The sequence below is a fragment of the Brachyhypopomus gauderio genome, chromosome 2, assembly GCF_052324685.1.
Source record: "Brachyhypopomus gauderio isolate BG-103 chromosome 2, BGAUD_0.2, whole genome shotgun sequence".
Classification (NCBI taxonomy): Eukaryota; Metazoa; Chordata; class Actinopteri; order Gymnotiformes; family Hypopomidae; genus Brachyhypopomus; species Brachyhypopomus gauderio.
This window is the reverse complement of record NC_135212.1, coordinates 19,643,839-19,708,047: the sequence shown is the minus strand read 5'-3', so window position 1 is coordinate 19,708,047 and position 64,209 is coordinate 19,643,839. Positions and strand designations below refer to the sequence as shown.

At 43.7% G+C, this 64,209-nt stretch overlaps 4 protein-coding genes and 1 long non-coding RNA gene across 12 annotated transcripts; 3 read left to right on the top strand and 2 right to left on the bottom strand.

Annotated features, from left to right (window-relative positions):
- Window positions 1-3,832: 3,832 nt before the first annotated feature.
- On the bottom strand, window positions 3,833-18,069 carry ppp1r13l (protein phosphatase 1, regulatory subunit 13 like). Of its 2 annotated transcripts, none has more exons than XM_076989939.1 (13): window positions 17,921-18,069; window positions 10,440-10,567; window positions 10,115-10,227; window positions 9,169-9,682; window positions 8,732-8,824; window positions 8,504-8,583; window positions 7,824-8,181; window positions 7,080-7,564; window positions 6,815-6,964; window positions 6,579-6,712; window positions 5,828-5,994; window positions 5,191-5,384; window positions 3,833-4,865 (listed from the first exon to the last, which is right to left on the bottom strand). In XM_076989939.1, exons 2-13 carry the CDS (start codon window positions 10,468-10,470, stop codon window positions 4,830-4,832), a joined length of 2,355 nt encoding a protein of 784 aa, XP_076846054.1. In that variant the 5' UTR covers window positions 10,471-10,567; window positions 17,921-18,069; the 3' UTR covers window positions 3,833-4,829. The 2 variants fall into 2 exon arrangements, with proteins under 2 accessions (XP_076846054.1, XP_076846045.1); XM_076989930.1 differs by having other exon boundaries at window positions 17,826-18,019.
- Window positions 18,070-18,773: 704 nt separating this feature from the next.
- Window positions 18,774-20,711, top strand: opa3 (outer mitochondrial membrane lipid metabolism regulator OPA3). Its single transcript, XM_076989950.1, has 2 exons — window positions 18,774-18,970; window positions 19,718-20,711. The coding sequence occupies exons 1-2, from the start codon at window positions 18,829-18,831 to the stop codon at window positions 20,059-20,061; spliced, it is 486 nt and encodes a 161-aa protein (XP_076846065.1). The 5' UTR covers window positions 18,774-18,828; the 3' UTR covers window positions 20,062-20,711.
- Window positions 20,712-21,049: 338 nt separating this feature from the next.
- hnrnpul1 (heterogeneous nuclear ribonucleoprotein U-like 1) lies at window positions 21,050-31,994 on the top strand. Its single transcript, XM_076989859.1, has 16 exons — window positions 21,050-21,207; window positions 21,529-21,774; window positions 21,909-22,106; window positions 22,323-22,530; window positions 22,730-22,803; window positions 22,941-23,080; window positions 23,203-23,302; window positions 23,580-23,692; window positions 23,790-24,056; window positions 24,444-24,566; window positions 27,355-27,483; window positions 28,725-28,893; window positions 29,833-30,105; window positions 30,610-30,758; window positions 30,840-31,022; window positions 31,121-31,994. Exons 2-16 carry the CDS (start codon window positions 21,576-21,578, stop codon window positions 31,238-31,240), a joined length of 2,445 nt encoding a protein of 814 aa, XP_076845974.1. The 5' UTR covers window positions 21,050-21,207; window positions 21,529-21,575; the 3' UTR covers window positions 31,241-31,994.
- Window positions 31,995-32,154: 160 nt separating this feature from the next.
- On the bottom strand, window positions 32,155-46,970 carry rasgrp4 (RAS guanyl releasing protein 4). Of its 6 annotated transcripts, XM_076989870.1 has the most exons (18): window positions 45,991-46,254; window positions 45,667-45,880; window positions 41,581-41,753; window positions 40,334-40,439; window positions 39,758-39,820; window positions 39,525-39,653; window positions 38,945-39,086; window positions 38,435-38,608; window positions 37,508-37,624; window positions 36,905-37,180; window positions 35,984-36,064; window positions 35,212-35,316; window positions 34,949-35,058; window positions 34,671-34,821; window positions 34,400-34,436; window positions 34,170-34,307; window positions 33,592-33,788; window positions 32,155-33,252 (listed from the first exon to the last, which is right to left on the bottom strand). In XM_076989870.1, the coding sequence occupies exons 2-18, from the start codon at window positions 45,774-45,776 to the stop codon at window positions 33,142-33,144; spliced, it is 2,220 nt and encodes a 739-aa protein (XP_076845985.1). In that variant the 5' UTR covers window positions 45,777-45,880; window positions 45,991-46,254; the 3' UTR covers window positions 32,155-33,141. The 6 variants fall into 6 exon arrangements, with proteins under 6 accessions (XP_076845985.1, XP_076846004.1, XP_076846013.1 ...); XM_076989889.1 differs by lacking the exons at window positions 45,667-45,880; window positions 45,991-46,254 and adding an exon at window positions 46,334-46,970; XM_076989898.1 differs by lacking the exons at window positions 45,667-45,880; window positions 45,991-46,254 and adding an exon at window positions 46,334-46,970 and having other exon boundaries at window positions 41,581-41,750.
- A 3,097-nt stretch (window positions 46,971-50,067) lies between these two features.
- LOC143508802 (uncharacterized) lies at window positions 50,068-53,394 on the top strand. 2 transcript variants are annotated; one of them, XR_013129482.1, is made up of 3 exons: window positions 50,068-50,151; window positions 52,680-52,814; window positions 53,027-53,394. It is a non-coding gene; the product is annotated as an uncharacterized LOC143508802 (long non-coding RNA). The 2 variants fall into 2 exon arrangements; XR_013129481.1 differs by lacking the exon at window positions 50,068-50,151 and adding an exon at window positions 52,196-52,332.
- Window positions 53,395-64,209: the final 10,815 nt, after the last annotated feature.

Here is a 64,209-nt window from a genome sequence, read left to right as displayed (position 1 = left end):
TACAGTGTCAGTGGCTGTATAACCTATAGGTCTGGGTCTGTGAAACAGGTGACGTAGGTGACATATGAGAGAGAGGGTGGAGGGTGGGTGGAGGGTGCAAATAATTACACGGGATGAACAATACACATCAGATATGCTTTGGGAAACTGAAAGGAGAATGGATGACTAATTTATTTCTCCCCTCCCCTAATACTTGTAAACACAATTTCACCTCTCCTCTTTCATTCTATTAAAACACGTTTATGAGCGGAGACAAAAAAAAAACCTACAGTAGTCATTTGTGACCCTGTGATAGTCGCACGGATGAGAGTGCATTAGTGTGGTTCAACTTGTGCCACTCTTGCTAGGTCCTGCCAGCAGGGGGCGCCACCAGGTTTGCTCCCTTCCTCATGCTGCTTCACTGCCCTTAAATAATTAAAGGCTGCACTTGTTGAACTCGTTTGGCGGGACTACCCCGGCGTTGATCCGACAGAATCACAATCACCTCCGCAGCGATTACTCCTGACTCTCCTTGAAAGCCTTTTAAATCTTTAAGGCAAACATTCAACTTTTATGATCTTGGCTTTGAGCCAAAAAGCTCTTGGCAGGTGCATGTGAAAGCACACATGTTCAGCGTGGTATGATGTTATCACTTGTTTTTGTTTGTGTTTTGGTTTGTGCATACACCCTTGTGCTTCCTTCCTTCTGTATGTTATTAGCATGAAATACTGAATGTTAACACCACTGGCCCATCTGTGGCTGTAGGAGTATTGATCTTGAATATTTCAAACATGACTGCAGTGTATGCGTTATCCTCGCATGTATATGACAGGTAGTCCAACATGCAGTATTTGTATTGCAATCAACCTTTTTTCATATCCATCCATCCTCACTAAAGGGGCATTAAAATAACCACCTGTTGGGGACAGTTTTATAATTGTGATTAAACACAGCTAGCAACATGGCTCTTGTCAAGCAGACCCTAATTGTACTGCCGAAAATGGCCATGTCATCCTGACCTGATTTACAGCAGAAAGGAGAGACTAATATGAAATTAGTTCTGTTGATGTTTGGGGTATGTAGTTAGTTACATGGCCTAGAAAATATCCCAGGATCCTTTCAGATTATCATAATATCAGCATATATAATAATGTGTATTTATACCAGGATAGACTGTATAATAACAAAAACATCACTATATAATATGGCTTGAAAAGTTGGGGGGGGGGGGGGGGGGTCCTAAGTGTGTGGGGTAGAAAAAAAAAACAAAACTTGTGAACACATCCACAGACAGGTTTTTTGAGGGGTTTGAGCTGTGTATGATAAAATGCTGTAACAGGATAAAACGGGGATTCACATGAGCTCAGATGTCAGCAGCTCACCGGTCTGTATAAGATGTCCAGTTGCTCAGTGTCCCTGATCGTGGCCCTTGTCAAAACTGTGTCAAGAGGCAACCATGCCAGTTATTTGGAAACATAGTGCTAATCCAGCTAGCGTTTTGATGTCTACATGTTTATTTCTCTGTTCAACCAACATCTCTCGTCTTAAATGGACGTTCACCCTTACTGTCTTTGAATGATATTCACCAAGATTCTTCTTTATAAATCATAATAGATTCTATTTTACTGAAATGCCCACGTAAATTAGTACATTCTTACATATTTTTGTATGTATAGTTGCTTTGATGCCTGTTGTGAAAAGTACAATACAAAATTAAAATAAACTGAAGTAAACTGAATCCAGAAATGTGCTATATAAACACTTAACATTATAGAATCTCAGTTCTGTCATAAGCCATCCATGATCAGAAACCAACTGACTCGGTGTAGGAGGACAGCTAGATACCACCATGATGCTGGATATATATTCAGGTGCCAGTTGTCACTGCAGTGAAATATCTTATGACCATTCATTCAGAAAGATGCACTAGTCGGAGCTAAATGTTCATAAAGTAGAGCAGCATCGTTCAAAAAATCGATCAAATGTTAAAATAAACTGCGATTAAATAGTTAACCGATGTTACTGATAACATATGACCCACCAAACATCATTGCTTAACCGAGGTATATCCATGGTAACGAAGTTGTGAATCCATCCCCATCCCTCCGCGTGCAGTATCCAACCGCCCGCCCGCCCGCCCGCACGCACGCACCAACGCATGCTCACACCATGCCCAACACAATAGAAGAAATACAGCTACAGAGCCCACATCATCACATTACGTATCAGAGCACTAAAAGTTAAGCTTTGGTCCCAAAGCCCTATTTCATTAGGATTTTAAAGGATATCTTTATTATACGTAGTGAAATAATTATCCTGCTTCAATATGAGCGTGTGTGTGTGTGTGTGTGTGTAAGAGAGAGAGAGAGAGAGAGAGAGAGAGAGAGAGAGAGAGAGAGAGAGAGAGCCGATAATGTAAAATGGTGCATGTGGATATATATAGTAACTCAATGCTCGTGTTGTGGAGGGAAGGCTTCAATGAGGCAAACACGCACGAGCGTCTTCTCTCGTGCAGCTGGCGGCCAGCAGATCAAACGACTCCATAGCAACTTCATTAAAAAAGATTAATCACGAGCTTGCGAATTCCTTTATTGCACATGCGCACGCACCCACAAAAATGTAATGAAGTAGAATAAATGATTAATTTAGTATAGATAAAATATGTTCCCCTACACAACAGTAAATAGCTTAAAGGAAAACCATTAATCAAAACCAGAAAATTTAATATTAGATTTATATTATCTAATAGGCATCCATTGACTCTGGGGGTCAAGCGAATTAAGTTAATTTATCTTTGTTATGTGAAGACGTTTTACGGTTAGTAAACATAAGTTTATGGAGCACAATAGTCCTACGTTTATAGCTTGTGTACATGTTGAACTTACACTCAGTCATTTGGCGAACATCCAGTTCGTATGACTTTACTCAGCCCACCAAACTGTCTAGTTGCTCCACGTAAATAGCAGTTATCAATACACAAGAACTACACAACACTTGGATGGAACTTGGTATCACCACATCATTGGTGGATGTAAGAGGTTTAAAGCCTAGAATGAAAAATTAGCCATGTTGGTACGTATCGTCACAAAAAGAAATGGGTTGATATGAAAAAATATTAACTAACAAACTAAATGGAACGGAAATTGATTAAGGAAAATGGACGAGATAAAACAACAATAATAAATTGTCACGATAGGTAATGTTACTGCGGTAATTGTCTTTGTCAGACTCTGGTGGCCATAAATGAAGCCAATCAGTCTTTGCTATCGAAAACAAAACTACTAAATAAACAGCTCTAACATAACAGACCCATGGTGTGAAGTGTGGGAGATCAGGCCTGACTCAATGCTGCCCTCTGCAGGTGGCTGTGAAAACACAGCCTCGCCTTTCGAGTTGTACGACCTTGTCTAAGCGCTGCAACTGATAGGTTTGGGTTTATTAGTAGAACAAATATATATATCTCATAAAAATGGAAGGAACGAGAGGTAACAACTACATTTAAATCTGGGATCAATAAGTAAACCTTGGTATTGCAACACAGCAGCCTTTCAAACAAACAAACCAACCCACCGAGTAGTAAGTTAAGTTTTCCATGATCATTGATGGCACGGAGATGAGTGAATAAAGCAGGTGATGCAGTCTTGGTCTTACTAAACCACATGGCATCCCAAAGGTGGCCTCACTGCCTTTACGGTTGTCCAACAGCCTGACTAGAAGTTCAGAGGACATGTTACCCAAACTTTACAATCTACACATTCACTACTGGATTAAATGCACCAGACTTCTTTGTTTTGTAGTTTACGATTATAAAGTAAAAAAAAGAAGCACATGCTATTTAGATGAATTTGGTGACTTTTAGCGGTACATCACAAAGAGTTTATTTTTGTTGAGTAACAGTCCAGACCAGATGCGCTATGAATCTCCCCACATGGAGGAACAAGTACTCACCACCCTAAATACTACAGCCATATTACATACTGATTCACACCCATTTTTAGCTATAAAATCACGGTAAGTAATTTTCCATCCAAAATTGGTTACCAGTCAGCAGAGTACCAAGAAGAAATATACACTCAGCGTACCACGTGGAGCAGTGATTCATGAAATCATGCTTCATGAAAATATACATTATTGTTTGAATATAAATGTTCAAACGTTTCACAGTGACTATAAAAGACCAAAATAAAGCCTAGGTGGAATACGTGATACTCATACCCAAGGTTCATAACATACAAAGCCAAGTTATTAACACACACTCAAAACCAAAACAATATTCACACAAAAACAATACTGAATGGATGAATTCCCAAGACTGTCCACCAAGGAAATAACAAGGCATTTCATCTTCTGGGGTTTCATGTCCATTGTTTATGAAAAGATCAATGAAGAATCCACCTTCGTGTATTGCTTTCGTCTTGTGGTGGAGTTTGGTCTTAAAATGCAGGTGAACTCATGTCAAAATCATGTTAATACTTCTAAACTTATGATTAATGATTTTCCAAATACATGTTCTAACCCTAACGTGCTAGGCACATAGACCTGGTAAAATGGAGTTTATCTGCGACAATGTGTGATAGACACAAATTTAAAGAAAGTTATTGAAATGGCTTCTAACAAGTTATTGAAGTTCAACTACAAAGCATATCTATAGCCAGAACTTGGTTTGTAATGATTAAAGAAAACCACCTCTAGTGGCACATACATTGTGTAACAGTTTCTCAAACAATCAAGGATTGTTTACTTAGGTTAGCCACATATTACATAGTCACAGATTATTTCTCTACGGTTTGTCAGTTCAGCAGCTGTTGTGATGCAGTAGGACTCGCTCAGCATGTAGAGGGCGATGTTCTCTAGCAGAGTGACTTAGGCCGCACCTTGGGGAAAAGCTACCATGGAAAAAAGTGAAAAAAAAGTCAGACACATTTTAAATCAAATTGAAGAGAGCATTCAGAATCGTTACGATCTAGCTCTGTGCCACTGTGTGCTGCAAAATGCTTCTTTAAAATGTAATGCTAGTGAAAGTGTGCTTGAACAAAATGCTATTGAACATGATTCGTCAAGCCATATTTTATTTAAACTAGTATTTACCCAACTTGGCATCTAAAACTAGTTTCACAGACAATTTACTTTTTTTTTAGCATCCAAGCACAGTGTTATAGACTACCTAAGTCTGAGAACTGTCTTGCTACCTCTTTAAGTGTGTTCCCTTACCCCAAAGTAGTTGTTTGGGACGAAGCCCTCCCTGCCACAGAGGGAGGCCCACCACCAGTTCACCGCCTCCGGTTTCTGCAGGATGGTCACCATGTCGCCCTCTTTGAAGCTCAGCTCATCAGGAGCCTGGGCCGGATAACTCCAAAGAGCATACAGCACCCCACTGTTCTCCACTCCCATCGCCTCCTCCACTCCTGACAGCACACACGCACACACACACACACACACACACACCCTTATATTACTAACTTAACTGTTATTTTCCTCTGAAGTATACATTACCCAAAATGGATACAGCTATGTCTACACTCTAATCATATCCTTAACATCAAAGACCATAAATACAGCTGTTAACTCTTTTGGTTTGAGTCAATCTTGCATTTTGCATATCTAATAAAAACTAAACAAGCAAAAATGCCTAATTTTTTTCCCACAGGGACAAGCAAATTATCAACACAAAGAAATCTCCACAAATTAAATGTATACATATATTTTTGTATAAATTTGTATATGCGACTTTGGGACCAAAGCCAAACTTATGTTAGGTAAGTCATATTGCATTACTTAACATAAACATCTATACACAGATATAAGGTTACGTGTCCTGTGTCCGGGGCTACACGTGCTGTGTCCTCACCTCTGAGGAAGCTCTCACACTCCTCATAGCCGGGTGCGAATGGGTCACACTTCTGTGCTGCCGTTGCCCCGTCACTCTCAGTCACAGCCAAAACAGCAGCGCCATTACGCACAAGAAACTCACACAGCGCCTGGTCATTACAGGAGGCAGCACAGTGCAGGGGGGTCCTACACACACACACACACACACACACACACACACACACACACACACACACAGTCACCATTACATACACACACACACACACACACACACACACACACACACACACACACACACACACACAGTCACCATTACACACACACACACACACACACACACACAGTCACCATTACATACATACATACATACATACATACATACATACACACACACACACACACACACACAGTCACCATTACATACACACACACACACACACACACACACACACACACACACACACACAGTCACCATTACATACACACACACACACACACACACACACACACACACACACACCATTACATACATACACACACACACACACACAGTCACCATTACATACATATACACACAAACACACACACACACACAGACAGTCACCATTACATACATACACACACACATACACACACACACACACACACACACACAGTCACCATTACACACATACACACACACACACACACACACACACACAGACAGTCACCATTACACACACACACACACACACACACACACACACACACACACACACACACAGCCTCACCAGCCATGGCTGTCCGGGGCGCTGACGTTAGCACCAATCCGCACGAGGAAGTCCACCACGGTGTGGTGGCCCCCACATATCGCATTGTGGAGGGCAGTGATGCCTTCATCATTCGGCTGGCTTGGGTCACTCATCTGTGGAGGGAAAGGCACATATAATCACTCACGACACTGTACACCTCGACACCCATCTGCTCCGCGTCGGAGCGACTGCGCGAGTCGGCCCTAACGTCAGACCTCCTGCACTGCTCTCTGCACCGTGTCCAGCTCTCCAACCAGGGCCCCGTCCAGCAGCAGGACCAGGGGACTGAGCCGTGCACGGGGGCCCGTCGCCTTCACGCTCGACACCTTGGGCTTCCGCAGGATGGACTGAAGCCCTTGGCCGACCTACGCACACACCCAGAGCAAACACAACAAACGAAATCAACAAATATTTGCCAATCCGGGTCGGATGCGCAGAGTCTGTAGAACCACGGACACGGATCTCTCCGCTGGTCCTCACCCTCTGCTGGGCGAAGCCCGACATCTTGTCTGGGCCGGGCTGCTGGCCCGCGGGGGGCAGCGCGGTGCCCTCGTCGCTGTCGGACGAACTGCCGTCGCTGCCGGCCTCGTCCTTCGCCTGGTGGCTCTTCCTGCTGAACAGCTTCTTGATCATCTGCTTGTACTGGTTGGGCTGCATGAGGTTCACCTTCCTCAGGCTCTGCGATTGATCGGCGGAGCTGCGTCTCTTCAGGGCGCGCGGGATCTCCGCTCGGAGCCGGAGCACAGCCTCCACGTCCGGGACCACCGGCGCCTCCGGGGCCACCACGGGCTGCAGGCGCGTGGGGCTGAGGGGCCGCGGCTCCGGGGGCTCCGCGCTAGCCTCCACGCCAGCCTCCACCCCGGGCTCTTTGCCCTGTAGCGAGGGCGCCAGGCTTTCAGGGATCGCAGACAGCTTCGCCGCGTTCAGCCTCTCCACTTCCGCATCCATGTCGCTGGAGCTGATTACTGAGACCCCACACAGACAGGGCAATTACACACACAACTCTCCAAATATTAAACATTTGTGTTGTGCTGTTAATGTTAAATAACTTTTTTCTTTTTTTGATTAATTTCATTTTTAAAAGGTTAGCTTCTGGGTTTCATTCAGTAAGTTTCTAGAACATGTGACCGTAACGGTCTTCAAAAGAGCTAAATCACTCCACTTCTGATCACTTCAGTACTTCTCTTCAGTGTCTCAGTTTTCTGGTGCTTTTACACTCAGTACCTTCCCCATAGTAGACAGGTTGTCTCTGCTCAGGTGGAGCGGGTTGGAAGTGGTGAAAGTAGTCTCGGGGCAGAGGAAAAGGCTGACGCTGCCTGCCGAGGTCGCCTTCCGGGCTGAGTGGATAGTAGGGAACAGCCATGGTGTAGTAAGGGTTCTGGAGCCTCATGATGACGGACAGTGGAATCGGCCTGTGCTGGTAGGTCCCGGGGGAGCTGGGTGGGATAGAGATGCGGGAAATGATTGGCTGAGAGCCATAGGGCACTTGGCCAGGGGGGGCGCGGTCAATAGGCATGGGGACACGCGTCGTCCTGGGCAACGAGCCCTGAGCTGATTGGGGATGATGGTGGGTCACGGGGTCCTAGAGACAGAGGGAGAACGAGAGAATGAGAAGAAGTGATAGAATGTGGTAAAACGAGAAGAGAGACAGACAGAGAGAGTAAGGAAGAGAGACAGATGAATGAAGAGAGACAGGCAGAGAGGGCAAGCGGTGCTTTGTGGAGCAAAGCTGCAATCGTTCTCATCCTGCCAGGTTAACTTGAGCTTCATTTTACAAACTAACTGAATAAAACATGCTAATGTTCAACTCTGATGAACCTTAAACAGATATCTGCACTTAAACTCATACCATATCCACACACACACACACACACACACACACACACACACACACACACACCTACCTTTCTGGACAGCGTGGGTGAGTCAAGGTTGGACTCTTTCCAGTTGCTGTTGGGTATAGATGGCCTGATCCACTCGGTCTCTGGGAGGGGGAGGGGAGATTGAGCAGTGATTGTAAAGTCACCAGCCCTCTCTGTGACCTTAGTGAGCCAGAGCTTATCATTTGTACCTAGTTTATCTTAAGCTGGGTCAAAGACAGACTACACAGAGATATGGCGCTGAGGACTCACTTTCATATGTGTGGTGTGGTTTTCTCTCATACGAAATGTCCAGGTCTGTCTCATTCCACTTTGTAGGGCTTCTTGGATTCGGTATACTCTCCTCTGAGGGATTTACAGCATGATTAGAGGAGTGAAGAACAGAGAGAGGGAGGGAGAGAGAGATTTTAGAGGCTACAGGTATTTTTAAATACTCTACACAGAGTATTTTTTAACTATCAAAGAGTACCATACATTTTTAGACTGGTTGTACGTTTTAATCCATCATGCCCACTATTGTATGATTTGAAGCAAAGTGACTGAACTGGAGTCCTGTACACCCTGTACACTGTATCAATCTTTATTGGTCTTTATAATCTTTTATAGCTCAGGTTAAAACAAAGCTCACTGCATATAGCTCATTAACACAACTTTTGATGTGTTCCAGATCTTGTTGCAGTTACACCAACCTGAAGGTTTGAAAGGCATTAAGTTCCGTGGTAGTGTTCCCCCTGGCTGGCCGAAAAAGGTCGGGGAGGGGGCGCGGTCCATCCTCGGAGACCTCCGACCCGTGGGGGTCAGCGGGGTCATGGGACTGCTTGGGACCTGCAGCATGCTCGGATGCGACTGGTGATCGTACTTGGGGACGGGCGAAGGGCAGAAGGGCACGGCCCTCCGCTGGACACGTGGGGACACGTTGGGCGAGTTCATGTGCCCGCGAGAGTAGCCAGACTCTGGGTCAGCTCTGCGGACCAGGGGAGGGGTGTACGGGGACTTGGGGGAGGTGGGGTTTGTCTTGGCCGTGATGATGGAATCCAGTGAGCGTGTGCTGTATTCCGTAGGCATGACGACAGACAAAGCGTTGCCGTTGCCAATGTCTTCACGTCCATCCCTGCCTGAGTTGCTGGAGACACTGTCCCCAGACACCGGGGCGCTACTGGTACCATGGCTGCTGCTGTGGGCGTGAAGCCTGGACCTGGAGCTCTGGAGGACATGGAGAGCAAACGTGTAAGATATAATGGCCAATACGATATCTCCAATAATTAATGATGTTACAACAGCTAACTCATTGTAGTTTTATGTAGTCTTTTCTTAGCCGCCATGGTAATAGGCTGCCATAGTACCACTGTTGCTTTGTAATGTCTTTGCTGTTTTTGGTATTTCACTATTATGTTGGATGGTTCCTGAATCAATACAATATGGCCACAGTGTAATGCCTGATAGTATAGAGTAGTACACGACAAAATATCGGAGCAATCTTACTTATTTGACCTTATGGGACCTTATGGGTGTGTACTGACAAGTTTATGCTATTTAAAAATTCCTGGGATTCCAGTCACCACAAAATGGGTGAAAATAAGTGACTGTGAGAGGGCAGAACCCGGAGGAGTGGTTGACTGGACGGGTTTGCGTTACCGGTGTTGGAGAACTCTTTGTGCTGGAGATCTCCTGCAGGAGGGAGTTGAACTCCTGGGACAGCTTATCCGCCGTGGCCAAGGAAGCGTTCAGGTCCTCCGTGATGGTTTGGACTACGTGGACACATACCACAGAGAGAGGAGCAGCAGGTGTTACAAACCGTGACGGGAGAAATAAAAGCAGCGCGATCACAAAACCACACGCATTACACCATGGAAATTAACGTCCTTAAATGTCTTGTTGTGGCACGTTGGTCACGTGGGCAAATGTCTTCAGCCGAGATGAAAGGGCACGTGGTGTTTTCAGCGTGGTGTTCAGCACTCACAAAACATGCTGCTGCCTCGCTGGGAGCTCATGACGTCGGGCTTCTCCAGGGACACACGTCACGCCGCGTGAGACTAAAGGCGCTTCTTGGCGGTCAGAGGAAAAGTCCTGCAGTTCAGACAACCTTGTCTAAAAAAATCACAGGGAAGAGAACTGTAGGGTCTCTATAAACACTGGTACGATGTCACGTCGTTGTGGTTACAGTGACAATGCAGCCAATGCATCTCTGAAACAAGAGATTAATTACGCCATACTGCCATACTGGATTATCCTAACTTACACATTACTGACTTCACAATTAGATTATTTTATTACATCATATATTAAAACAGCAATGAATCATTTTAATACTGCAATTTAGCTGGCAATCTTTAAAGTGCAGATCACTTGAGATGAAAATACTTGGTGGCCAAGTTTAAAATAGATTTAATTCAGAACCTCTAGACCACTATGCATTAGTGTAATGTGAAATAAAATAATAAATAATAATATAGTATTTTTTCACTGCTGAGAATCAACATTTTAGAGAAATCAACATGCTACTTCTGTTACATTATATGACGACAATGGCTGTAAAGTTTGATGGTTCGTACTATTAAGCACCAAATATTTCATCTTGTTCTGTCAGGCTGGATCTCAGGTGTACAAAGTGACATGAGAATCTCGACAACATTCAGCCCCCAGGCTAATACACCCCCTGCTTTCACTGATATTTATGATGGTGCTATAGATATCACAAATTTTACTATGTGCTCCAGGCATACTGACGGAATCTGAAAGAACTATTGATACAAACAATAAAAGTAAAGTCATAAATATAAAAGAAAGAAAACAGCAGCTACAGTACATGTATTCACAGTAGAAGTAGACAAATGTGCACTGACTCATTCATGTGAATGAACTCTTTTCTGTTAGGTTTTTCCTGCTCGGGACTGATGTTGGACCTTTTCCAGTCCTATAATGCAGCGTTTGCCGAGTTCTTCCCTCTCTCTCTCGGGCTCTCGCTCTCGGGCTCGCTTTTCCCTGGGCCCTGACTGAACTGTTAAAGCTTGTCTCAAGCAGCCACAATTTTTTTTCTTTTAAAAACAAGAAAATGCTAATTTAAACAGACCTCTGATTCAAGCTTTTAATATCACCTTCCCACACAACATTCACACACACACACACACACACACACACACACACACACGTAAGACTGGATTGAGCAGCGCCAAACCAACAACACCTGGATACACCAGCTGTGGCACCTGCAGTGTGAGGTCCCATCTGTCTGACTCCCCTAATTAAAACCAGACTACAGTTCAGGGGGTGAATCACCTCTACAGTATCTACATAAACAGCTGTCCTCGCTACACCATCAGCGGTGAGTAGTTGGATAGTTGTGGGCATGGGTGTGGGAGTGAGGTAACTGCTTCAATGACAACGAAGACACTCTCTATTGTATGTCAGAGGAACTTTCCCTTTGCGTAGACCTACCAGTCTTTCCCTATGAACATCTGCATGCTTTGTCTCAAGAAACTGACCGGCACACAGCAAACTTGGCGTATTGTTACGTTTTGGGAAAGCTTTGGCTATACGGTGACCGTAGAATGACCCAATATCAGTGAGCAGGTTTAATATTAAAACAAACCTTCAATTGTTAACGTGGCTGTTAGCGTGAGCACATGCCCTGCTGTTCAGCACATTCCGTGCCACACCAACCTGAGTCAGACCTCTCGCCCTTTCCTGTTTGTCAAATGCAACACCAATAGCATCTATGCACACACACACACACACACACACACTCCCACACTGAGTCACCTAGGTCACCCAGTCACCAGTATTCAATAACGGCAACTCCTTTCAACAATCCTCATCACTCTTTCATCCAGGCTCTCGTCTCCCTTTGTTTCCGTCCTGGATCTGATCGCTCACGTTTCACCGTGCTCTTTTGACCCTCTCTACTGTTCTACTCTACCTCAGCTTGGGTTATGAGACAGATGGTTTAAATAATGTCAGTTTGCTGCAGTTTCTGTCCACTGATGGTGCCCTTCGCGGGGTGATGGTTGCTGGCTGCACCGATATGGGGAGATGCCTCATTCCTTGTTTGCTGTGGAAAACAGGACTGGATTAAAGGAGGTAATACAGTCAGGGTGTGACGGCCTTTACTCAGTGTACTGTTATTCAATCAGTTGCTTCATTCTCCTCTCAGCTTCTCTCTCTCTCTGTCTCTCTCTCTCTCTCTCTCTCTCTTTCTCTTTCTTTCTCCCTCAGTTTTCCTCCCGCCCTCTCCTGTCTCCTCACCCTGATTTTTTTTTTTTTTCAAGAGAAATGTGGTTTGTGAGAAATCTATCTGTCATACGAACCCTTTCCAACAGGCTTGGAGGTGGCACGTTCCTTTCAAAGCCTCTCCCAAGCTGCCAGACTGACTGATTTTAATATGACCACATTACCGATTGCACCACTACAGTCATGTCAGCCTCCATTCAAACAATCCTCATCACTACACTTGCCACACACAATTCTCAGGAATTGCTCTTACATCAAGCCAAAACCATGTTTCCCTTTAAGAATCATGCAATAATGTGTCACATCAACCAATATGCAGCATATCAAACCTCGCTGAGGTTGTCAGTGCTTGTGGAATTCAAGGGCTTGTTCTATTAATGGCCCTAAGATTCCAATACGGAACTGTAATTTTGCAAGTGCTGATTCACTGACGGTTCCCGCCCATAAGAGAATGTGAGATTATGGTCTCGCAGTCTTGTAGCAATACACACCTACAGCTGTTTCACTCTCTCAGGTACCTCCCCATATCTGTATGGTTGTTCATTCTCAGCGAAGCTGTAAGTGCATCAAAGGTATCCTAGTTTATGTTTAAAGAGTACAGGCTCTGACATGACTTATGACTCACGTGTTATGTGATAGATTTCATTGATTATGTCTACTTAACTTAGCTGGAGCCAAGTAGCACATCTATTTGGCTGGAACAAAACATGCTTACTATACAAATAAACTAGAATTAGCTTGCTTTTCAGAATTTTAATTGTTACTTCTTGCACTTGGTTTATTGCATGCAAGTTATGGATGAAAGTCTGTGAACTTAGATCACTGTTATGAAACTCAAATCCCCAGAGAGTTTGGCCAGCTTGAATGGAATATGTTTGTGCTTCACATTACAAAAAGTCCTCCATTTTAGGCAAGTGTGAATATATTTTAAAAGCAATAGTCCAGTCATGATTTTGTATCACCAAGCTGACTTCACTAATTAATTACTTTGATTGAAAGTTGTTACACTCTTTAAACCTGAACTGTCCACCACTCATCTTTGGACAAAAAGGTGGGGAAGATTTATTAGGTTAAAGTATTCCCTAACTGAAACAGTCAAGTGAGGTTTGAGTCCATTTCCCTCATAATTGACAATACAGTTATTTCTGTAAATGCCAGTTACAGAACAATCATGATGTCTTCCTACTAAAGACCGACACTGACATTTCCTTCCTTTGAGTGACCATTTCATTGATTTGCATTTTTATAAAAACAAAATGAAATTGTGAATGCAATTCACCCATCATTATCAACTCGTACACAAACACATCTCCTAATGATGTAACTGGATACTATTTTTTTATCTACAAAATACTCAACCCAACATGAAAGATATGGAAAAACTGTCTTAAGTTCAGATGTACCAACAGGCCACCCCAGTGTGGGTCACTCCAGGACAAAGAATGTATTAATAAATGAGTGAAAGAGAGTAGGAACAGTATGTGAGGGGAAGATGAAAGACCGGGAAACGTCCATGGACCAGACCACAACATCTCTCCATTACCAACGTTTCACCAGGGCTTACAACTGTGATCACGAAGCAAATTAGACATAAATATAGTACTGGTATGTTGCAATTATATTATGATATACTGCAATGTCATATGACTTGTCATTTATCATAATACATTAATATGAAATTATTAAGACTATCCTTTGTTATTTGAACCCAAATTATTAATTTATATATAAATTCACCAAAACCCATCTGAAAAGTCTCAAGACTGGCGAGGACGCTCATAGCAGACAATAAAAATCTTGGGTCTCTTATAATGCTCATTTATATATTGTAAAGGCAAAACTCACGACTACAGAAGCAGTTGTGTCAAATCTGCCAAACATTCAGTGATCTCAAATGAGTGACACTATTCATCGGACTTTCCTCTGGACTGGATCACCACCTATGACCCACTGAGCCACTCAAGTCCGAACAACCAGGAGTAATTGGTTCAGTGTGTGTAGCTAAAATCAGCGAGCATGCTAAACTTAAACTTGGTTAAAAACACCTCCCTGGGCTATGGCTTCCTGCTGGTTATAAAACAAACAGTAACAACATGAGACACCTTTGAACACAGCACATGAGGACTGTCTTTTGCCTAATTATTTATACCCTATTGTATTGCATCAACCTAGCTAATGACAGCCAGACATACATACAAGCCATACGTGTGTACACAGACCCAGACATTCCATCAGATACTTACTGGTATTTTCATGGCAAATTGCTTTGCAGGTGCAAGCAATACCAATGGGAAGCGCTCATTATATTTCTCACACAGACATGATACCAAATACCACTCCCAAACACCCATCATCATAATGGGAGGATTAACAGGAGATGTAATTATTCTATACTTGCCCACAAGGGTAATAGAATAATAACAACAATAACAACAACAATGACATGTAGATAACTGAAAACAAAATGTTCTTAAAATGACAGTGTTCCGTTAGCTTAACTATCAGCCTTTGTGTAGTTGGTGGCATCAGCACAGATAAGTGGCTCTGGGAGACATTATAACACGGTCACCCTAAGTCCCCTCAGTGTTCTTTTGAGCAACATGTGATTCAGGAATCTCTCAAGTGCACAGTGCCAGACATTCCTCTACAGTCACTCAGGACGCTGAATTACCAGTGCAGTGAAAAGACCAAAAGAGCAGGAACACAAACTGACCTGACAACCATGTACGAGCACACACACACATACACACACACACACACACACACACACACAAACCACAGAGAATCGCCCCAACTGAACAAAGTCAGTAAGCATTCAAAGGCAGTACAAACACAAAGCACAGAGGACTGGCTGGTTAGTTCCGGTTATTATGGCTTAAATTACAATGTGTACTAACCATCCTGTAGCTCATATTCAATATTTGGTTTGTTACCACAGAACCGCTGTCGGCTAGAAGTGTTTGGATGACCACGCTCAATCCAGCAGTGATACTGACACATGTAAAAAATAAATAAAATAAAATCAACAATTATTTGTCTCACTAAAATTGTGTTCTCAACAAAGACAATTACCCTTCTACCATATTACCATGTTAATCCATACAATACCCCCCCCCTCAAAAAAAAATACGATGAAGTTATATATGTAAATTTAAGATTGCCAACATTTTTCCATCGAATCGCTGACATTTTTAGCCTATTACTTATTTCTGTTTTTTGTCTAACTCACATGTAAAAGTATTTCTTATAAACACAAACACTTCAAATGATCAAACATATGCAGGAACACTGTATAAATCATTATTGACTCAACTAAAATATACAAAGTAGTGTTTTTTCTCGGTCATCCTGTATTGTAAACAATGCATTACCTAACACGATCATTGTGCAAGACCTCTAAAAGGTTTCTGGGCCCTTTTAAGGTACTATGTGCTAGTGATCGTGTGACCTGAACTCTTGCAGGTTTAACTTCTCATATATCTGAGGTGTGTCCAACCGCTTGAATCACCGGCTCTCACACGACAAGCTTGTTAATCGTGATTTCTACTAACCCCCTAGCCAAATAACAAAGAAGAAACACTTTTTTTTTCTGGGAACGTTAACTGTGAATTGCTGATTTAAATCAGCATGGTATATTTTGGCAGACATGCTGACCTTCATTTCTGTATTGTACCGCTGCACAAGTGTAATGTGGGGATAGATGTGCAATTGTGTTGAGGTGTCCTGACAATGTTAATATCCCACATACTTGTGCGCCGACACAATGCTGTAATTAGTGCAACCACAGGGTTATACAAAGAGACAACCAACATTTCCACTTCACATTAACAATGCTCAAACCAACAGCCCAACTCCTAATGAATATTTTGAAACAAGCAAATGTTCAAAATATTCAAAAGTTTCCCTAAGATATGGGCATATAGATGTGACAACATGCTGTTCAAATCACTGCAAATGATTGGACAGAATCAGTTATAAATACATTTCTACCAAAAACGTATGTAAAAATAACACAATACAAAACATTTAGAACACCTAAAATATTTTGACATGAGATCTCGTACGGTTACACGGATAATGATTGTTGTGTGGAAGCAAGTCTGAGCAAGTGAGATACACACACACACACACACACACACACACACACACAGCTATGTTGCTCAGCTAGATCACCTGTGCTCGGTTAGTACATTCTTCAAGTGCACATGTTACGTTCACGATCAATGCCGTCACAGCGAGTTTTATTTATGTCATATAAAAATTCAGACTTTAAAATGCTTCTCTTTACAGCATAGGCTGGAGTCTATGAATTTTGGTAGTTAAGACTGTCCTTCGATAAATCCCACTATTCTTCTGACGTCCTGTTGGTGCAATCTTGAAGATGACGTGATTTATACTGCTTTAACATATCCATATTCATATCGACATTACAAGTGAGAAATCACTCTAATCACAATTATTCGGGGTTCCTAAACCATGTTATTCACGTGACCGTCGCCTTATAAACAGTTTCATATGATAAAGCTGCATATAATATGCAAATATCATTGGCAGAGGGTTAAAAAACTTCAGCAGAGCCCCCGAGAACTACGGGACAACCGATGAGACGCGGAACATGTGTTGCACCTTCCAAAGATGAAAAGTTAATTTCACTCAGACAACAAAGATGATTACAAACTTGAAGCTGTAAACTTAAGGACTGCGTGAATTCGTGCATTTCCAAGCAAGCTAAACCACGTTTGGTCCTAAAACGTTCCTTCACCACAAGGCAAATTCATCCTGGTAAACTGGGATCTAAAACAAGCGTTTTCAGCCGAGCTCGTCTGCGCCACCAGCATATCTACTCCGTCTCTATTTGTTCTGTTCCGACTGAAGGTTTAGGTCTGGGAACATCTGATTCCTATTAACTTTCATGAACTGCCTTCACTAACTCCTCCTTAGACTTCACGTCTTACACAAAAGATACTCAATGGGATGAGAACATTATAGTTGAACCTCAACCAAGTTTACTTATTTACAAAACACGTACAGCTTCGTCTGAGCCCCAACGTGCAATTGATTTGTTGTGAAGATGCGAAGAGCCTGACTAAAACAAAGTAGATGAAACATATTCCCTTACCCCCACGCAGATTTATCCTTTAGACGGAAAGTACAAGAGATATTTGCCGTTGTTAACAGCCACAGTGATTTCGTCGAGCTAAAATATTTTCTTACATGTCTACTCGGGAAGGAGGAAAGTAAAACGGCCTCGATCGGTGTTCACTGAAGAAGTTCTGATGTTCGTCAGATGTTCTCGGTCCAGCCCACTGCTGTGAAACCTGACCTAGGTGTGAGACTGCAGCACTACAGCTGGTGTAGGTTGGACGGGCCCATTTACTGCGCCTTTCTGCCTGTTTGGACTTTAGAAGATCATAAGACGGACATTTTTACAGTGCAAGTTTTATGTAGGCTAAATAGTCCAATATCATAAATATTTTAAATAGTGTAATATATTTAATGTTGAAAGATGCTTTGCACTCTAGAAAACAATATATTGTGGAGTTATTAACATTTTATAACTTAGCAGTTGCGATCCCAATAATTTAGGATCATTTGTGTCATAGTGGGTCTTGCCTAAGATGAATATTACAACAAATATTCCGATATCTCAGTATTATACACAGATAAAAAAAAAAGCTGTTTAGACCCTAGTATGTAGGTTATGCTCAGCACACATTTTTAGGGAATGAAGTCTAGAGAAATTATATACATATAATCAGGGGCGATTTTAGGATCTGGTCTTTAGGGGTGCCCAGCCCCCAGTGCTCACAGAGGCACAATACCAAAGTATTGCGCAGGTGCAGAGCAAGTTTTTTGCATAATATAATATTTTAAAAATGTGTTGAGCCAGAGGGTGCTGAGCAACTTCACGGTGGTGCTCTAGCACCACTAAAAATACCCTAGCCTCGCCCCTGCATATAATTATATAATTTCCCCAAATTTGTGGAGATCCATATTTGATCAGAGTTGGTCAAAATGTTCACATAAATCCTGCGCTTCTTGAACGCAGCGCGTATGTTCACAGGCGCCTCTAATTTGACCTCATTTTGTCCCGCCCACTTCACCGAGGCGCTTCCGTCAAGATGGTTGTAGGTGCTTTTCCCATTGCAAAGCTGCTCTATCTGGGCGTTCGTCAGTTAAGCAAACCAATAGCTAACAGGATCAAAGCAGGAGCACGGAGAAGTGAATTCTTCAAAAATTACGTATGCCTTCCCCCGGCACAAGGTAAGCTGTGTTTGCTACAGTATAAATACGTGTGTGCCAACAGCTAAAGGCTGCGAACAGGCGGAAGTAGAATTTGATGGAACTACAACATGTAGCCAATGCGTTTTACACATTGCATTGTTTAACCAATCATAAACGTGCCTTGAGTGGTAAGCCGTTACTGTTGAACCCCTATAATGATAGATTTACTCGTAGTCCAATAAAGAACCAAAAGGTGTGCCCTTTAAGACCAAAACCGACCAATAAGAGTTTTGTCATTCGGAGGGGGCGGTAGCAAGCTGTCATTGAGCATTGGAGCGTTTGAAAGTGCCTTCTATCAAATTCTGACATTGCCCAATTTTCTATTCTTTTATACTTGGTCGTTATACACCATACAGATTTCTGATCATTATACTATTTCGTGGAGTTACACGCATCATAAAAAAAATTTGCAATCATTATTTTATTTGCGTCAAAGTTTGAAGGCTACTGACAATCTGTACACTTTTCAATACCCTGAATATATGTCATAGGATTTTTAAACAAATAGTCTATCTAGTGATATACTACTTATTTTCTGAATATTTTTAATAGACCCTTTAGCATCATTGTGTCTTATTTCAGATATTATAAATGATGTTATGCTCACTGCTTGTTTTGCCCTGTTGTGTTGATTCGTGCAATACTAACCCTAGATCAATATGTAGTGTTCCACCGAAATTTAGTTCAGAGTAAGACACCTGCAATCTTCTCTTTCCTCATTCAAAGTGTACCACTGGGTTGAAATGAGGACCAAGATGAGGATCATGGGGTTCCGTGGTTCTACGATCAAGCCTCTGAACGAGGAGGCAGCCGCCGAGCTTGGGGCCGAGCTGCTCGGCGAGGCCATCATCTTCCTCGTTGGTGGGGGTTGCATGGTCCTTGAGTACAGTCGGCAGGCTGCAAACTCCAGGCGTAAGGAGGAGGAACTAGCAGAGACCATCAACAGTCTGCAGACCCAACTCGGGGAGGTCGCTCTGGCCACAGAGACTCTAGATGCTCAGATCCGGGAGTTGAATAGACTGCTGCTGTCTCTTCCACCTGCCCCAGCAACAAATGACACTAAACACTAATGTGTGGCTCTGAGTTTGACCGAGGGACTACATCTGTATGTGTGATGACGTGTGTCACAATACACACAAACAGTGCCATGAACAAACAAACTAGTGGAAGTCCAACTTCACATTTCTTTTTATTTTGGTCCTGTAATCTAGAGGCGAGAACACGTCAGTAGTTGTGTTGCACAGTGTTAGTGGCACATGCCATAACCTGTGTGTGAGTGAAAAACAAGCCATGTTTTGATTTTGTCTCTTGGTTATGCTGAACATTAGGACCCCAAATAAATAGGTTTCTCTAGCCTGTGTCTCTTTGACAGGGAAGCATTTCAGATTGAAAGCAGTATGTGTTGAATTCAAAGCTTTGACCTGGAAAAGATTATTTCAGTAGAAAAAAGCCTTCTGTAAAGCATGTCTGTAGATATGTTCATAATGTTATTCTGTCTGCTTGATCAAACCTGTTTGAGGTCATGAACAGCTTGTTAAACAGCTAACAATTCAGATTTGTCAGAGAGGGGAACACAAAACTGATCAGTGGGACCTTCAGGACAGGAGCTGGGTACATTAACCGTAATAGTGATAAATCACATACATTAAACAGCTCCAGCAGCTGATCTTGTTTGACTTCCAAGAAGACCCGTACATAGTGATGTATATTACTATTGTAAAATAAAATATTCTATTCAAAGATGTTTCTTAATTGCGATTGCGTAAAAGCATGAAAACATTGTGTGGTTATTGATTAACATAATGTGGTTCTACAAACGATCAAATCAATTCATGAGAGTATGGTAAGAATGTATGTATGTATATATATATATATATATATATATATATATATATATATATATATATATATATATACATACATTCATACAGAAAACATTGAAACGAATGAAACATGACTATTGTAAATCTGTGATCAGCGCAAACAAAACAAGCCCAGAATGTTCAGCGTTGTGGAAGCAGTCAGTCGGTGAAAAGCGTTAAGGCGATCGTCCACTGGGTGGCGGTATAGAGTCATCGAGGGCATTGCGCGTCGTGTTGATAGCGCTACGTTAGCTGGCTGGTTAGCTGGTTGTTGACAGGCGGTGGCCGCTCATTAGTAGGATTTTTCTCCTATTTTGGAGGCCAGACTCTTTTACTTGAAGGAGGTCTGCAAAGGTACGTGCTATTCATGCAAATTATTTTGCAGCCAGTATACCAGTGACTCAGCATGCACAGAATATATTGTATCATAACATATATTAGCCCCGCTAGCCGTCCTCACCAACTAGCATAACAGCTAGTCAGCTAGCGGACACAACTGGCCAGTCAGCCTGGTCAGCGGAGTGACGGATGGCGTGTTTTTCCTGCGAGTTATGTCTAATTTTTAGGATAACTGCCTAACGAATAGAGCCAAGCTGCGAGCTGGCGAGCTCGACGTTTGGCGGTTAGCAGCAGGCTGGTTGGTACCTGAGTGGTTTGGCTTTAACGCGCTTTCAGGTTGGGAAGACTAGCGGAACACACACTCCTCCAGCCCACCCCACACAATGGATATCGACGTGAAGAAACTGAAAGTCAACGAGCTGAAAGAGGAGTTGCAGAAGAGAGGGCTGGACACCCGTGGGCTGAAGGCGGACCTGGTGGACAGGCTGAGAGCTGCTCTGGACACGGAGGTACCAGATGGGAGGGCTGGACTACCAGGAAGAACTGGAGAGGAGCTTACACCTGAAGATACTGCAGAGGCGGGTACGTTAATAAACCCTTTTGGCTCTCTGCACGTGTTTTATGTTACTTTTGGTTAAATGACCCTGTTTTGTGTGTCCTTATGGGGCACAATTGCATAATGGACACTAGCACATCATTTTGTGGTGCGATGACAGGTGCTGAAGAGGCCAGCTATGAAGAGGGGGCTCACCATGCACAGCGGGAAGACAACAGTCCTCACACTGAAGAATATAAGGCGGAATCAATCCCTGACACAGATCGCAGTGTTGCAGAAGTTATCATGCCCAAGATGGAAATGGTAGAAGAACCTGAAGTCAAACCTGAAATCGAGGCACAGCCTATTTACAAAGAAGGTCAGGGTGTGTGGAGCACTGCGTTTCCGTAACGCGTGCAAAACGACGTTTTGAAAACGTTGATGCCAGTATGACGTCTGATGTTATCAGTTCTCTTGCATATAAATACAGCACACATGTTAAAACACATTTCTTCAGGTAGCTTTTTTGTTTTGGCAAGAATGTAAAGAACACACGTAGGGTGTTAACATGAGTTCAAACGTGCTGCCCCCACAGAAGAAGAAGCGCCAGGAGAAGTGGGGGTGAAGGAGGTTGTTGAGAAGCTCGAGGAGGAACAGGGCGAATCCTGCGAGTGGCAGGAGACCGAGGCTCTCCAGGCCTCCCACTGCAGATCCCAGCAGGACAGCCACGCGCACTACGGCCGCAAGAGGCACTACGAGGAGGCGCACGGCTACGGCTACTACGAGCATCGAGAGGACAAGAGGTAACGGTGGCGGCTGCGGGCGTAGCCGCTCGCATGTCTGTCGCAGCAGCAGGCTTTACGCACAGCAGACCCTGTCTGAGCTAACCGTGAGGATTGCGACTGTTGTTCGGTTGAGTTAACGATGGACCCGTGGTGCATCGTGTGTGTATACGTGTCGTTTGTCGTTTCTGCTAGCGATGACGTTGCGCTCGCTTTGCAGGTCACGCTCGCCTCAGCCCCCGGCTGAAGAAGAAGAGGAGGATTTTGATGACACGCTGGTAGCCATCGATACTTGTCAGTGCAGTTCTCTTTGTTACTTCGTAGAAGGCAGTCGGTTGAATTTTCGCATGGCCAGTTATAATGTCTGTAACACGCATGTATGAGGCTGTAATAAAGATTACATAAGGCTCTGTTTACATGTACTTTTATAGATAATTGTGACCTGCACTTCAAAGTCTCCCGTGACCGGTACAGTGGATACCCTCTCACCATTGAGGGCTTTGCTTACCTGTGGTCTGGTGCACGTGCCACTTATGGTGTGAGCAAGGGTCGTGTCTGCTACGAGATGAAGGTAATGACTTCTGACCAGTTAAGACAATACAGCAGGAGCGGTTGTTGAAATTGGGCTACATCAGATTTAGGTTGGGACAAGAAAAAATATACAGTGGAGAAATGTTTTTTGTCTGTGTGCAGATAACAGAAGAGATCTCAGTTAAGCACCTTCCTAGCGGTGAGCCTGACCCACATGTGGTGAGAGTGGGCTGGTCTCTGGATTCCTGCAGCACACAGCTCGGTAAAATAAACACCCATACAATCATGCACTCTTATTGCTAATGTAAACTGGGAAAAATGTGTAGGTTAAGATTCTGCCAATATGTAAATGAGGTATAAGAATGCAGTAGTAGAAAAAAGTTTGTAGTTCCAGCAGAACTGCAGTTTGTCAGTACCAAGAGTGAGTGAGATTGTTGTATGTCATTGTGAAAATGAAATGGTTGTTGCACAACCGACCGGAGCTGTATCAAATTTATTCACCCCCATCATTCCATGAGATGACTGTCTTATTCATACAGGAGAAGAGCCTTTCTCCTATGGGTATGGCGGAACTGGCAAAAAGTCCTCCAACTGCAGGTTTGAAGACTATGGAGAGAAGTTTGGTGAAAACGATGTCATTGGTTGCTATGTTGTGAGTAGCACTGGGATTCTAAAGTCAAATTCATCATTTGCAGTCCTAGATATTATTCGGTGATGGCAGCTACAAATGCAGATCATGTTTCTTTTAGGATTTTGATAGCAACGAGGACGTGGAAATTGCGTTCTCCAAGAATGGGAAGTGGCTTGGTGTGGCGTTCCGGGCCACTAAGGAGGAGCTGGCAGGTCGAGCACTCTTCCCTCATGTCCTGGTCAAGAACTGTGCTGTAGAATTTAACTTTGGCCAGAAGGGGGAGCCCTACTTCCCTTCACCAGAGGAATACACATTCATCCAGGCCGTGGCAATGGAGGATAGGACCAGAGGCACCCTCGGCCCTGCTAACAAGGCTGATTGTGAGGTCTGTATTACTACAAATGTTTGCTTACTTGGTAAATTGGTGATAAGTAATACATGTTTCCAGAGAAATAGGATGTTTCAGACAAATGTCTTTATCACATGTGAAAGCACCATGCTTCTGAAGATCTATGAGGTTAAACTGGGTTTACCTCCAGTAAACCCAGTTTCAGACGAACTTTCCTCTCTGAAACGTCCAGTTTCTCTGGAAACCTTCTGGAAGACGTTTTTACTGCCAGCACACGTTTACTACCTGCATGTGTGCATGAACATGCACACACTGGGAAACTGAGCTCACAAAAGTACAACTAGAGGTGCCAAAGTCCAGCCATTGATTCATTGTAAAAAGTCCTGGGGGTGCATTTCTAAAGCCACGGTGCCTTTGTTTCAGATCTTGATGATGGTCGGTCTGCCTGCGTGTGGAAAAACCACGTGGGCCACCAAACATGCAGAGATGAACCCTGAGAAGAAATACAACATCCTTGGTACCAACGCCATCATGGAGAAGATGAAGGTAAGCATCACACCATTATATTGACTGGAGAACCTTTCTCTTTGTAATTAAATATCCCTTAATATGCTATACAAATGGGCTCATTTAATACCTGGAAAAACATTGCCATATTGACTGCTTCATGAATATGGGAAATGAATAACCTCTTATTGATAGTTATAAAAAGTAGTACGATGTACAAAGGTCAACCTGTTGGTGCTCATAACTGGAGATCTATCCCCCCCATATCTTGTGGTTTGTATTCTGCTGTTTACTTTTACCTGTTTGTCACATTTGGGATGGAAATATATGTAAATAAATTAACAAACAACCCTGTAAATGTTGTATTGTTCTTACTGTAATGAGACACCGTGACTCAAACAAGATTTACATGGAGGTTTAAGGAGGTTCCTTGACCTTAACGAAGATCTTGCAGCTCATGTTACTCAGGATCAACGCAATGTCCTAATGATGATTTTTGCCTTTGTGAGGCATGTTGTGTGCACCTAGAACAGTGGTATTCAAATCTGGACCTTAAATCCAAATCTGGTCCTGGATTTTGTAGATCTCTAGCAGTTGATTAAATTATTCATGTAACTGGTTGGCCACTTTGTCATTACTCCTGCCTCTTAGATAAAGGGAGGGTGGAAAATCTGAGCTGAACCCTGAGGACCGTGATTTGAATACCTCTGAATAGAGCGATGGTAGGTGTGATTCCAGCGGTGTGTTCTCGTCTCCGACTTCATGATGAGAGGTTAGGTGAGGTGTGGTTGATGTCCCGGAACACCGAGAGTTGTCACAGGCTTGACCCTGACTGAACGTGGATCCCGGTCTCCGTTCGGTCAGTAAATCTTTTAACTCAACCGTCTGGATTCTTTTAAATAGAGCTCTTAGCTAAACAAGACTCTTCAGTCCCCTGAAACAACGGTTCTGACACAGAGCAGTATTTTACACTGTCCATCCAGATGTACTGTCCTTGTGCAGCCATCAGAGAGGACTTTTAGTAGGTGTTTTTTGAATTTCTTTTCCTTTTTATGTTCACCTTTTAAATTCAGTAACATGATGAAATAAATTAATATGTATTAAATTTAATTTTCAGTGTTTGCAACAACTGTTTGTGGGACCAAAACCCATCAAAGGAGGTAAACGCCTGCTGAATTTAGGAGATGCGGACTGCATTTACGATTCGACTTTTAACATCAAAGCCTCACCGCTCTGTCCACAATTGTAGTTATGCATGTTGTTTACGTTTCAGCGCCTTGATATGTCTGAAAATGACCCTGAAAATGACAGTGGGAGATGGGAAAAGCGTTGAAATACCAGCTGAAGGAACAAGAGACTCATAAGGACCGAGTGGAGGAAAAGGAGGCGGAGCGTCGGTGGATGAGGGAGGAGTTTGATGGGCTGTGGGACACAGTCCCGTCAGGGTGCTGCACAACATCTTACCTTAACCACTCCGTCTAATGGCCTTGTCACAGTCATCACGAGGGACAGGCCGTCCCCCTCCACCTCAGAACGGTCCCTAGATGTCTGGCGTTCCCTGCCTTGCTTCACACTGAGCACTGCTGGGAATGGCAAGGTCTCCGTTCTTCTAACTTCATGATGGATCACGTCCATCTTGACGCGGATGAGCAGGAGCTGGTCAGACCACAACGGAGCCCTGGTTTTCAGGAGTGTGGTTTCTCAGGAGCGAGGAGCGGGTGATGCACACCAGCTCGGATGGCTCTCGGGGCGAAAGGGGAGCGTCCCGCAATGTGCGGGACTTTCTGACCAGCAGAGTGAGAGACAGATTTCCTAACACGTCTGCTGCAGACAAAAAGGGCAGTTAAAGAGCGCGTCAGTGAGTGTGTAAGGGCGTGCAGCAGTTAAAGAGCGCGTCAGTGAGTGTGTAAGGGCGTGCAGCAGTTAAAGAGCGCGTCAGTGAGTGTGTAAGGGCGTGCAGCAAGGCCATCATTCCAATTCCATATCCGAGTAAATGATGTTGTGCTTTCTCACGTGTGGTTGTTTGTTTGTTTATGTGAGTGCTAACGAGCCAAGTAGGTTTTGGAGCACATCTAACATTCTGAAATGGTGAAATGATCTTGCATTATCCCTAAAACAGCTCGAAATATGGCCGTAAAACACATTAAATGAGTCCATCTGTTTTGCATGTTGAAGCACCTTAAAGGCTGACTGCACTTTTACACATTGCCTAAGTGACCACAGCTTCAAATATTTTATGATCCAAATACGTTTATTCGTAAAAAGTAATTATATATTTAAATGTTTATTATAATTATAATAAAATTCATTATAATTATAATGGAAGATTTTTTTTATTGCAGCAGCGTGAATACTGCGTCATCTGTATTCCACAACAAAACAGAAACTAAACCTGATCATTTTGGATTTAAAGTTTCTTAACATTCAGAAATAAGATTTTGATTTTGTAGTTACAGCTACATCTTAGAACGTGTGGCTAATTAAATTAGCTAATTAAATCAGGAAAGAAAGATGAACTCTAGTGTAATTTAAAGTATTGTACAAATGTTTTTGGAGGTTTTTACAGGGTGTTGACAAATGAAGGAAACATTGTATTCCTTTTTAGGCTTGACTCTACATGTACAGGAATACGATACATAAACCCCTTAACGCAATTAAGAGAAATTGGTGATTCAAGCCAGATCCTGAATAAATAATATTAATGTTAAAAATCAGAATCAGTTCCAAATTGTGACTATGCTATGAAGGACATCTAGACCCTTCTGAGGACACTCGGGTATTGAGTTTAAAGTGTGGACCTATGGAAGATCTCCTCTGTTGGCTGTAGGTGATGGGACTGCGTCGACAGAGGAACTACGCGGGTCGCTGGGACATTCTGATTCAGCAGGCCACACAGTGTCTGAACAGGCTGATCCAGATCGCCGCTCGCAAGAAACGCAACTACATTCTTGACCAGGTAATGCCTACAACTCCCATAATTCTCCACAAGAACAAATCTGCAGATGCCCTCTTGTGCCCTTTCGCTAATGTATTATTTATTTATCTTTCAGGAAACCAAAATATGATAGAGTAGAAGAAGCATCAGCCTCTCTTGAGCTTTGTTGCCATGTATTCTAAAGAAATGTTTTTTAAAGTTTGTAAAATGAGAGGAAAGTGCTTATCACTGTTGTTTTCGTCAGTATCTTGAGCGTTCGTTATTTATCATATATTGTATATTGTCTTGTGAGCCTCTCCGATATTGTACACATAGTCCATTACAGTGTTAAGATGTTGAGAGACAAGTAATCTCTGCCTGGTGAGTAAGAAAAACAACTTTTGTTGCTATGGTAATTATAACAAAAGTAACATTGATAGTATCTTTTAAAGAGACCTTAGTATTATGCTCATAGTTGGAAATGTTGAGTGTTAATGTTTTGATAATACATCAAGGTAAGTTAGAGCTAACGTTTTTAGTTTTGCAGGGCCTTCTCCTCTGATTTGCAAGGTAAGTAAGGTCGGATGGACGCGTCTTATTGTAACCTTGGAAACAGTGAGTATACCCAGGTAAGTAATGTATGTATGTCCACGTCTGTGGGATTGAAGCTCCGATTCTGAACAGGTTATTAAAGGTAAGTAACAGGACCCTTTTAGGATATGAGAGCCAAATTTTGCTTTGCTAACACTTTGGATGATTTATTTGAAGCATGAAACATGATTAAATAACTATGCAATTCTGATCTTGGTGTGATGGGGACATTTTGTAATACAAAAGCCAGACTGAGGCTTTTAAAGAGCCTTTGTAAATGATGTCTGGCCAACATTTCTGACAGTTTTATGAAGATAATAGACTCCATATATGAATAAAATTTGAATAATTTAAACATTTAACTTCGATAAGAATCTATTTCACATTTGATGGATGTACAGACATGAATCATTTTAAGATGATTAAAGCAACACAACTCCCATCTAGAGGTCATCCTTATTTCATAATTAACCCTTCAGTAGCATGCTGCTAGTGTGAAAGGGTCCCTGCTAACCCTTTTTTTTGCAGGTGAGGTCAGGCAGGTGGTGAAGGTAAGTGTGCTTGAGAGGCCGTCCGTAGGTCCGGAGAGGAGAACCTCTCTTACTTCCTCATTGCAGCCTTCCAGCCGGCCAAGCCCAACACGAAGTAACAATAACGAACAGCTTCTACTTCTTTCTTGTCACCATTGCTAGACAAATGTATATGGATCAGCCCAGAGACGAAAAATGCGTCCTTTTGAAGGGTTTCAACGCAAGGCTATTGTAATTTGTCCCACGGACGAGGATTTTAAAGAACGAACGTTAAAGCAAACTGATGAGGAAGGGAAGGATGTGCCCGATCATGCAGTGTTAGAAATGAAAGGTAGGAACGCTGTGGATGAAAGCAAACCACTTTAAAACAGATTCCAGATCTCTGCTCAACTATTCATGTTTTAATTATTACTATATATATTTTTTTTATGTAAAAAATGGACGATGTCCCCACGTTCCTCCCTGTCAGTCCCTCCACCACACCCCCCATTGTTTAGCACCTAAAATCGGAGTTCTGTCTAATCGGCCCTTGGACTGTTTCTTTTTGTTTCTTTTTGTATATATTTGTTTGGCTTTTTGATTATTTTTCCTTCCACCTTTCCATCTCGACCCCCCCCCCCCCCCCCCCCCCCCCCCCAGCACTGCAAACTGAGCAGTATAGGCACAAAAACCCAAACTTGCTTAGTTCAAACTTGCATCGCCAAGTCGGATCTGTTCATTGGAAATTTCCAGCATATGCTGGGGCAGATTTATCCAGCGAAGGTGGTGTAGTTGAGAGTATTTGTAGGTGGTGTTGAGGCATCGGGTAGCACTTGGTTTGCAGCGGCAGTGTTCGTCCCCCCTCACCCTTAAGATCTAATACTGTTGCCTGTCCGGATCATTCGGATGTTTCCACGTTTTCCTGACAGAATAAACTGAAGCAAATATGGAATCCCTGCCATCCAGGAGACCATGCTTGCTCCAGACATTATTGTTTCTGACTCACTGCTCAACATGGTTCTGTCTCATCCTTTGTTTCCTTGTTTTTGTTTCTGTTGTTTATTTTGTGGTGTGAAATATCACTTATGCATCAATAATTGAGCTCTTTCATTTGTCTCCTGGTGGTGTGACCACCTGGCCCACCACATTCCCTCCCCTCTCTTCCACTCCTCTCTCTCTCTCTCTCTCTCTCTCTCTCTCTCTCTCTCTCTCTCTCTCTCTCTCTCTCTCTCTCTCTTCCCCTCCCCACCCCCACGAATGGCCCTCTCTATCTCCCTCCGCGTCCTCGAAGCGAACTTTGTGCTGCCCGAGCCCGGCGACGTCCTGGACGAGGTCACCTTCGTGGGGCTGCAGCGCGACGACGCAGACAAGCTGGTGAGGCAGTACAACGAGGAGGGCCGCAGGGCGGGGCCACCGGCCGACAAACGCTACGACAGCCGCCAGACGGGTTACCGTGGGCACAGCGGGGGCAGCGGTGGGGGCGGCAGCTACCAGCGCTACGACAACCGCGGAGGCCAGCGCGGAGGCTATCAGAACCGCAGTGGCTCCGGTGGAGGATACAGAGGTCCTTTGACACTTTAGTGTTCTTGTGGATGGGTAGTCTGTGTAGCAAATGGCATTAGTTTAAAGTATTTGCCTATTGGTGAATATTAGGGATAATTCTGATCAAATTGGCCATGTCAGAATGTCTGTAAAGAGATCTTGGCTGTGTATGCAGTGAATATAACAGTGAATATAATATAATATTTTAAATCTATATCCATCTCTGTAATTCAAGCATCTAGTTTCTTATCACCCTTCTCATGCATTTAGTAATGACAATCACACAGTGTATCAGTAATTCCATCACCAAATAAGGTTTGCTTCACCTTATTTGTGTTCTGTTGTAAGCTTCACCTTATGTGCGAGTCATCCATGAGATGTGTGATGGTTGTTAATTCAGTAATGTGCCTGTGGTGTTTTTAAATGGGGCATTAAAGAAGAGATTCTTGACGAAGATGATAAAGTCGAAACTGGAATTGTATGCCAGTGTTGATTGGAGCTGAGGTCTCCTGTGTCTCTTGGGCAGGTTACAACCGTGGTGGCTACAATCAGAATCGCTGGGGTGGGAATTACAGAGACAACAGCTCGAGGGGGGGGTACAGCCGCAACCAGCAGTATGGAGGGGGCTACAACGGCAACCAGCAAGCTTCCTACAACAAGGATGGATACAGCCAGGCAAGTATTGTTTCTGTCTGTGATTTTTGATCAGTGTGGTTGCAATGTGTCTTGTAAACCTCTTCCGTGTGTTCCATCTAGGGATACAACCAGGGGTATAACCAAGGCTACAACCAAGGCAACTATAACCAAGGTAGTTACAACCAAGGCTACAATTATGGCAACTACAGCCAATACCCAGGATATGGGCAAGGCTACAGTGATGGCCAGACTTCTGGGCAGTCATACAACCAGCAACAGAGCTACAATCAGCAGTACCAGCAGGTACTCCTCAAAAACCTTTGTTTTTATTGTTTGTTCATTTTTTTTTTATGTTTGTAAGTGCCGCTGTAAACAAGCTGTCTCTCTACCCCTCTCACCAGTATGCCCAACAGTGGCAGCAGTACTACCAGAACCAGAGTCAGTGGAACCAGTACTACAGCCAGTATGGCAACTACTCTGGGCAACAGGGCAACAACCAGGGCTCCCAGGGCTCCCAGTGAAGACAGACGCATCTCGATCCATCACAGACGTCTTTAACCTCACACCCACATGGCTACATGCTTCATTACAAACTTCTTTTTCTGTGACTTAAAGCCCTTATATCAGGTCCTCTTATATAGTCATGCTTGCCTGCCAAGCCGTCTTCACACTGCCATTGAAATTCTTTTGTAGTCGGATCGAGTGCTCCGGTTCTGAAGTCCTGTTCCAGTTGGAAAGATCAGACAAGCTTTCCCGTCATCTTGGATATTGAATAAGGTCTTAGGAATGTGAAAAGTGTGATCACGTTTAGACAGAGTCCTCAATACTGGCATCTGCCACTCCAGTACTGATGCCTGTTTCAGTCAATGCACCACAGAAAAGTTTAATTTTATGGCAGGAAATGTTGATTTTGCAATTAAATCATTATGACTACTCTGACGAGGTCCTGCCGTCCTTCACAAGTGACGTAGCCAAAAGTTTGTACCCCCACCTTAACATGAGTCCTTGATTTGTTTCTAGCCATCACATACAACTAGAGATGTTCTGTAACTACAGTTAAAATGACATCTATTTTGAAAATATTTTTGTGTAGATTTCACAGGTTTTAATTGTGCTCCTTGGTCAGTAATAGAATTTAATGGAACAGATTTTAAGAAATGCTTACTGACTTGCAACTATCATTTTTTAGTTTAAAAGTGGCTCAGGCTCACTTTGTGTTCTTTGTTCAGTCTTGAATCTTTTGTTTCCCAGTGACAATAAATTCTCATCTCACTATCTCACAATAATATCTGACTATCTGTTACTGCCGTGCAAGTTAGTGTAGACCGAATAACTAGTGTTGGTGTGCAGAGTGAATAACTATTGTTAGTGTGTAGTGTAAATAGTGTTATCTGCACTTATGTATTACCACAAGCATACCACAAAAAGTCAACTCTTCAGCAGGGAAAAAAAACATTTCTGTATTTTTTTTAAACAAGGTCATGGCCTTCAGGCAGTGCTGTAAGATGGAAAATACTGTAGATCCATGAGTTTTCAATAAATAAAAAAATTAAGTTCGGAATGTGCTAAAACAAACATTCAAGTCGGAAAACAAAAAAGATAAAAATATTCACTTGTAGGTGCACAGTGTTCTTTATCGTTCTACATCGGGCGATCAGTGTATTACCCCTCTTCCCTGCTCTGAGTGAATTGTTCATTGCATAAGGCACAGTGATGGTTCATGGAATAATCAAGTCCATCAGGAGGCAGACCACCATTGTACAACACGGCGTCTAATCTGTTAGCAAGCTGGAACTTACATTCATAATCACACAAGCAGCCCCAGAAGGTACAGCAGACGTTACATATCTCACATTGAAATTCACAGTACGACAAACCGCATCAGTGCGATCATTAAAGGCTATAGGCAGAAAACAAATGTGTTTTTTTTTCTTTCTTTTCACACACACTGATGAATGCAAGCTTGGCAGAAAGCACCTTTCTTGATTTCATGCTGAAGTCAGAACTAATCCACATAAATGCTTGTAGGAAGGTTTGTGAGTCTTGCTTTCAGACAGCAGGAGTAGTGGTGAGGTCAGTTCTATGGTAGTCTGCTCTTGGAGGTTCCTGTGGAAATATGGACTCCATCAACATGCTAGTGCCTTGAGAGTGTGCTGCAACCCGGTGCTCGTTCTCATGTTCTCCTGAAGCTCTGAAGACAGACTGGCCAAAATCACGATGGACCTCTCTCCAGTTCATCCCACTCAGGGTATTATTTCATTAATGCATGTAAAGTCATCTGGTGATGGGAGTTTGAACATGACTGTATGAAATGTAAGGAAATGTGTGTTTGATGCGTATCTCCGGTGTGCTTTAATAGTCTTATTCCCTTATCAAGTCATGGTCTGCGTCCATTTTTTTTAGGTGACGTGTGCGGTCACACTCAGTCTGGCTCTCTACGTTTGTCTTTGTTTAGTTGTAGCTCCTCCATCTTCTCCTGAAGGAACGAGCTGGGTGCAGAAGAACCCCTCATTCTTGCCGGCAGGGTGGCACTCTATAACAATGCAGAAAGGAAACTTAAGTTTAAATTAAAAGGTTTTAATAGGACTTCACTTCTCCTAAGTCAGTTATATATTTTTTTTTCAGGTAAAGATGTGTTCATTAACGGGCCTGCGAGTTTGTTGTTTATTGTCTCATTTAATTTCGTAATTACTCTTATGTAATGCTGATAGATCGTTAACCTTTCTTTCGTCTTCATCAATGGTCATGTTAGGTCACAACATTTAAGCTTTACCTTGCACTCAGTGTATCCCATCAGTAGAATGTCAAAGAACTACAGTTGTAGGAATTGTAGAAATCCATGTTTTCCAAGCTGGGACTTCTCTATTCGTACCTTCGCCAGAGGTGAATGTGGTTTGTTTGGGTGATGGTCTTTCCGATTTGCCGTCTCGGGTGTCCACACGCCTGGGTCTGTCTGCGTGGACCGGTCTGACAGTATTGACCCCTCTGCATCACTGTCTGGGGTGCTGCGACCCTTCGAGTGCTCGGACCCGTTCCCATGAGGAAACACAAACGTCTCTTCCTCCGAACCTTATCAAATGGGATGAAAGAAACAAAGCAATTGCTGCTCATGGACTATGTTATCACACTAGAAATTAGTTTAATAACTGGATGGACAGACTTGCAACTGGGCACCTGATTGGCAAATACTTTTTTTTTTCTATAACAGACCTACACTTGCATATAAAAATGATTGTTATTCCAATTTTTTGAACTAAGATGAAGTTCCTGAGGTTTGACCTCTTTTTTAAAGTAACTTTTGAATGATGTATTTTTTTTGCATGTGCTGGTAGATTTGTCCGTCGGTTTGCCAACAGGTTTCACCAGTGAGATTGACCCTCACAGCCACCTTCACTCAGGTGACCCAGGCACTAGTGTGTCCGACCTGTCTGACCGGGGGGGAGGACTCACTCCAGCTGTGGCCCTTTGCCCTGAGACCAGATCCTGGGCCTGGGGTACAGGGGCAGGAGCCTCCAGACACCTGGAACCTCTTCGTACACTCCATGGACACCTGGTCTTTACAGTGCTTATGACAATTCACCCCACAGTCTGAAAGAGAGAGAGAGAGAGTGTGAGCGAGTGAGTGATTGTGTGTGTGTGTGTGTGTGTGTGTGTGTGTGTGTGTGTGTGTGTTGTCTCACCTTTGCAGTGGTACCCTTGCTTTATCACTCCCCACAGCTGAGAAAAAAAACAGACACACACAGGTGAACACAGACAAGAAGCGATCATCTCAGCTTCTCATATTATTGGTGGGTGCTATTTATCAGTATTAGTGCAAATGTTACTGCTATGAATATTGTACTTATGTAACACTTATGAAGTGCTTTATAATATCAGCTGCATCTCTAAGTTCTGTATTAATGTAATCGCTAAAAAAAAAAATCACAAAGATTGAGGACTATGAGGACGCACAAAGCCTCCACACGCGTCACAGAAGGTGGGTCTTTTGTACGTGGTTTCATGGAAGTTGTGCAGGTTGTGGAGATTGAAACCAAGCTTAGCACACACGGACATCCCACGCATGAAATAGGAGGTGATCTCTTCTCTACTGATCTCTCCTTCCCTGGCAGATAAAAGAATTAAAATATAAGAGACTTGTTTGTGCCCTGAAAGGCATTTATTAAGACCATTATTTATTAAGGCATTTATTTATTAACATCATCATTATCTTAATCATGATGCATACTTACTTGTCGCTGTCATGAGTGCAAAATGAAAAGGGAAAGTTTGCAGCTATCTTTTCAAAGTCTTCCAGAGAGATGTAGCCGTCCATGTTCAGATCGTAGTTCTTCATTATGGACTGCAGGGGGCGACAGAACACACGAGCGCACAAGTAAGCTTCTACGGTCGAATACATGCTGAGTGTGAAGGGCTTAAACAGTATATGATGGAAGTGAAAGAGAAGAGGAACTGGCTGTCACAGGGTCGAAGGGGGGAGATACTTTTTACTTACGTCCACCATCTGTTTGACGTGTTTGGAGATGGTATCGGGATCAAGACGAGGGGCCACACCTGATCCCCATTCTGCAACCACAGGGGGCTTCACTGGAGTTACAGGCTTGGGGGGGGGGGGGGGGGGATTGGGGGAATAGTGGAACAGGGTGATGGGGAGAGTGTGTTAAGTTTAGAAGTTAGATGCAATGAGTTTCATTTTGACCCCAGCAGTAATTTTTCTTGTAACACAAAATCAGCTGACTTGTGTAAGTTGGTGGGGGAAAACACACAGGCTATCAAAATGTGCTGTGTGCTTACATTAGAAAGCCACATAGGGTAGACGTCGTAAGAGCCTTTGTGTGTAATAACACCCATGCTCAAAGACAAACCGATAACGATCTGTCGTCTGTAAATGCTCTGGCCTGTTGTGTGGTTTTCTTTGAAGTGTGTATGCACTCATAAGGATTCACGGCTCCATGTACCCACAGAGCATGGAGAGACAGTTCCCTCCCATAAACAGGTCACACACAAGGTCAAACAGTTTACAGTAAAACAAAACATATATACACCCAAAATAACATTCATAATACCACCGATGTGTCACTGGGTGTATCCTCTAAACCGCTTTTTGGCCGACGAGTATGAATTCACCCGTTGGGCTCAGGTAGTGGACCCTTGATTATACATGTCAGTCAACAGAAAGACGGACACTTCTAACAGCATTACTGATCATATCCCCTTAGCACCAACAACAGATGTAATCAGTGCACTGTTTATAAACGTGGTTGTACCTGTATTTTGGGGTTCTTGGGCTCCTTGGCATAGGAGAGCTCATAGATCTGATCTTCAGTGTAGTACAGGTCCAGGGAGAGCTGCAGGAAGGACACACACACACACACACACACACACACACACACACACACACACACACACACACACACACACACACACACACACACACACACACACACACACACACACACACACACACACACACACCATACACGAGTTAGCTTGACTTTAGGCCCTCAAGCCTGGCTGGGTATCAGAGAAGCACATGTATTTACAAGTATGTCCAAATATTCCTTTTATTGTAATCTCTCTCTCTCTGCTTTTCTAATGATCCATTGTGGTCCTGGGAATCCCCGAGCTCTGCACATTTCTCTGCTTTGCCTGTTCTAATATACCAGCTCACGAATGTTTCGCTGATGGGCTTAATGATTAGCCGGCATGCCGTCACAGGGAGAAGGGTGCATTCAGCGCACATGGCCCTCAGGGCTTGGATAGAGCACAACATGCCTGCTGCAACTTAACTACGGTTCATGGAGGTTTGTGTCACTCCGTGTTCTGTCCTACATTAGGCAGCGGTGGGCATGTCTGAGCTCGGACGGTGGCAGGAATTCTGCGGTGCAGTCAGCCGGAACAGGAAGCAGAGAATGGGCCGTGGAGGCACGTGCTGTTGGGGTAACGACGCGGGCAGGTGTGCCAGAGCGGCCACGCCCCCATGCTTCCTGTCGTCATTCCGCACGCAGTGGCCTCGAACGGACAGGTGTGTTCACAACAACGCCGGCGCTGACTCAAAAACAAACGCTTCCGAGAAACTCCGTTCCGAGCTGGAACGAGGCCGTCACGCGAACCTCTTCCTCCTAGCGCCGACCCCCGGCGTGCCGACCCCCGGCGTGCCGACCCCCGGCGTGCCTGGCCCGGCTCACCGTGAGCAGGTGCAGCAGGTCCTTGTTGGCCTGGAAGGGCGGCTTGCTCTTGTGGACGGCCAGCAGGTCGCTGATGTTGCTGTAGAGATGTTGCAGCTTGCCCAGGTTGATCTTGTCACCCTCCAGGTAGTCGGGCAGAGCCTCGTTGAGCGAGATCAGGTCCTTGAGGTGCACGCCCAGGATGGGCACCTTAAAGCCGCTGCACTCGCTGTACACACGGCGATAGTTAGTGTAGTTGCTGTAGGAGGAGAGTAACTCCGTCAGCTCACTCAGCGTCTGCGTGAGGGTGGAAAAAAAAGGGAGAAGCCTGTGTGCTCGTTTCACATTTCACTCCTTTCAACGGTGACATTTATAATAGTAGTAATAATAATAACAGAAATGCCTGTATTTCTTAATTAGGTTTAATCCTTTTTTACGTGAAAGCAAACGTCACGAGTGAAAGATTCAAACAAACATGAACAGCTGGTTGCATTGGCAAGTTCGGGCCTGGAGAGGGGGGGCGTGGCCACAGAGGGTGAAGCAGCCAGAGTGGTTCAGCGCTGGTGATTAATCTGTGGGTAATCTGTAGGTAATCTGTGGGGAATTTGGTGAGATTGCACTAACCTTTGTGACGTCTGAGGACAGCAGGCTGGCTGTGTCTTTGAGTCTGGAGATGGAACTGTGACATAGACCCCCAATCACTGCCATGAGGGTGTTAAAGTTCTGTAAGGCTCTCAGTTTCTGTTCACACACACACACACACACACACACACACACACACACACACACACACACACACACACACACACACACACACACACACAGGTGCAAAATCATACATGCAGGGAGAGAGGAAGGGGGAGAGCATGACAAAGACAAGAGCTTAGAGGTTATAGTCGCCCGTTTCTGCATTTATTCATAAGCCGGCGTGCAGCCATTTGCCTCTCTGGACTGCCCTAGATTCGGATTCCTCTAACTGTTCTTCAGTCTGAGGAGGGTTATGTAAGCTCTCTCCCACAGCCTTTCCTAACACAGGAACAAGCCTCTCTATGATCAGAGCTACTAAACGCATCATCAGACAGATGAGCCCATTTCCTACATGTTTACTCAAGTTTGCAGCTTGTGCTGGTGTGGTAAAGCACAGACAGTGCTCAAGGGCAGAATATGACATCACTTCCTGTGATTTAGTACACCACTGCCATAGTCAACAACATCTTAGGGTATGCATCAATTTAATGGGTGGTGGCTACTAAGTCGTAAGTACTTGTTGAGACAATAGTAGAAAAAGCCCAAAATGATATAATGGATTATATTTATGTCTCACCCTGAAATCATGTGATATTAACAGCAATACGCTTGAGACGCAGATACAGTACAATTCAGAAGTCAGTGCTTCGGTGTGCTGATGACACATGCTTGTATCATTTTATTTTACATCAGTCTTCTAGTGAAAACGCACTAGACTGTTTCAACATTGTGTACTCCACATTATTGCAACGCTGGCATTTTGAAGATTGTGTGTGTGTGTGTGTGTGTGTGTGTATGGTATACCTGTGCTACATGGATGAATTTTGTGAAGACCTCTGCTCTCTGCTGCGGAGTATGTCTGTTAAGGATCATAAGCTGGACCCACTGGGAGACTCCGTTACACAGCAGGACAGAACGTTCCAGTGCCGGGTTGTTCCTGACAGAACTGTTCACCACGTAACTGCGGTAGTCCAGGAACTAGCACAACAAAGACCGCACACTTTAACCCGGATTAATGCTCACCCAGCCAAATGCTGTCTGAAATAGGCCAGTCATACCGCAACAAATGAGCTTGCAGTCAGTGTTTAAGGCAGTCATGCTAGTTTCATGATTCATATTAGTGTTCTACAGCCTGTGTGTCAGAGTAGTATCCAGAACTTCCTCCTTTAGATTAAAAGGTGAGCAAGCCATGTGTACAAGTACATCCTACCAGGGCAATGTGGCAACGTGTGTTTATGTTGTGGTGTATAGCAGTCTGTGTCTGGAGGAAATTCGGGAGCAGGTGTGGTGAGTGTTTGAGGTCTGCCGACTCACCGAAACGCTGCAGAAGTTCTTGAACTCCAGGTAGCTGAGATGTTCCGCCATCTCATTAGCCTCCATGTGGTCAAAGAGCAGTGAAACCTTCCTCTTCTTCACCTGGGGCGATGGAGCCTGAGAGATGCTCACTGGGTGATTTCTGCTTTCAAGACCAAGGACAAGGATGTTAGTGTCTTCATCAGAGATTACTGTAAGACTGGAGTGAGATGACTGGAACAGTTAAGGTGTTCTTAGTTAAAGGGTCAAACCATGTGCATGTAATTATTATGGGCCAATGTCAAGGAGTTTGAACATTTTCACACTTTATGTGAACTTAACACTCCTTAACCAAAGAATGTACCACACCTTCAGAGTGAGCAGAATTACAAAAACACCCAACACGTTGAAAGTGGGTCATATTTCTGTGGGGGAGAGACACTCCCTCTCATGATATGACTTATTTAAAGTGAAACGTGGGAAGTGCCGCAGTCTTTCTGATCTGTCCAGCCCGAAACATCTACCGCTGCTCTGAGATTGACCTGATGATGGACCAACCCAGCGTGAAGCTTGTGCAGCAGGAACCACGGTGCGCACTCACGGGTAGGGGGTGTCATGAAGCTGGCTGTGTTCATCCTTCTCCACAGTCACCAGGGCCCACAGGTCCCCCATCACCTCCTCCAACAAAGGGTCCGTCTCAAACACCAGGGGGAACTGAGCGATCCAATGTCTGGGAAATGGAGAGTGGAGGTATCAAACCATCTCAGCCTGCCATTTTTTACTAATACCCTTTACGCAGCTTTAGAAATACCTGGGAGACGTTTCCACACTAACCTGATGAAGTGGCATATTTGTGGTCGCTTCTGGTGCCTCTTCTCTATAGGACAGTCCTTGTAGGTAATCCCCATTAAGGAAGAGTCATAGACCAACCGACACACACACACACACACACACACACACACACACACACACACACACACACACACACACACACACACACACACACACACACTTTGCCCTACACAGCCATACACCCCACCTCCCCCACTTGCTTGAAAAAAAAACCCGTCGACCCACAGTGTTGTTCATATCCTCAGCCAAAACAAGGCAGCTCTTATTTCACTCTTGTGGGAATTAGGTACCAAGCGATGATGTGTCTGCTTGCGTTTGACCACTAATCCAATGGAATAGGTCCAACGTCAACTTTGGTGTGGATCCTGCTCACATCACCCAACCCAGCACCCCTAAACGGGCCACGGCCTGATCTGGGATCTCCTTAGATCTCTGTATCCACTATTATGATGGGCAGAACGAAATGAATCAAACACAAAGGCAGTGTAATGGGACAAATGGTCTATTACACCCGCACAAGGGCAACCAGTGCGACATGAACGAGCGAGCGAAGGATATATAGACAGCAGTTTCGTGGCGAAGGTGTGGGACGGAACGATCCAGTTGTGCATCATTAGCACCATGTTGACCAGCTGTGCCCCTCTGACCAGCTTCCCATCAGAGTCTGTACGGACAACACCCACGGAGAAATACATTAGCATGTCATTTTAGAAGTGGGAGGAGACGGAGAAGAGACAGACAGGTATAAAAGAGACAGACGGGATGAGAACAGACAGACGGGGAGAGAAGGAGCACAAACCGGCATTTAGCCATTAGCTGCGGTGAACAAAGACGTTTGCAGGATCTCAGAAAACCAGTAGAACAACAACAACAAAAAAAAAGATTTCTCTCCCAGGGCCTCGGCACATTTCTCTCGTTTTCACACGCTACATTCTTTCGCCTCATCCATCACTTCTCTAAACTTACATAATCGGGCTGGCACAGGAACGGGCCCAAAAGCACGGGCAGGAGGCCCGGCAGCAGGGCAGGCTCCGACCCAGGGTGCCTGGCTCATGCGGGACTCGGTCCCGTGCCTGGTGTTTTATGCGCTCCAGCTAGTGTTGCCACCTGTCCCGGTTTTCACGCGCCTGTCCAGGTTTGTCCCGGTTTTTCTTCTTTTTAATATTCGGTCCCGGCAAAAAAAAACTAGGTTAGTTAAAACCACGATTCAGACTGTTTCTGCACACATTAAATCTGTTTTTTTTCTCTCTCGCTGTGTCCATTTTAAACCCCTCCGGTAACATTTTACGTTCAACAACCCCCCCCCCCCCCCCCCCCCCCCCCGGTGCTCAACAACTTACGTTCGCCACCCACCCGCTCAACAACTTGACAGTGTCCTTGTTTTTTGTCAGACCTAGGTGGCAACCCTAGCTCCAGCACAGCCGGTACCTACTCACGGAGAACCGCCGCAGTAGCGCACTAAAGCGTGAGCTCCGTGAGCACCAACGACGGTTCTGGCTAGCGTTGGGAGCGCCGGTACCGCTGTGCTGGTTTTGAGAGGAGAACAGACCTCAGCTACGTATCCAGCGCACATACTCGAGCGGCAGTATCATCCAGCCGTAGTTCTTAGGCGGACGGCGCTGCTTATAAACGCAGGTTAGCTTGTTAACATCCAGTCTAAGTGTGCGTGATTTAAGACAAGGGATGAGCAGGGCTTAAATATGGATCTGAAGACATTGGGGAGGAGAGGGCTGAAAGGAGGACACGATGGGAGAACGTGAACGTGATGGTGACTGACAGTAGGACAGTAGGACAGATGGGCAGACCGAAGTAATGGAGGCAGCCGTGGATGAGTTCATCGAGGCTGGCGGCGCGGGTGACCAGGGGGACCGTGGGGCTCTGCAGGGCCCGGCTGATCTCCTGTGGACTCGGGCAGGTCATCCTCCTTATCACCCGCCGGTTCTTCACCACGCTGCCACCTTCCTGACGAGACTTCCTGCTTCAGGAGCAAGACAGATAGAAGGAGAGAGAGAGAGAGAGAGAGAGAGAGAGAGAGATGGGGGAGAGACAGAGATGAAGGAAAAAAGGAGAAAGAGTGGGGAAAATGCAGAAGAGAGTGGCGAGGGGTGTCATTTTGTTGCTGTACTGAAGCCTTATTTACAGAGAACACAAAGTTCACTGCGTATCAGCAGAACACGACTGGTGTGAAAGAAGGTTTTTTTTGTTAAGTAAATAATATTAATGATGGAAAAACAACTGTGCTGCATACTCAGATATTCAGATTCAGTCTCCATCAAAAACCTCATCATCGTCACCTTACAAAGGAGCATCCATGGCAACCAGTGCATTACAGAAAAACACACTACAGAGCCACTTCACCAAATGAGCAAAAAAAATAATGAAAGAACAGATCAGCATTTTTTCTTTCTTTTTTCTTTTCTTTTTTTTTTGGCGTGGATGCATAACAAACGTGGATTTCATAGGTCAGCGGGTATGATCAGCCTGAGGCAGGCCATGCACCGCGCACCTTGACCTGCAGGGGCGCTGGCGAGCCTGCAGTGGCTGAACCTGTGCGGCTGTGCTGACCTGCACAAGTTGAAACGTACAAGCTCGCAGCGCTCGGCTCAGCTATCTGATGGTTGTGGGTTCACCTCCCAGGGCTGCACTCGGCAAGACCGTGCGTGTGTAGGCGCGCGCATGTGTGTGTGTGTGTGTGTGTGAAAGTGAGAAAAGGGAAGACCTATCAGTAAACATGTTCCAGTAAAGGTGCCGGTTGGGATTGTGCATTTGTGTTTATGTACCGCGCACTGTGTTTGTTCTGAACACACCAGCCGGGCTGTTTTGGCCATAGCACACTACTGTTTGTTGTTCTCTTCCATGTACCATTACCGGCCATTATCATTACGGTTCTACGGTGGTGTTGTGTCAATGTCATATACCAGTGCTGTCAATGTCACACGTCTCCCCGGTTCACTCTACCAGTAGTAAAATGGTTCGTTGGTACCGAGAATCAGTGAAAGGACCACGCTGGCTGTGAGACACGTGAGTTCTAGGCTGCGGTGTTATGACATGCAGAAACATCAGGGCCTCGTCGCAAGTGGTGGTAAGTATGTGTGGTCAGGCTGCCTGGCTGAAATGATGACACAGATGACACGAACAGGAAGTTTGCATGTCTCTGCAGAGAAGTGGCGAGAAGTTCTTAGAATGACCAACCCCCCCTCCCATACACTGCTCCCGCCACACCCCCCACCCATCCCTTCTCTATACACCCCCCCCAAACCCTCAACCCCTCCCATACACTGCTCCCGCCCCCCCCAAACCCTCAACCCCTCCCATACACTGCTCCCGCCCCCCCCCAAACCCTCAACCCCTCCCATACACTGCTCCTGCCACACCCCCCACCCATCCCTTCTCTATACACCCCCCCCCAAACCCTCAACCCCTCCCATACACTGCTCCCGCCACACCCCCCACCCATCCCTTCCCTATACACCCCCCCCAAACCCTCGACCCCTCCCATACACTGCTCCCGCCACACCCCCCACCCATCCCTTCTCTATACACCCCCCCCCAAACCCTCAACCCCTCCCATACACTGCTCCCGCCACACCCCCCACCCATCCCTTCTCTATACACCCCCCCCCAAACCCTCAAACCCTCCCATACACTGCTCCCGCCACACCCCCCACCCATCCCTTCTCTATACACCCCCCCCAAACCCTCAACCCCTCCCATACACTGCTCCCGCCACACCCCCCACCCATCCCTTCCCTATACACCCCCCCCCCCCCAAACCCTCAAACCCTCCCATACACTGCTCCCGCCACACCCCCCACCCATCCCTTCTCTATACACCCCCCCCCAACCCTCAACCCCTCCCATACACTGCTCCCGCCACACCCCCCACCCATCTCTTCTCTATACACCCCCCCCAAACCCTCAACCCCTCCCATACACTGCTCCCGCCACACCCCCCACCCATCTCTTCTCTATACACCCCCCCCCCCCAAACCCTCAACCCCTCCCATACACTGCTCCCGCCACACCCCCCACCCATCCCTTCTCTATACACCCCCCCCCCCCCCCCAAACCCTCAGCCCCCTCCCACTCTCTACTGGCCATTAGCTGTTGGTCTTTCTCAATTCTCCTCTAGTCACTGGTCTTTTGCTTGGACCAAAAGACTCTCACATCCCAAAACCTCTCACAGCACCACACACACACACACACACACACACACACACACTGTAACACTGCCTTTATTAGTGAGATTGTAAGTGAAAGTCAGTATTTACTTTCATTTGCATGCATTATTCTGCTTCTTTCCTGTATGAGTGTGGATTTTACAGAGAGACACGCCTCCTCTCTCCACCACTCTGTGTTTCTATCCTATCATATGAAAGGAACAGGAATATCACGAATCCCATGCAAATAACTTCTTGCATGTGTTTGTCCCTATTTTACATTGGCAGTTTCATTGCCCTAAAGACCACATCATACACAGGTACTGGGAATAATTCTACAGTGTTTAAACACACACACACACACACACACACACACACACACACACACACACACACACACACACATTTGTAATAGGAAAGAGAGCTTAAACACACACACACACACACACTGTTGTAAATGTAAATATATTCATATTTGTAAACATGTTTATGCAAATGTTAGTCCCTTGAACTTCTGGAGAACCTGTGTGCTCTTTCCCAGTAAGCCCAGTGCCTGTTTGATTCCGTGTGTTTGCAGTGCCGTTTGCCGTTACTAAGGCATTTTTGATATTACGGCATTTTGGATGCGAGCGGTTGTGTGTGCTGCTTCTGGCTTACACGCTACCTACTCGCACACACACACACATACACATACACACACACTCTCTCTTCCTCTCCTACAGCTCCCTTGTTCTATTCAGGTCATTCAGAAAACAACTTCTCCTTTTTTCTCTGGAAATCCCCCCCAACTCCCCATGTAGCCTGTATTTTAGTCCTAGCTCCAGCAACCCTCTGCGCACACTTTCTCCCTCTCTCTCTCTCTTCCTTTCTCTATCCCATTCTCTCTCTTCCTCTCTCTCTCCCTTTCTCCTCTTCTCTCTCTCCCTCTATCTCTCTCCCCTTGTCTCTCCCTCTCTTTCTCTCTCTATGAACACACACAGAGACAGGGAACATGCAAATTCCTCTCTTTCTCCATTAACTGATTAATTGATGGCAGAGTGCTTGGAAGTCCTTGTCTGTGGGGCCCTGCACCTCCTGTGTCTCATAACCAGCATGCCATATATATGCCAATTTGGAACCTGGTTACAGGCAAAAAAAGGCCTTTGCAAAAATTAGAAATGCTACAGTTCCCCAATCATGTTGTTAAAAGCTGCAATGTTTTTGCACAAGAGAAGACACATAAGTCTGACAAATAAAACAAAACAAAACAATGGATTGATTACTTGGGGTAAGAAAAGAAGAAAAAGGAAGACTCTCAAAAGTAGGAAGGTAGTCTTGGCCCCATCACGGTGTTGATTAGGAAGAAGATGCTTCATTAAAACACTTACTGCACACAAACCAAAATCCATGACCCGTCCATCACAGGCATGGGTTTAACGTACTTGTTTATATCACAGTACAAGAGACAGACCATACTAATAATCGTTCTCAGCCCTGTCTCTCAGGCACATCTTGATATTATCACCCTTCTAGCAACAGTGTGCCTACCATTTCCCAGCAATCAGATAAGACCTTGGAGATAACATGAAAAACCCCAAAAACTAAAAAAAACCAAACACAAAAAAAAAGCCAGAAGCCCCACAGACCTCTGTCCTTACAGACCTTTTCTGCAGTGTCTCTATTTGCGACCTGTCTGGCCTCTCTCTGCGTGCACTTTCTAAGACGTTTCACTTGAGTGTTTGAGGCACTCACTGTGAGGCTCCCTTGCCGACGTTGCTCCCTCCGCAAGACGAGGCTGCCCGCCATGCGATGTAGCACGACGCCCTCTGTCTCGCTTTGTGGAGGTCCTCGCGAAACGACATGCTCCCCCGAGACAAAGTCGAGCCCCGGAGCTCTCCACGGCAGGCGAGTGCAGTGAGACGTTAAGGTCAAAAGCGTCTCCTCGGCTCAGCGAGAAATCCCCTCGCTGAGATCAAAGATAGAGGTGCCGGTGACTCAAAGCAAAACCTGCAGACGTGTAAGAGCCCGAAACGAACCAACATCTTTCGGGCCCCCGAGTCCCCTCCGGGTTCTCACCTGGACCAGCGCCGAGCGGCCTGTGAAACAGAGGCTCTTCGTCTGCTGTGTGGAATTGAAAACTGAACTGCGAGTTCTTTAGAACGCGAAGGGAAGCCACAGCCTTGTCAGGTAACCACAATTATCGTGCCTCTCTGCACTGCGCTGCAAAAGGCACTTGTCACAGCCCTAACGGACCTCGCGAGCACACCACACAAGACGCAGCAGTGCTCTGCTCGTGCATGTACACATAACCCAATTTGAAACCCTGTTAGCCAGCAGAAGACCGAGAGAAGCTGAGTGTGCAAAGGCCGGGTGGGAGGGTGAAGTGGGGGGGGAGCCCCGCGCGTCACGGCAGCTGTACCTCTTGGCCTCTTTCCGGATCATGCCGTAAGACAGGTCTCCTCCTTTCTGGCCTCCTCCGTTGGGTCTCTGGATGCGTAGGGGCATCGGCACGTGTGGGAGTCCCCCAGCCCTAGCGTCCCATGGGGCCGTGCGCGTGGTCGCTCCTGTGACGCCCACACCCCTGGAGCCGAGCACCTGCCCCGCGAGCGAGGCAACGAGGGAGAGCCGCCTCTCGTCGGCTGAGAGGATCCACTCTGTTCACCGCTCACCGCCAGCAACGCCCAGATGAAAGACCTGTTGATCAGCAACTGCAGTTCTCTCGCACTTACTCACCCTCTTTCTCTCTCTCTCTCTCTCTCGCTCTCTCTCTCTCTCTGCCTGCCACACCTCCACCTGATCAAGTATCCAGCTGAACGAAAACAAAACAACCACAATAAAAGGAAGAAAAAAAAACCTCCCTGTAAACAGAGACGAGTTAAAAAGTGAGTAAAAAAATAGTAAAGTGAGTAAAAAAAAAAAGTAAATGTTGGCTGATTTAAAAAATTATAGCAGGAGCTCTTTAGTGTGAGCAGCAAGGCAAAATCGGTCAATACAAACAAGTCCCTATTTGAAACGGAGGCACTGGCTCAGAGAGATAGGGGAACTGTCATCTGTGTGTGCTTGTGTGTGCTTGTGTGTGTGTGCTTGTGTGCATGCATGTGTGCGAATGAGTGTGTGAAAGAGGGAGGGCCTGACTGAGAGAGGGCGCGAGAGGGCTCTTGCACAACACCGCGTGAGAGTGAGCAATACAAATTAAGCGTCATTGAAAAATGACAATAAGAGAGTGGAGGCAAGAGGTGGGGGGGGAGGTGGGGGGTTGTCGTGGGGGGGGCAGTTGTAGGGAGAGGGAAACAGACAGCGGGAGAAGTTGGCGATCGTGTCTGGGATAGATGCGGAATAGATGAAGCGTTGATCTGCGGGGATTTCCCCTGCCTGGAGGACAGAGGTGTATGAGCGGAGCCGAGCGCCCTGTTACCCCCGGCTGCCCCGCCACCTTGGGCGGCTCACGGCTTGCCGGCTCACGCCCCCCCACTCTGTCCTGCAGGGCTTCCCCTCTCTCGCGCTCCACCTTGCCTCCTCTCCCCCTGGCCAGCCCCGCTCCCCCAGCCCCTCTCCCCCCTGCTAACACTGAGCCTGTGTGTCGGGGCCTTGCAGCTGTATGGCTGCCTGAAAGGCCGCCTTGTTCCGAAAGGCGAGGACACAGGAGCTGATAGGAGGGAGCTGGTGGATCTGTGCACGTGAATGCTGTGGGAACCTGTGGCCCCGGCCCGGCTCGTGTGTGTGTGTGTGTGTGTGTGTGTGTTTGTTTGTTCACACACAGGTGGGAGACTCACCCAGCCTGGTGCAGGGTCTCTGTTCGCTCAGATGTGGGAGCTCATGCATCCAGCGCTACTTCTGTGAACTGCGCCTCGCATGTCAATTCGTTGTAAATGTAGCTTTTATTTGCGCCGTCTAAGGGCCGTTCAGCTCGCCCCAGTGCTTTGGCATTACTTTCTTTGAGAAATAATGTCTTAATTTGTATTTTAACCTTAAAGCAGAGGACTAAACCCACAGCTCCAGTGGCCCATTCACTCCATGCAAAAAAAGGTTTATTTTAAAACACTTTCCTTGATCCTTTATCCTGGCATCTAGTCATGGGTGCCCCCCCCCCCCCCCCCCCCCAATAGAGAGAAATGCAAAACTAACTTAATTTCAGAATGAACTAGACTAGACTTTCAGAATGAACTAATGATGTGTGTGGTAAAGATCCCATTAAAGCACAAAACCCTGCACTCATTAGATTACATGCCTGTGTGTGGAAGCGTGTAACATGCGTTGCACACCACACAGTTTACATGCTACCAGTGTAACATTGCTCTGCAGCACAAATTAGAACATGACATGAAAATACCATAAATGGGTCCGGAAAGTATGTGTAGCTTTTGAGCAAAGGCCCATGGGATTTGAGAGGTTATTAATAATAATAACGAAAAACAAAACAAAACAGGAAGACAAATCCAGGATCCTAATTTCATGACAGGTGGGTTTTGTTGTCGTTGTTGTTGTTTATTGCTCATGTTTATAGTCTGAGTAGTCTTATTCAGACTGACTTGTTGCCCTGGTTACATGGAGATTTTCATGTCCTCTTTTTCTGTGTAACCTTACAGTAACTTCAGTATGCAATTCACTTCCCATATAATTGCAAAACACAGGAAGGAGTGGTCATGATGTGCCTCTTTACCTAGATAGTGTGTCATTATCCTCTAACTCAATTTATTTAGTTTGAGAAAGACATCTTCATTTTAGATGCATGACTATTTTTGCTGCATTTCATCTACCTTTACATCTGCGTTCAATGGTAGTCCATTCTAAATGTTTCCCAGGAAACTATAACCACTAGGTGGCAGTACGCCGCATCTGATTAATTTCGTAGGACTCATTTTGTATTAATTTGTTAATTTAATGGACAGAAATAATTATGCTTGCTACAAGGTGGGTGCCTCGGCCAATCGGGGTGTGCTGTGATATTTAACATTCAGTGATATGGTACTTTTGCTTATATTCTGCTCATATTCTCCTCACTTCAAACAGATAAAGACGATTCTAATGTCTAGATGTCAATGGGATTTTGACTACGAACCTCACCCAATCATGAATTAAATATAAGTGACTTAATTACCTTTTTTAAGGAAAAGCAATTCTACTACGACTTGTGAATCAAACAGTTGGGATGTTATTACACATAGAAAGCTATTTAAATAAGTAGTCATTATCGCAATTATGGAAATATAAATGAAAATCATTGTGAACAACAGTAACAATAATACGTTTCGAGCGCAGTATTGGTGTGGAGACTTCCTTGACAAATATGTTTGTTTCCTTATAAGTGATTTATTGTTCCCGTCATGAACACGCTGTGTGTTGACTGTATATATAAGATCCGTTTATTGTAATAAAACACAGGCGTTACCTTATATTGCTTCATCTTTTCATTCTAACAGCGATGTATCGCTGGATGACGTTCAACTTTTAAAGAGAATGAAAAAGACTGCATCAGAAATCAGCTATAACTCATAGCCTAAATGATATACTCATAGAGGTTATATATATATATATATATGTATATATATATATATATATATATATATATATACACACACACACCTATTTAAAATACCTACGGGGGCCTAGCAGTGCAATACTTCAAAAATGTCTGCAGACAGCAGAATAATGGGCGTGTCGTTGGATATATATATAATATAAGGAGGCGTGCTGTTGAGGGCATACATAGAAATGTAGGGGGAACTTTAAAGGAGCACTTTTTAAATTATTCTTCTTCACATTATGAAAGACATAGTCTTTATTCTGACACCTAGTGGCCTGGGTGTTTCATATATTCTATACATGACCACCTCCATATGGGTGATCTGCTATATTTGGTGTAAACTGGTTCATTTGAGGTCTACAAAGCAATTTGATTATTTATTTCATGTGAGCTGCACTTTATTGGAAAATGGAAAAATAATAAATACACTCTTGCATAAACACTGCTATGTTTTGGTGGTAAAATGTTGGTAAAAACAAACAGGACAGATTTTGTGACAGGCTGCTCAAAGCACCAGCAGGTGGCCACCAGAGGGCGGCAATGAGCCTGCAAACAATCAGGAGCTCGTTAGCCTGATTCCCCTCAGGTAGCTCCTCACCATATAAGCAGCTTCGCAAAGCTTAGTCCTTGCTGTATGCTACATGTACACATGTTTTGCTGGTAAATGCTATTGGCAGTTCCTGGTTCCCTCAAGCTGTTTCCTTCCCTGTTCTGTGAGTGACTGTGTCCCTTGTGTCTGTTCAAATGTCTGTTCTTTCTGAAGGAAGTTTCTGTCTGTCCTTTTGAGTTGTGTTTGTCTTCTCCTCAACTACGTCCAACTCTCTAGTGGCTCTGTGGTCTCTTGTCAAGGCTTCCAGTCTAGTGCAGACCTGAGTTAGAGTCTCAGACCTGGCTAAACCAGGCCTGCCTCCCCTTTTGGTTAGACCCTTTCTCACATCTCCACCAAACACTCCTCCCACTAATCAGCTTTCAGATTTAGCCAACCCCCAGTGTTTTCTTTCCACCCCTGTAGTGGAGTGGCTAGAGCTTTATTCTCCATCTGCCTACATCCTAGGTTCAAATTCCCATCCAGTCAAACCCCAGTTTGGTTGTGGTGTTCCACCATCTGGTTTGTCCTTCCTCTTTGCTCCACTTCCTCGTCCCACCTCGTTGTTTTCACTGTAGTGTTTGTGTGATGGTCTGACATGCAGTACAGTAATGAGACAGGAGAAATGCATTATAACACGCACACATTTTGGACTCTGCCATTGTGTTTGGAATGCTTGACACAGAATCCACCACTGTGCTTGTGTCTCAGCCAGTCCAGTAGGTTAGAGACAAAAATGTTATTGAACTAGAACGATGCTGACAGCTAGAAGAAATGCATTAAATGAATTAATCCACAGTAGTAAAATCTTATCATAAGTGCAGGATTAATAGTTATTTAAATACACCACAAAAAGGCAAGGGTGAACATATCCATAACCATATAAACCTGAATGCTAACTTTTTGTTTTATTTTATTTAACTGTTTTATGAGATTGTGTGGCTTAGAAAGGATTAACACCATATATAATGTGTGCATAATTATTATACAGTCTCTCTACCTCATGAAAATGTGCCAAAAAACACTATTGAACTGAACTGAATTGAACTGAGCTGCACGACCTTTACAGCTTTTGCTGTCTACCCCAAACCAGTACTACAACCATCACTAAAGCTGTTCTGAATTGGTGCCATTACACCCACTGCAAAACCATCATAAAACTGTCCATCTACCTGTTCATCTCTATGCACGGCATCTACCATATATTGTAAATACAGCATATTTTCCCAAAAGTGTTATTTATTCTGTTCCATTTATTCAGAATGTGGACGCATTTCTAAAACGCAAATATTTATAATAAATGTATCAGACTGATTTTTTTCTGTCATGGCTGGACCCCACCCTCATATACATATATATATAGTGGCAATCCACTGGGCGAAGAGATTGGTCAACTTGTCTGATAGAGCTGTGCTGACCTTGCCTCAGTTGCACTCAGAGTAGTTTGGTGGCGACTCTTCCCCTGGGCTACATCAGTGCTTGACCCAGCGTCAGCAGCATTAGCAAACGGGTGCTTTGCGTTTAAATGGTACTTCAGACTGGTAGAACTCCTACAATAAACTAATTCCTCACTGCATAAGCTGCAAACAACTTTAGTCTTGTCAATGTCTTATTGTCAGCTTCCTAAAAAATTTCCATGAAGCAAACCTGGCGACTTCGTGGCTGCATCCATATAAGCACATGTGCGATTTGTTGTGGTAATTCACAGGTTTGAAAACTCGTTCTCGCCCCAATTTGGTTAAGAATACAGCCGAGTTAAACTATCAAGGTGAAAGTCATCATAGTTTGCTTACCTATTTTGACCCAGCTCCCAACCCAACTTTAAGAATAGATTATATATATATATATATATATATATACTGCTCAAAAAAATAAAGGGAACACTAAAATAACACATCCCAGATCTCAATTAATAAAAATCTTTGAAATCAGTTGAAAATCTCTCATTTCTACCTGTTGTCTGTTCCATTTGCACAAGAGCAGATGAAATTGATTCACAATCAGTGTTGCTTCCTATCTGAACACGAAGTGTGGATGACTTGGAGTTACATTGTGTTGTTTAAGTGTTCCCTTTATTTTTTTGAGCAGTGTATATATATACGTGTATATATACTTCTCTTAACTGTCCTGACTTTTAGGAAGTAACCTCATTTCATTATGAAGAAGAATCGCATGCATCTCAGTTAATGTTCTTGACCAGAGGTCTTGAAGGAGCGGTAGGGAGAACAACTATGACAGCATATATTGATCAACGACCAGTTTGAACCTTTCCAGTCTTGTTTTTGGGTATTGATTTGCGACTGCATTTGTAAGTTTTTTCAATAGACTGACTTCAAACAAATCTTGTCACAAATTTTATTGGATTTATACGAAACATTTGATACAGTATGTCAACATATTGTTTGACACCATATTTAAATACGTGTGGGTGTTGGAGGAATGTCTTTGAAGTGGCTTTGTTCTTTGACAGGCAGCATTATGATCAGTTGATATTTCCTGTGCTAAGAAAGCTCGAACTACGATACCTGTACGTTTTACCTCATGTGTTACCTCATGGGCTGATACTTTATAAACATGGTCTGAACTATCATTTATTTGCAAGTGATACTTTGACTTAGGCCCAATCAAAGCTCACAGATCAACTTCTACTTTCAGTTGCGTCAGCGTGCCTTCAAGAGGTGAAACAACGGATGAACAAGAGTGAGGTAATGCTGCTTGGCTCGACTGCTTCTCTAGGGGAGTCAGTCCATTCAACACGTCCTTTAATGGATCCAGGCCCAGCTGGAGTAGGTAGGAATGTCAGGGTCTTATTTGATCGTGTTCTTTCAACCACGCATTTAAATAATTTTGTTATTTAAATAACTTATTTAAATAATATCTACATTTAAAAAGTATTGCTCTTCAATGCCCAACACTTACTACACTAGCAGCTGAAATACTTACACATTGTTGAATTTTTTTCGCACCTTGATTATTTTAATGGTCTTCTCTTTGATCTCCAGATGAATTGGCACAATTCAACACACCAAATTCAGCAGCCAGGTTACTGATGTGGGCTCAGGACTGTGGTCATATAACTGATGTGGGCTCAGGACTGTGGTCATATTACTGATGTGGGTTCAGGACTATGGTCATATTACTGATGTGGGCTCAGGACTGTGGTCATATTACTGATGTGGGTTCAGGACTGTGGTCATATTACTGATGTGGGTTCAGGACTGTGGTCATATTACTGATGTGGGCTCAGGACTGTGGTCATATTACTGATGTGGGTTGAGGACTGTGGTCATATTACTGATTTCCCGAATCAGTTGGAAAGATCGGGGACTGAGAAGACGATTAAGAGTCAAGTTGCTAAAATGTTATTAAATGAAATCAAATGAACTCACTTGAGTATTCATTTTTTACTATATACTTTATACGTATCTGAGGACAGTTTTCAATATGTCCGCAATTGGGTATGCTAATATAAGCTAGTAGCAGAAACTATTACTATTTTTTTTTTACTGAACATTAGATGGCAGCAGCAGTACACACACACACACACACACACACACACACACACACATATATATATATATATATATATATATATATATATATATATATATATATATATATATATATATATATATATATATACACACACACTATATATTAATCACTTGGCTTAATCCTGGAAGAATCACATGAGCAAGTGAAAGTTAATATGCTCTGTAGTTGCATCTACAATGTAAAAGTAAGTAAGTATGAACTGCAAACAATGCTTTGTAACTGCATTACATAAAATGCAAGTGACCTTCATATTCTTTGTTTCTTGTATGTTGCCAAAGCCAGAAAAGCACAAAAAAGATACTAAAAAAGTTTACTGGATGTATCCATCAGCTGATACGTCCTACCCTGAACAGAGAGAGAGAGAGAGAGAGAGAGAGAGAGAGAGAGAGAGAGAGAGAGGGGAAAACAGAAAGAGTCAGGGGCTGCACAGTACTGAGTGGCAATGGAGGGATTTAAAGCTTACTGTATCTTAATCTACCTCATTCACAAAGGGATGTTTCAAGTTACAGTAACTGTATCTTAATCTATACCCCATCCACAGCCAACTGTTTTCATAGTCTGGAATTTACACTGAATAACATTTAATTTGATGAGTCTTCTCATGTGTCTGGATGAGGCTGTAGTGGGACTCTGCCTGTCTCTAGTCAAAACTAAATTTTTATTCATAACATTAATTTCTTGACAAAATATTTACATTACAAATAACAATAAACACAAAGTAATACCATAATAAAATGGTGCTATGAACGGTGCTACAAAAGTAAACCGAATTTCCCAATTTTGCACCCATTATCATTATTAAAAGCACTGTTTCATCAAATCCTCATCAAAATAAACTGAAACGTAACCTCCCCATCTGCTCCAACTGTACTGACGAAACTTGGAAATAGGTCCGAATCTTTACAGTGAAGAGGACGCATGCCTGCTGCAAACACTGGCGTTGTGCACGGGTTCAGTCCTGAGTGAAGGCTTATGTGCTCTCTCCCTCTCCTGGCCTTTTTTCTCCCCTCAATGTGCTTTTTATAGTCCAGTCACAAAAGGAGAGGATGGTTTTGTGCTGGGCTTGTGGGAGGTTCCTGCCTTCATAATGAAGCAGGACTTGTGCTCAGCAAGAGTAGGTGTGTGTACTCCTGTGTACATGTGTGTACATATGCACTACAGGAAACGACAGAGACATATAAAGTGTGAATGTTTGCATGTCTGTGTGCGAATGTACACATCAGCCCAAGTGTTAGACAGACGGAGAATGTTCATTCTAGACATGCAATTTATATATGCAAAAGGAATGAAATATTCATCTGCACACCTTTTATGAAGTGCAGTTGATACTAAAAAGTGTCCTTTCGAAAAAGCGCCAAAGTGAGTTTACAGATTATACATCAAGACTGCTTTCCAGTGGGAAAGTGTTAAACACAGCAGGAGTTTTTATCTCCACCTGTCTCGACTCTAGACTAGTATCTAGTTTGCTTTGGGCCAGTGTAGCAGAGAACTGACATGCTGGCCTTTCACAAGTATTCCTGTCTTTCCAACCTGACCACTGAGGCATCTAGGTGGATGTGTTGGTTGGGTAAGCTTTTGAAAAACAGAAAAAAAACAAACAAACACAACAACAACAAAAATAACAACAAAAACTGGGTCACAGAACCGTGGCCAATAGAAAGCAACATCTGGAGCCACCCATTAACAAGGCTGGGTTTGTGTCGAGGTTCTGGGAGTGGGAGAATGGAACTTAAGAAATGGAATTTAAGAAAGTTACTCTGAAAATAGCAAGACTGTGGACCAACAATGGGAAACAGCTTTCCAAAAGCTCGGCTTTAGGACTAATCAAAATTATTTTTCTGTGCAGTGGCTTGAATTCAATCAAATCATGTTATTTGATCTTTAAAGAATAAGAGAAATGTAATAATTTAGAGTACATACAGTAAATATTTAGTATGTGTTAGGTTTATTATAGAATTTATTAGCATAGTATTAATTTAGCATATACAGCATTAATTTAGCACAGAAGTTCAGGTAAACACCATTGTGGAAAAAGCTTTGCCTAGATGTTATAGAAACTGAATCATTAACTATATTCTCATTTTGTAAATAAGAACTGGGTCAAATTATGATTGCTGTAGCTTAAATGATTTACAAACAAATGAATAGAGGATTGACTGATTAATTAAACTATTTTATTTTAATTTAAAGTATCCTAAAGTATCCCAAATCCACTTAAGGTCCACTTAAGTGTGCCTCTCATTGTGAATAGCGTGTTTTGGTGGACCTGTTTTTGCTTGTGTCTGGTACATTACCTTCATTTGGGCAGCTGAGAGGACATCATTTAATTAATTTATTTATTTTATTTTATTGGCAACCTGAAAAAGATCTGGGCTTTATTGTACCATTTAGGGAAATTACATGATGTCACACACATGCAAGTTCAACATACTCTCATACTCCAATACAGATAGAGGTGTAACGTACTCTCATATTCTCATACTGATACAGGTTTAACATACTCTCATACTCCAATACAGATGGAGGTGTAATGTACTCTCATGCTCCCATACAGATGCAGGTTTAACACACTGTATAAGCACATATGCAGTAATTTAAGGATTTGTTTCTGCAGAGTTTTCTGACAAGGACCTTCATTCCGTCTTGGTGTAACAATGTCTCTCAGAGCCCAGGATGGTTGTGTTTACTGGGAACAGCAACAGACCGTGTTGTATTTGCCTTCTACGCTGTACCCAGCTCTCCCCTCTGAAGCTGCCTCAGACACATCAGTGTGATGTCATCTGTCTTTTCTGCATCCTGAGGGCAGGAAGTACGATGGTGTTTTTGTCCAACTCCTCTATTGATCGCTGTGGTGCGATAATCAAGAGTTAAACAACAGCATTCTCTTTTAAAAGAGTCACACTTCATATATCAGTAAAAAGTTCTGCAGAAATAAAGGACCTGTTCTTAGATAGGCATGAAAAGGAGCAGACCAAACCAGACAAACTCTGTGTGTGTGTGTGTGTGTGTGTGTGTGTGTGTGTGTGTGTGTGTGTGTGTGTGTGTGTGTGTGTGTGTGTGTGTGTGTGTGTGTGTGGCAGGGTCAGAATCTACAAGAAAAGCAGATGGTGTCATGCTCTCTCATCCCTTTTGGAGTCTCATAACCACCACTCTTCTCATTTCCATCTCCCTCTTTGTCATTCTCGTTTGTGAACGAGCGGATGAGAGGATGAGTGGATGAGAGGAGGGGAAATGACATTGTGTCTGCTCTCATTCTTTCAGACGCTGTCTTGCTTGTGCAATATTATCCTTGTGAGCGGAAGGCAGTGTCTTTTAGTTCAAATAGAAAAAATTCAGGAAACATTGACCTAGATGCTTTATGAGAGGAATGCTAACAAGCCTTCAAACCAAAGCAGTGGGGTCTGATTCATTCATTTAGCATTTTCATTCTTTACTGGGAAAGAAAGTGTAAAGACATTCTCTTTAATCTGAGATTAGAATGTAAACCTTATAAGAAACTACTGTGTGTGCCATATTTTGTCAATTGTGATTTTTACACCGCAATCGAAATTTGTCCTCTGCTTTTAACACATCTGTGCAGTTAGAACACACACACACACACACTAGTGATTACTAGGGTGCTGTGGATCACACGTGCCCAGAGCAGAGCGCAGCCCTAGCCCAGCGCCTGGGGAGCAGTTGGGGTTAGGTGCCTTGCTCAAGGGTACCTCAGTCATGGCCTGAACCCATGGTCGAACCCACGACCCTCCGGTCACAAGACCAGTTCCCTACCACCAGGACATGACTGCCCTGAAATGTATGTTAAATATTTTTTGTCTTTTAAGTGAAACCCAATCTCAAGGTGTTAAAAAAATAATTTCCTATTTATTTATTTTTTGTTACATAATGTTAAGTGCCTATCAATGTGTGTTAATGGCAATAAAATTGAAAGTAGAAAAAAAAAGAAACTACTGAAATGAAGAAAATATGGTCTTTGAAATATGGTCAATAAAGCAATAGGGAAATATTTCTTTAACTTTATTCATTTTGTTCATTTTATTTCAAACTTTATTTCAGGGTAGATCTACACAGAAATGACAAAAGGTCAATAAATATCCATCCGCTACACATGATTTATTTCTGTTTTTGCTGTTGCTACATGTTTTGGAATAAGTGCTGATTATAAACCAAAGATCACTGTTAGGTTTGTTGTTCATCTGTGTTACATCATTTTCATGTTTACCTCAGGTTTAAATATGCTGTCTGAACAATTCAAAGTTGAAAAAACAAAGTTGAAGCCAGGCCCTCTGATAATGTAAATACAACAGCTGGAGCTGAAGACAACTTTGGGCATGTTGTTGACCAATATGTGTGTTGTGTGTTCCATGACTCCATAGCCTATCTGTTGTGCTTTATGCTAAAAGGATTACAGGTAAATATGACAAAAACTAAACTGTTCAATAACAAGAAAGGTTCACATAATCAACAAATATAATATATGGGGAATTATTGGTCAACATGCTCTCATGGTTAAGTATATACAACATAACTGAGTGGATAAATAACAGCAGTAAAAACAAACTTTGAACTGTGACAGAAATATCCAATGTCTAAGTTTTTGTTTAACCCTTAAAATGGGAAGTGCTCAAACAATATACAGATGTTCTCCACATAAATGGTGAGGGGATTTTGTAACATGGTAGTGGTTCCAGGCACTGCATGATGAGTTTACTTAGCAAACAAAAAGCAACATTAGTCTGTTATCCTCTCAACACCCCCCACCCCCCGATCCCCTGACCCCCCCTCAAATGCCTCTGGTCCTGGGTCTCTGGGTGATGGGCCAGTCTGGCCATCTTGTCTCCTCCACTCTTCAGATGGTCGTGTAAATGTAAACGAAGATTACCACAAGCAGGTTGAGCACAGTCCCGATAATCCCCAGAACGGCCAGGATTCTCTCTTCTCTGTCGTCCTCCGGCTGCTCCACAATGGCCCGGCACCTGTGATGTTGGCCATGGGGGAGCATGTTTAACATCTCTGATCCCCACCTCCAGGGGGCGCTGTGCCTACTTACAGAGGGAGGGCGGAAGCAGAGGGTGGGTAGACATTAGTGTCCTGTATGTGCCATGGTACAAAAACAAGCCCAACACCTGCTGAATCACCTTCATCATGTGCTCTCTAAGAGCATGCTCTCTGGTTGCTACTCCATATGTATACCTAAGACATGCTCACATCATTTTAAAGGGGAAAGTAACATAATGTTATAATATATAATGATTTATATATATAAAGGTTTAATATTAGGTTTGAGAAAATGTGTAACATGTGTTGAATGTGTAATGTTGTAAAGCTGCTTTGTGACAACATGTGTTGTAAAAAGCGCTATATAAATAAATTTGACTTTACTTGACTTAATTGAATCAGTCCAAAAGCATTTTATTTACATTTTTGAAAGCTGCCTACTGAACGTTGGTTCCTTGCTGATTAAGGTTAACATGTATACCATGAAACTAACATCAAAGAGTGAACAGGACATCACATATGACCCATTTATGCCACAACAGGACTACAACAAATCCCAGTTGTATTAAATCCAAAATGTTCTGTATTCTCTGCAGAACACATTACATGAGAATATTTCTGGTGCATGTGCACATTTGAACAAAGATTAACCTCGCAAATGAACATTCTGAGATTTGTACCTGGCTAACGGTATTGCTTAGCTGTCTCATACTAGACACCCGATTTTCTGAGTCCCAAAAAAACACAGTTGCTTTCATCAGAGTTCATTAGTTAACTTCTGTTAACAGTTGGTCTCATAGTGGTCTCATGGTCTCATTCTGGAGCTTCTCACACAAGGTTCATTCTTTGTTAGGACAATAATGCAGTGCAGTGGCTAGAGGTGGAGCCCATGGGGGAATGAGCCGGCCCCCTGGTGGTGGGGGGGGCTAACAGAAAAGCACACTGTTATAGCAGCGTAAGGATGTAGGAGACACGGTGACACGCTCCTGCCACAGTCCCTCAGCTCTGCTGGGCTTTCGCCATTCAGTGGTGAAACATGATTAGTTCCAACCCAATTAGGGGGAAAAACACATGCGGCACCTCCGTGCTGAAGGCCCTGGGATAAAGACACAATGCTTGGGTGCTTCACCTGTCTCCCAGAGAGTTGGAGCCCCACCGTGCCATGGCCAAATGCTTAGTGGAGTGTGTGTGTGTGTGTGTGTCTGGTGTGTGTGTGTGTGTGTGTGGGGGGGGGGGGGGTGTTGAACAGTCTCAGAAAATGAATGAGAGAAAAAAGGACAAAATGTAAGTGAAGAAGAAGTTGATGAGAGTGTAAACCCAATAGCCTGAAACCAGTGTCAGAGAGATAACCATCATACCAGCAAAAATAACTTCAACTTCACAACTTCTAAAACAGCTCTACGACCGCCCCCAAAACAGAATGCTGTCAGACGTAAATAGAATACAGCAGAATTATTTGTTTTATACAAGAATGGTCTAGTCTGACACATCAGAGCCATATGAAAGTACTGACACACATATTGCATGTGTGTGGCTGCACTCAGAAAGCACATGAGGAGATGGGTGATGTTCATGTAGTTTACTCGCTATGGTTTCATCCTATGCCAACCTGTTTATGTGGTCACCTGATATCGACCATTAGACATTCCACTGAGAGCATGATGGCCGATAAATGTAGCTGTGGTTAAATCTCTTGATCAAAACAACAGTCCAGAGCTGTGTGGACATATCGAACTGGGACTCAGGAAGACAGCAGGCCCATCTGAAGGTAGACTTTTAACTGAATGAAATCTGCACAGAGGTGCACAATCCATTGGGTCTGCAAACCGTGCATTAGACAATGCCCTTCAAGCGTAACCGACGTTGCACAAGCTGACTCTGCCAGATTACCATCACAAGGGAGATCAAAGAACAAGGCAGCATGTTCACTGAGGCTAATTTTAGCCCTTATTAGAGATGTAACAGACATGACATTGCGCACGGGAGGAGAATGAATAGACTTTGCAATGATCAACTCCAAACAGCAGCTGCATACTTCTGAAATGGGAATTCCCAAGGATTCTTGGATAATCATAAAAAATTATACAGGAGACAACGGATCTTTCTGTCTGTGTTTGGGGTCGTCATTGCAGTGTCCCCTTATGAAAGCAGAAGATGGTTGGACAGAAGAAGGCACCTTCAGAAGTTGTGACTGGGTTCCAGCCAAGAGGTTCACAGTAGGGTGGGGTGATAAAGTGTCTGGCTATCTCACCAGTCACCTTGACCTGAAGTAATGAGCTCCTGGCTGCGGGAGCAGCAACTCCATATATCTGCCTGGAGTTTGGTAGTCTAGACTGTGTGTGTGTGTGTGTGTGTGTGTGTGTGTGTGTGTGTGTGTGTGTGTGTGTGTGTGTGTGTGTGTGTGTGTGTGTGTGTGTGTGTGTGTGTGTGTGTGAAAGTGAGAGAAAATAAAGCATCAGATAGTGTAAAGTACTAAATATGTTACATGTCTTAATATTGAACTCCAGTTAGTATCTATTTGCATGACATTTGTTAATACATAACTGTGGACTCAACTTATATTAAAGTTTATGACATTTGTTTTCGTAATCATTATTTAAACCTCTATTTACAATTTACATAGTCCTACTTAATAAAAACAGAACAGAATGGAGTTTTACAGTCTCTTTATTTACATTACTGGAGAACAATTTGAATATTCAATCAGTTCAGGTACTGATAAATTAGAAAGCTGTGCTGAGCTCTCCAAGACAATAATTGACATATAAATCAATCAAACTAATTAGTGGAGTTAAGCTCCATTCTAGAAGTAATCCCCAACCAGGGTTGCAACTACATACTTTCTGAGGTGTATGCAAACATACTATTGGCGCCCCCCACACTCCACCCCCACCCCACACCAACTCGGCTAATAATTTTCTGACATCGATTTGGCGCCCCCTCTTGTGCAGCGCCCCTATGCGTCGCATACGCTGCATACCCCCTTTTTGCGCCACTGTCCCCACCCAACTATACAAACTGAACACCTGTTATTATCTGCCCAACTTCACAAAGATTGTGTCAGTTTCCTCCACTAAAGCAAAAATAGCTCAGCAAAGAGACTGGGACAAAGACACGGGGTTGAAGAGCCCGCACACTCCGACACTCGCATTTTCAAAGACACTGGAACAAAGCTACAGGGTTGGGGAGCCTGCACAATCTGACACTCACATATTCAAGATGAACATAAAAGGCAAATCTGAGCCTCTGCGGGTTCCTCTAGTCCTCCAGCTATACGACAGGACCCATGACTCTAGCATCTTTTGTGTTTGACCTGCTCCAACATACCTGACTCAGCTCAGTTCGAGGAGAACTTGATAATTAGCTGATGAGTTGAATCAGTCTTGTTAGAGGAGACAGTGCTCCAAGGAATCTCAAGAGTTTAAGATCCCCGGGCGGATGTGTAAAGTATCTGAAGACTCTAGTGGAACAGCTAACACCTATACTGAACTACACAGACAATATATAATGTAATAAAGAATAGACCGATTATAAGCTGCACTGTCCAAGATGGGTGGGTTCTAAGGTCTTGGTCTTCCCAAAGTTTCTTCTTAAATTTTATCAATTTGTCACCATTGCAACACTGGTATGCCCATTAAAGCATCCGGCCCTAGACATTAGCAAAGCTGCTCTGTTGTAAAAAGAGATTTTTTGGCATTTAACTTTGACTTAAAATGTACTGCATCATAGCGCTAGTGTTTTTAAGCATGCAATGCCAGAGAAGATGAACCTACACTTACGACAGTATCTTAATTGAGCAGCCCTGCCTACAAATATTACTCAAAGTCACACGTAAACTTCTAACATCATAATCCACGGTGCCCATTCAGGAATGTGTGGCCTGCCTCTGGAGGCCTTGTCAAAGCCATTAGTCTGAGAGGTGAACATCTCAACCTGAAAATAGCCCGCCACGCTCTCTAATGGATCGTCTGTGGTCTAGTTCCGTCGTCAATGTCACCTCCGCCATGGCATGGCGGAGGGATGAAGTGGTGTAGGTCACTACACGTTCTCCACACACTTCCTCCCTTTTCCTGTCAGCTATATTCCTAAATGTGATTTTGTGATTTTACTGAGTTCAGAGAGAAATAATCACATACATTGATTATTAAATACATCAGAGCTGCATAATTAAACATATGGTTTTTTGAACAAAAGTATTTTTATTGGCATTTCCTAATTACCCAACAAACTTAACACAAATATAAGAACAATAGTAAAACTAAAAGAGAAAAAAAAAAATAGAATGAAAATTAGAAAAAAGAAAAATCCAAACCCCCCCCCCCCCCCCTTCCCTTAAACCCCCTAGTCATGTCTCTTAGTCATGTCTCTCCATACATATATAGACGATATATGAATATCAGTGCTGTAATCATAATAAACAAATATCTCAAGAGAGGCAGAGGGCAAAGGGAAAACATAAGTCGATGCAAATAAATAACAGCAGAATTACAATATATACATATATACATACATACATACATACATACATATACATATACATACACAATACATACACATATACATACACATGTAATAGTCTCCAAACTGTTAATTTGAAAGTCAATTAATCAACAGAGTCCATTTTGTCTATATAAGTCAAAACAGGCCGCCAGGTCGCATTAAATTTACCACTGCAGCCAGACAGAGAGAATCTAATTTTTTCTAATCCTATAAACTGCATCAAGTCATTTAACCATTTTTTAAAGGTAGGAGGGCTTTTCTCTTTCCATTTTAATAATATAAGTCGCCGTGCCACTAAAGTAGCAAAGGCCACTACCCCGGAACGAGCTTGCCCCAGATGAAGCCCTTGTGGGGTCACCCCAAACACTGCAGTTAAGTGGGAAGGCTGGATCGGCTAGTGAAACACCCCTGACAGGAAGTTAAAAACAGAGTCCCAAAATAGAGTAAATTTTGGACAAAACCAAAACATGTGTGCATGTGTTGCCAGGTGTATTTGACATCTATTACACATTGGGTTCATGTTTTGAACGAACTTGACTAGTTTTACTTTAGTCCAGTGTAGTCGGTGAACTATTTTAAATTGGATTACAGCGTGTCTCAAACATATTGAAGAGGAGTGAATGTTGCCTATGATGTTTTGCCACGTTTCATCAGATATATTGACAGAAAGTTCTTTCTCCCACTCTTGTTTTAATACATCCAAGGGTTTTGTATCGAATGTGTTCAGTAACAAATATAAAGTACCAATTACCTTTTTTATCTGTGGGTTAGTGTTCATAACTGTATCTAATAATGATGAGGTTGAAGACGGGAACTGAGAACAGTTTGTGGATACAAAGCTACGTAGCTGCAGATATCTGAAGAAATGAATTTGAGGAATATTGAATTTTGTTTTTAGTTGTTCAAAAGTTGCAAATGTTTTGTCGATGAATAGATCTTTAAATACTTTGATTCCCTTTTCTGTACAAGATAAAAAGGCCTTATCAATAATCGAGGGAGTGAGAAAGATCTTCGAAACTGCAGCCAAATTTTCAGTTTTACAATTGGGTTTGATGAGTAGTTAGGTAAAAATTTTGGTAAGGGTAGTTTTGCACAGAGCAATGTTTTTAGTAAGGTGGGACAGGATGATTCT

Coding starts and splice junctions, on each gene's coding strand:
- hnrnpul1 (XM_076989859.1), top strand. CDS start 21,576: ATGGATATCGACGTGAAGAAACTGAAAGTCAACGAGCTGAAAGAGGAG. Junction 22,107..22,322: donor ACAGCCTATTTACAAAGAAG/GTCAGGGTGTGT, acceptor CTGCCCCCACAG/AAGAAGAAGCGCCAGGAGAA. Junction 24,057..24,443: donor CTAACAAGGCTGATTGTGAG/GTCTGTATTACT, acceptor CCTTTGTTTCAG/ATCTTGATGATGGTCGGTCT.
- rasgrp4 (XM_076989870.1), bottom strand. CDS start 45,776: ATGTCGTTTCGCGAGGACCTCCACAAAGCGAGACAGAGGGCGTCGTGC. Junction 34,822..34,948: donor TGCACTCATGACAGCGACAA/GTAAGTATGCAT, acceptor TTTATCTGCCAG/GGAAGGAGAGATCAGTAGAG. Junction 33,789..34,169: donor GGCAAAGGGCCACAGCTGGA/GTGAGTCCTCCC, acceptor CCATTTGATAAG/GTTCGGAGGAAGAGACGTTT.
- opa3 (XM_076989950.1), top strand. CDS start 18,829: ATGGTTGTAGGTGCTTTTCCCATTGCAAAGCTGCTCTATCTGGGCGTT. Junction 18,971..19,717: donor ATGCCTTCCCCCGGCACAAG/GTAAGCTGTGTT, acceptor CCTCATTCAAAG/TGTACCACTGGGTTGAAATG.
- ppp1r13l (XM_076989939.1), bottom strand. CDS start 10,470: ATGAGCTCCCAGCGAGGCAGCAGCATGTTTT. Junction 7,565..7,823: donor ACCTGTCTACTATGGGGAAG/GTACTGAGTGTA, acceptor GTGGGGTCTCAG/TAATCAGCTCCAGCGACATG. Junction 6,713..6,814: donor TGCAGAGAGCAGTGCAGGAG/GTCTGACGTTAG, acceptor TTCCCTCCACAG/ATGAGTGACCCAAGCCAGCC.